The sequence below is a fragment of the Arachis stenosperma genome, chromosome 6 (assembly GCF_014773155.1).
Source record: "Arachis stenosperma cultivar V10309 chromosome 6, arast.V10309.gnm1.PFL2, whole genome shotgun sequence".
NCBI lineage: Eukaryota > Viridiplantae > Streptophyta > Magnoliopsida > Fabales > Fabaceae > Arachis > Arachis stenosperma.
In genome coordinates, this window is record NC_080382.1 from 67,358,640 (window position 1) to 67,430,728 (window position 72,089).

General features: G+C 40.8%; 1 protein-coding gene and 4 non-coding genes across 5 annotated transcripts; all 5 read right to left on the bottom strand.

Annotated features, from left to right (window-relative positions):
• Positions 1-3,408: 3,408 nt before the first annotated feature.
• LOC130937059 (small nucleolar RNA R71) lies at positions 3,409-3,516 on the bottom strand. Its single transcript, XR_009068295.1, has one exon. It is a non-coding gene; the product is annotated as a small nucleolar RNA R71 (small nucleolar RNA).
• A 6,823-nt stretch (positions 3,517-10,339) lies between these two features.
• Positions 10,340-10,443, bottom strand: LOC130937491 (small nucleolar RNA R71). Its single transcript, XR_009068710.1, has one exon. It is a non-coding gene; the product is annotated as a small nucleolar RNA R71 (small nucleolar RNA).
• An 8,285-nt stretch (positions 10,444-18,728) lies between these two features.
• On the bottom strand, positions 18,729-18,835 carry LOC130937080 (small nucleolar RNA R71). The gene has a single exon (XR_009068314.1). It is a non-coding gene; the product is annotated as a small nucleolar RNA R71 (small nucleolar RNA).
• Positions 18,836-32,204: 13,369 nt separating this feature from the next.
• On the bottom strand, positions 32,205-33,319 carry LOC130934153 (uncharacterized). Its single transcript, XM_057863741.1, has 2 exons — positions 33,175-33,319; positions 32,205-32,737 (listed from the first exon to the last, which is right to left on the bottom strand). The coding sequence occupies exons 1-2, from the start codon at positions 33,317-33,319 to the stop codon at positions 32,205-32,207; spliced, it is 678 nt and encodes a 225-aa protein (XP_057719724.1).
• An 11,933-nt stretch (positions 33,320-45,252) lies between these two features.
• LOC130937244 (small nucleolar RNA R71) lies at positions 45,253-45,360 on the bottom strand. Its single transcript, XR_009068469.1, has one exon. It is a non-coding gene; the product is annotated as a small nucleolar RNA R71 (small nucleolar RNA).
• Positions 45,361-72,089: the final 26,729 nt, after the last annotated feature.

Consider the following 72,089-nt stretch of genomic DNA (forward strand, 5'->3'; position numbering starts at 1 on the left):
TCTGACCTCCCTGCACTCGAAGTGGATTTTCTGGAGCTATAGAAGCCAATTGGCGCGCTCTTAATTTCGTTGGAAAGTGGACATCCTGGGCTTTCCAGCAATATCTAATAGTCCATACTTTTCCCGAGATTTGATGGCCCAAACCGGCGTTCCAAATCAGCTCAAAACTGCCCGGCGTTAAACGCCGGAACTGGCACAAGAATGGGAGTTAAACACCCAAACTGGCACAAAAGCTGGCGTTTAACTCCAAGAAAAGTCTCTACACATGAAAGCTTCAATGCTCAGCCCAAGCACACACCAAGTGGGCCCGGATGTAGATTTTTATGTCATTTACTCATCTTTGTAAACCTTAGGCTACTAGTTCACTACAAATAGGACCTTTTGCTATTGTATTCTCATCTGGGTAGCTATCTTTGAGTAGTCTTATGCTATCTTAAATCATTGGGAGGCTGGCCATTCGGCCATGCCTAGACCTTATTCTTATGTATTTTCAACGGTGGAGTTTCTACACACCATAGATTAAGGTGTGGAGCTCTACTGTACCTCGAGTATTAATGCAATTACTATTGTTCTTCTATTCAATTCGGCTTATTCTTGTTCTAAGATATCACTTGTTCCTTAACTTGATGAATGTGATGATCTGTGACACTCATCATCATTCTCACCTATGAACGTGTGCCTGACAACCACCTCCGTTCTACCTTAGATTGAGTGAATATCTCTTGGATCCCTTAATCGAAATTTTTGTGGTATAAGCTAGAATTGATGGCGGCATTCAAGAGAATCCGGAAGGTCTAAACCTTGTCTGTGGTATTTTGAGTAGGATTCAATGATTGAATGACTGTGACGAGCTTCAAACTCTTGAAGGCTGGGCGTTAGTGACAGACGCAAAAGAATCAATGGATTCTATTCCAACCTGATTGAGAACCGACAGATGATTAGCCGTGTTGTGACAGAGTGCGTTGAACATTTTCACTGAGAGGACGGGACTGTAGCCACTGACAACGGTGATGCCCAATATACAGCTTGCCATGGAAAGGAGTAAGAAGGATTAGATGAAGACAATAGGAAAGCAGAAAGACGGAAGGGACAAAGCATCTCCATACGCTTATCTGAAATTCTCACCAATGAATTGCATAAGTATCTCTATCTTTATTTTATATTATATTCATATATCATCCACAACTATTTGAGTCTGCCTGACTGAGATTTACAAGATGACCATAGCTTGCTTCATACCAACAATCTCTGTGGGATCGACCCTTACTCGCGTAAGGTTTATTACTTGGACGACCCAGTGCACTTGCTGGTTAGTTGTGCGAAGTTGTGATAAAGAGTTGAGATCGCAATTGAGCGTACCATGTTGATGGCGCCATTAATGATCACAATTTCGTGCACCAAGTTTTTGGCACCGTTGCCGGGGATTGTTTGAGTTTGGACAACTGACGGTTCATCTTGTTGCTTAGATTAGGTATTTTTCTTCAGAGTTCTTAAGAATGAATTCTAGTGTTTCAAGGTGATGTTCCTATCATCACCAAAGCTGATTGATTCTTATCAATTTAGCTCTTGAATGTAATGTCCTGCTGAAGCTTGGCTAGCCATGTCTAATTTCTTTAGACTGAAGCTTTAGACTAACATTGCATGATTCCTGGAATTTCCATTAAGAATTTTGATATCTTTTTTTTTCACTTAATTTTCGAAAAAATCCAAAAAAATTACAAAATCATAAAATCCAAAAATATTTCTTGTTTGAGTCTAGTGTCTCATTTTTAGTTTGGTGTCAATTGCATGTTTCTAATTCTTCTTGCATTCATTCATGTGTCTTAAGTGATCTTCAAGATGTTCTTGATGATTTCCTTGCTCTGATCTTTAAATTCTCTTGTCTTGAGTATTTCTGTGTTTGTCATATGCATTCTCATTTTGTTAGTGTCAGTAGTATACAAACTGCTAAGCTTGGTGTCTTGCATGCATTGTTATTTGATTTTAGTTGCATTTTGATTATTCCTCATCATTAAAAATCCAAAAAAATTTTTTAATATGTGTCTTTTCAAGTCAATAATACAAAGAATTGAAGATTCAGAACATACAGCAGAGGAATTATACAGAAAAGGCTGGGCGTTCAAAACGCCCAGTGAAGAAGGAAAACTGGCGTTTAAACGCCAGCCAGGGTGCCTGGTTGGGCGTTTAACGCCCAAAAGGGTAGTGTTTTGGGCGTTAAACGCCAGAATGGATACCATTCTGGGCGTTTAACGCCAGGATGGCACAAGAGGGAAGATTTTGTTTTTAATGCAAATTTTTTTCAAGTTTCCAAAATTTTTCAAAATCAAATCTTTTTCAAATCATATCTTTTCAATCATATGTTTTCAAAATCAATTTCTTTCCATTTTCAAAAATACTTGCTATCAATTAATGATTTGATTCAACATCTCAGAATATGTTGCCTTTTCTGTTGAGAAAGGTTTAATGTCTGAATCATATCTTTCTTGTTAGCCAAGTCATTAGTTTTCAAAATCAAATCTTTTCAAAATAGTTTTCAATCATATCTTTTTGATTTCTAATCTCAAAATCTTTTTCAAAAATCACTTAATTTCTTTTTCCACTCTTAAGTTTTCGAAAATCAATTAGTATTTTTTCAAAATGTTTTTAGAATCTTTACTTAATTTTCGAAAATTTCTTCCCCTCTTCTCACATCCTTCTATTTATGGACTAACACTCCTCCTCAATGAACAATTCGAACTCCATCTATTTTGATAAGTTCGAATTCTTCTACCCCCTCCTTCTATTTTCCTTTTCCTCTGACACCTCAAGGAATCTCTATACTATGACATAGAGGATTCCATAACTCCTTGTTCTCTTCTCTTTCATATGAGCAGGAGCAAAGATAAAAGCATTCTTGTTGAGGCTGACCCTAAACCTGAAAGGACCTTGAAGCGAAAGCTAAGAGAAGCTAAGGCACAACTCTCTGTAGAGGACCTAACAAAAATCTTCAAAGAAGAAGAACCCATGGCAGCCGAAAATAACAACAATGCCAACAATGCAAGGAAGGTGCTGGGTGACTTTACTGCACCTACTCCCGACTTCTACGGGAGAAGCATCTCTATCCCTGCCATTGGAGCAAACAACTTTGAGCTTAAGCCTCAATTAGTTTCTCTAATGCAACAGAATTGCAAGTTCCATGGACTTCCATTGGAAGATCCTCATCAGTTTTTAGCTCAGTTCTTGCAAATCTGTGACACTCTCAAGACTAATGGGGTTGACCCTGAGGTCTATAGACTTATGCTATTCCCTTTTGCTGTAAGAGACAGAGCTAGAATATGGTTGGACTCACAGCCTAAAGAAAGCATGAACTCTTGGGAAAAGCTAGTCAATGCCTTCTTGGCAAAGTTCTTTCCACCTCAAAAATTGAGTAAGCTTAGAGTGGAAGTCTAAAACTTCAGACAGAAGGAAGGTGAATCCCTCTATGAAGCTTGGGAAAGATACAAACAATTGATCAGAAAGTGTCCCTCTGATATGCTTTCTGAATGGAGCATCATAGGTATCTTCTATGATGGTCTGTCTGAACTGTCCAAAATGTCACTGGACAGCTCTGCTGGAGGATCTCTTCATCTGAAGAAGACGCCTGCAGAAGCTCAAGAACTCATTGAAATGGTTGCAAATAACCAATTCATGTACACTTCTGAAAGGAATCCTGTGAACAATGGGACAAATCAGAAGAAAGGAGTTCTTGAGATTGATACTCTAAATGGCATATTGGCTCAGAATAAAATATTGACTCAGCAAGTCAATATGATTTCTCAAAGTCTGTCTGGAATGCAAGTTGCACCAGGCAGTACTAAGGACGCTTCATCTGAAGAAGAAGCTTATGATCTTGAGAACCCTTCAATAGAAGAGGTGAATTACATGGGAGAACCCTATGGAAACACCTATAATTCTTCATGGAGAAATCATCCAAATCTCTCATGGAAGGATCAACAGAGACCTCAATAAGGTTTCAACAACAATAATGGTGGAAGAAACAGGTTTAGCAATGGCAAGCCTTTTCCATCATCTTCTCAGCAACAGACAGAGAATTCTAAGCAGAGCCACTCTGACTTAGCAACCATGGTCTCTGATCTAATCAAAACCATTCAAAGTTTCATGACTGAAACAAGGTCCTCCATTAGAAACTTGGAGGCACAAGTGGGACAGCTGAGCAAGAAAATTACTGAACTCCCTCCTAGTACTCTTCCAAGCAATATAGAAGAGAATCCAAAAGGAGAATGCAAGGCCATCAACATGTCCGAAATTGGAGAGGAGGAAGAGGCAGTGAACGCCACTGAGGAAGACCTCAATGGACGTCCACTGGCCTCCAATGAGTTCCCTAATGAGGAACCATGGGAATCTGAGGCTCACACTGAGACCATAGAGATTCCATTGGATTTACTTTTGCCATTCATGAGCTCTGATGAGTATTCTTCCTCTGAAGAGGATGAAGATGTCACTGAAGAGCAAGTTGCTAAATACCTTGGAGCAATCATGAAGCTAAATGACAAGTTATTTGGTAATGAGACTTGGGAGGATGAACCCCCTTTGCTCACCAAAGAACTGGATGACTTGTCTAGGCAGAAATTACCTCAAAAGAGACAGGACCCTAGGAAGTTCTCAATACCTTGTACCATAGGCACCATGACCTTTAAGAAGGCTCTGTGTGACTTAAGGTCAAGTATAAACCTAATGCCTCTCTCTGTAATGGAGAAGCTAGGGATATTTGAGGTGCAAGCTGCAAGAATCTCAATAGAGATAGCAGACAACTCAAGAAAACAAGCTTATGGACTTGTAGAGGATGTTCTGGTGAAGGTTGAAGACCATTACATCCCTGCTGATTTCATAGTCCTAGAGACTGGGAAGTGCATGGATGAATTCATCATCCTTGGCAGACCCTTCCTTGCCACAGCAAAGGCTGTGATTGATGTTGACAGAGGAGAATTGATCATTCAAGTGAATGAAGAATCCTTTGTGTTTAAGGCTCAAGGATATCCCTCTGTTACCATGGAGAGGAAGCATGAAGAGCTTCTCTCAAAACAGAGTCAAACAGAGACCCCACAGTCAAACTCTAAGTTTGGTGTTGGGGGGCCACAACCAACTTCTAAGTTTGGTGTTGAACCCCCACATTAAAACTCTAAGTTTGGTGTTGGGAGGTTCCAACATTGCTCTGAATATCTATAAGGCTCCATGAGAGCCCACTATCAAGCTACTGACATTAAAGAAGCGCTTGTTGGGAGGCAATCCAATGTTATATTTATCTATTTTCCTTTGTTATTTTATGTTTTTTGTAGGTTGATGATCATGAGAAGTCACAAAATCAATTGAAAAAGCAAAAACAGAATGAAAAACAGAAAGAAAAACAGCACACCCTGGAGGAAGATCTTGCTGGCATTTAAACGCCAGTAAGGGCAGCAAATGGGCGTTTAACGCCCAGTCTGGCACCATTCTGGGCGTTTAACGCCAGAAAGGGGCACCAGACTGGCGTTAAACGCCAGGAAAGGGCAAGAAGCTGGCGTTAAATGCCAGAAATGGGCACCAGCCCGGCGTTTAACGCCAAAATTGGCATAAAGAGCATTTTTGCTCGCCACTTGGTGCAGGGATGAATTTTCCTTGACACCTCAGGATCTGTGGACCCCATAGGATCCCCACCTACCCCACCACCCTTTCTCTTCTTCTTCACCCATTCACCAATCACCTCAACCACTCTTCCCCAAAAACCCCTCACCTATCAAATCCCACTATTCTCTTCACCACTCACATCCATCCTTCATAAAACCTCACCTACCTCACCATTCAAATTCAAACCACTTTCCCTCCCAAACCCACCCATTCATAACCGAACCATACCCCTCTCTCCACCCCTATATAAACCCATCTTCACTCCTTCATTTTCACACAACCTAAACACTACTTCTCCCCCTTTGGCCGAACCACAAAGCCATCTCCATCTCCTCTATTTCTTCTTTTTCTACTCTCTTCTTCCTTCTTTTGCTCGAGGACGAGCAAACCTAAAGTTTGGTGTGGTAAAAGCATTGCTTTTTGTTTTTCCATAACCATTTATGGCATCCAAGGCCAGAGAAACCTCTAGAAAGAGGAAAGGGAAGGCAAAAGCTTCCACCTCTGAGTCATGGGAGATGGAGAGATTCATCTCAAGGGTGCATCAAGACCACTTCTATGAAGTTGTGGCCATGAAGAAGGTGATCCCCGAGGTCCCTTTCAAACTCAAAAAGAGTGAATATCCGGAGATCGGACATGAGATCTGAAGAAGAGGTTGGAAAGTTCTTACCAACCCCATTCAACAAGTCGGAGTCGTAATGATTCAAGAGTTCTATGCCAATGCATGGATCACCAAGAACCATGATCAAAGTGTGAACCCGAACCCAAAGAATTGGCTTACAATGGTTCGGGGGAAATACTTAGATTTTAGTCCGGAAAATGTAAGGTTGGCATTTAACTTGCCCATGATGCAAGGAGATGAACACCCCTACACTAGAAGGGTCAACTTTGATCAAAGGTTGGACCAAGTCCTCATAGACATTTGTGAAGAGGGCGCTTGATGATCGGATAATTTATACGCTTTTTGGCATTATTTTTAGGTAGTTTTTAGTAAGTTCAAGCTACTTTTAGGGATGTTTTCATTAGTTTTTATGTTAAATTCACATTTCTGGACTTTACTATGAGTTTATGTGTTTTTCTATGATTTCAGGTAATTTCTGGTTGAAATTGAGGGACTTGAGCAAAACTCTGAAAAAGGCTGACAAAAGGACTGCTGATGCTGTTAGAATCTGACCTCCCTGCACTCGAAATAGATTCACTGGCGCTACTAAACTCCAAATGGCGCGCTCTTAACGGCGTTGGAAAGTAGACATCCAGAGCTTTCCAGCAATATATAATAGTCCATACTTTATTCGGGAATTGACGACGTAAAGTGGCGCTCAATGCCAAGTACATGCTGCTATCTGGAGTTAAACGCCAGAAACACGTCACGACCCGGAGTTGAACGCCAGAAACACGCTATAACTCGGCGTTCAACTCCAATAAAAGCCTCAGCTCGTGGACAAGCTCAGCCCAAACATACACCAAGTGGGCCCCGGAAGTGGATTTATGCATCAATTACTTACTTCTGTAAACCCTAGTAGCTAGTCTAGTATATATAGGACATTTAACTATTGTATTAGACATCTTTTGACCATTCGGTCTTTTGATCACCTTCATGGGGGCTGGCCATTTGGCCATGCCTGAACCTTTCACTTATGTATTTTCAACGGTGGAGTTTCTACACACCATAGATTAAGGGTGTGGAGCTCTGCTGTACCTCAAGTTTCAATACAATTACTATTATTTTCTATTCAATTCTATTTTATTCTTATTCCAAGATATACGTTGCACTTCAACTTGATGAATGTGATGATCTGTGACACTCATCATCATTCTCACCTATGAACGTGCATGACTGACAACCACTTCCGTTCTACTCTAGGCCGGGCGCATATCTCTTAGATTCTCCAACAGAATCTTCGTGGTATAAGCTAGATAGATGGCGGCGTTCATGGGGATCCGAAAAGTCTAGCCTTGTCTGTGGTATTCCGAGTAGGATTCCGGGAATCCGGAAAGTCTAACCTTGTCTGTGGTATTCCGAGTAGGATTCTGGTATTGAATGACTGTGACGAGCTTCAAACTCCTGAAGGCTGGGCGTTAGTGACAGACGCAAAAGAATCAAGGGATTCTACTCCAACCTGATTGAGAACCGACAGATGATTAGCCGTGCTGTGACAGAGCATAAGACCATTTTCACTGAGAGGATGGGATGTAGCCATTGACAACGGTGATGCCCTACATACAGCTTGCCATGGAAAGGAGTAAGAAGGATTGGATGAATGTAATAAGAAAGTAGAGATTCGAGAGGAGCACAGCATCTCCATATGCCTATCTGAAATTCCCACCATGGAATTATATGAGTAACTATTTACTATTTTATTTTCTGTTTATTATTTATTTTCGAACTTATCATAAACCATTTAATCTGCCTAACTGAGATTTACAAGGTGACCATAGCTTGCTTCATACCAACAATCTCTGTGGGATCGACCCTTACTCACGTAAGGTATTACTTGGATGACCCAGTACACTTGCTGGTTAAGTTGAACGGAGTTGTGATCACACGTACCATTACCAGGGATTATTAAGATCCCAATTCATCATACCATGATCTCTTTGGGGTATTTTTGATAGATCCAATATTTAAATTTCATACAAATACAAAGAGACCAACTTTGAGGATCACAATTTCGTCCACCAAGTTTTTGGCGCCGTTGCCGGGGATTGTTCGAGTATGGACAACTGACGGTTCATCTTGTTGCTCAGATTAGGTAATTTTCTTTTCAAAAACTTTTTCAAAATTTTTCTTTTTCGTTTTTCCAAACTTTATTTTCGAAAAAAATTAATAAAAATAAAAAAATCAAAAAAATCACAAAAATAAAAAAATATTTTATGTTTCTTGTTTGAGTTTTGAGTCAATTTTTAAGTTTGATGTCAATTGCATGCTTTAAAAATTTTTTCTTGTATTTTTCAAAAATTCCATGCATTCATAGTGTTCTTCATGATCTTCAAGTTGTTCTTGACAAGTCTTCTTGTTTGATCTTGATGATTTCTTGTTTTGTGTTGTTTGTTGTTTTTCATATGCATTTTTCGTTTGTTAGAGTGCATGCATTAAAGATTTCAAAGTTTGGTGTCTTGCATGTTTTCTTTGCATAAAAAATTTTTCAAAAATATGTTCTTGATGTTCATCATGATCTTCAAAGTGTTCTTGGTGTTCATCTTGACATTCATAGTGTACTTGCATGCATTAAGTGTTTTGATCCAAAATTTTCATGTTTTGGGTCATATTTGTGTTTTTCTCTCTCATCATTAAAAATTCAAAAATAAAAAATATCTTTTCCTTAATTTTCTCAAAATTTCGAAAATTTGAGTTGACAAAGTCAAAAACTTTTAAAATTGGTTGTTTCTTATGAGTCAAGTCAAATTTTCAATTTTAAAAATCTTATTTTTTCAAAATTTTTTCAAAATCTTTTTCTTATCTTTATATCATATTTTCGAAATTACACTAACAATTAATGTGATTGATTCAAAAATTTGAAGTTTGTTACTTTCTTGTTAAGAAAGATTCAATCTTTAAGTTCTAAACACATATCTTTTAGTTTCTTGTTAGTTAAGTAATTTTAAAAATTAAATCTTTTTGAAACATATCTTATCTTATCTTCTTATCTTATCTTTTTATCATATCTTTTTCAAAATTTTATCTTTTTCAAAATTTGATTTCAAAAATATCTTATCTAACTTATCTTCTTATCTTTTTTAAATTTGATTTTAAAATCTTTTTCAACTAACTATTTGACTTTTGGTTTGTTTCTTATCTTTTTCAAAACCACCTAACTACTTTTTCCTCTTTAATTTTCAAAAATATCTCATCTCTTTTTCAAAAATTCTTTTTATTTTAAATTTTAATTTTAATCTTATCTTATCTTTAATTTTCGAAATTACTAACACATTTTTTAAAAAATTATTTTCGAATTTCTCTCCCCCTCATCTCTTTCTATTTATTTTATTTATTTACTAACACTTCTCTTCATCTCTTATCACTTCCCCTATCCTTACTCTTTATACAGACTATTCATTCTTCTTCACTCTTTCCCCCCTTTTCTTCTTCTACTAATATAAAGGAATCTCTATACTGTGACATAGAGGATTCCTCTTCTTTTCTTGTTTTCTTCTCTTTCATATGAGCAGGAACAAGGACAAGAGCACTCTTGTTGAAGCTGATCTTGAACCTGAAAGGACTCTGAAGAGGAAACTAAGAGAAGCTAAACTACAACAATCTAAAGGTAACCTTTCAGAAATATTAGAACAAGAGAAGGAGATGGCAACCGAACCCAACAACAATAATGCAAGGAGAGTGCTTGGTGACTTCACAAAACCAACGTCCAAATTTGATGGAAGAAGCATCTCCATTCCTGCCATTGGAACCAACAATTTTGAGCTTAAGCCTCAACTAGTTGCTTTAATGCAACAGAACTGCAAGTTTTATGGATTTCCATCTGAAGATCCTTACCAGTTTTTAACTGAGTTCTTGCAGATTTGTGAGACTGTTAAGACGAATGGAGTAGATCCTGAAGTCTATAGGCTCATGCTTTTCCCTTTTGCTGTAAGAGACAGAGCTAGAATATGGTTGGACTCACAACCTAAAGATAGCCTGGACTCCTGAGATAAGCTGGTCACGGCTTTCTTGGATAAATTCTTTCCTCCTCAAAAGCTGAGCAAGCTTAGAGTGGATGTTCAGACCTTTAAACAAAAAGATGGTGAATCCCTCTATGAAGCTTGGGAAAGATACAAGCAGTTGACCAAAAGGTGTCCATCTGACATGTTTTCAGAATGGACCATATTAGATATATTCTATTATGGTCTATCTGAGTTTTCGAAAATGTCATTGGACCATTCTGCAGGTGGATCCATCTACCTAAAGAAAACACCTGAAAACCTTGCAATAGCAGAGGTAAATTACATGGGTGAACCTTATGGAAACACCTATAATTCATCATGGAGAAATCATCCAAATTTCTCATGGAAGGATCAACAAAAGCCTCAACAAGGCTTTAACAATGGTGGACGCAATAGGCTGAGCAATAGCAAGCCTTTTCCATCATCTTCTCAGCAACAGACAAAGAATTCTGAACAAAGCACTTCTAATTTAGCCAATCTAGTCTCTGATCTGTCAAAAGCCACTTTCAGTTTCATGAGTGAAACAAGATCCTCCATCAGAAATCTGGAGGCACAAGTGGGCCAGCTGAGTAAGAAAGTCATTGAAACTCCTCCCAGTATTATCCCAAGCAATATAGAAGAGAATCCAAAAGGAGAGTGCAAGGCCATTGATGTGATCAATATGGCCGAATGCACAAGGGAGGAGAAGGACGAAAATCCTAGTGAGGAAGACCTCTTGGGACGTCTCTCAAGCTAGAGGGAGTTTCCTATTAAGGATCCAAAGGAATCTGAGGCTCATATAGAGACCATAGAGATTCCATTAAATCTCCTTCTGCCATTCATGAGCTCTGAAGACTATTCTTCCTCTGAAGTGGATGAAGATGTGACTGGAGAGCAAGTTGCTCAATATTTAGGAGCTATCATGAAGCTGAATGCCAAGTTGTTTGGTAATGAGACTTGGGAAAGTGAACCTCCCTTGCTCATTGGTGAACTAGACACCTGGATTCAGAAATTTTTACCTCAAAAGAGACAAGATCCTGGCAAGTTCTTAATACCTTGCACCATAGCCACCATGACCTTTGAAAAAGCTCTATGTGATATGGGGTCAGGGATAAATCTTATGCCATTCTCTGTAATGGAGAAGCTGGGGATCATTGAGGTACAACCTGCCTTGTTCTCATTACAATTGGCAGACAAGTCATTGAGACAAGCTTATGGAATAGTAGAGGACGTGTTAGTAAAGGTTGAAGGCCTTTACATCCCTGTTGATTTCATAATCTTAGACACTGGGAAGGAAGAGGATGAGTGTATCATCCTTGGAAGACTTTTCCAAGCCACAGTAGGAGCTGTGATAGATGTCAACAGAGGTGAATTAGTCCTTCAATTGAATGGGGACTACCTTGTGTTTAAGGCACATGGCCATCCCTCTGTGACAAAAGAGAGTGAGCACAAAGAGCTTCTCTCAGTTCAGAGTCAAGAAGAGCCCCCACAGTCAAACTCTAAGTTTGGTGTTGGGAGGCCACAACCAAACACTAAGTTTGGTGTTAAGACCCCATATCCAAACTCTAAGTTTAGTGTTGGGACTATACAACATTGACCTGATCACCTTGTGGCTCCATGAGAGCCCACTGTCAAGCTATTGACATTAAAGAAGCGCTTGTTGGGAGGCAACCCAATTTTTATTTATCTAATTTTTATTTTATTGTTATTTTGTGTTTTATTAGGTACATGATCATGTGGAGTCACAAAAAAAATATAAAAATTAAAAACAGAATCAAAAACAGCAGAAGAAAAATCACACCCTGGAGGAAGGACAGACTGGCGTTCAACGCCAGTAAAGAGCATCTGGCTGGCGTTCAACGTCAGAACAGAGCATGAATCTGGCCCTGAACGCCAGAAACAAGCAACATTCTGGCGTTTGAACGCCAGGAATGTGCCTTGAGAAAAGCTGGCGCTGAACGCCAGTAACAAGCATGGAACTGGCGTTCAACGCCAGAAACATGCTACACATGGGCGTTGAACGCCCAGAACATGCTTCACATGGGCGTTGAACGCCCAGAACGTGCATCACCTCGGCGTTTAAACGCCAGAATGGTATGCAAGGGCATTTTACATGCCTATTTGGTGCAGGGATGTAATTCCTTGACACCTCAGGATCTGTGGACCCCACAGGATCACCTCAGGATCTGTGATCCCACAGGATCACCTCAGGATCTGTGGACCCCACAAGATCTCCACCTAACATATTCCCACCTTACCTCCTAATCCTATAACACTCTTTCCCATGTCACACTTCCCAACAACTTCAATCTCTGAATCTTTCCTCCCAATAAACACTCTTTCTCAAAACCCTTCACCAATCACCTCAATCTCTCTTCCCCATCACCTCTTCACCACTCACATCCATCCACTCTTCCCCATAAACCCCACCTACCTTCAAAATTCAAAAACACTTTTCCACCCAAACCCACCCTAAAATGGCCGAACCTATCCTCTCCCCTTTTCCTATATAAACCCCTCCATTCCACTTCATTTTCACACAACACAACCCCCTCTTCTATACCTTGGCCGAATACACATTCACCCTTCTCCTCCATATTTTCTTCTTCTTCTTCTTCTTTTCTTTCTTCTCTTGCTCGAGGGTGAGCAATATTTTAAGTTTGGTGTGGTAAAAGCATAAGCTTTTTGTTTTTCCATTACCATCAATGGCAGCTAAGGCCGGAGAATCCTCTAGAAAAGGAAAAGGGAAGACAAAATCTTCCACCTCCGAGTCATGGGAGATGGAAAGATTCATCTCCAAAAGCCATCAAGACCACTTCTATGATGTTGTGGCAAAGAAGAAGGTGATCCCTGAGGTCCCTTTCAAGCTCAAGAAAAATGAGTATCCGGAGATCCGACATGAGATCCGAAGGAGAGGTTGGGAAGTCCTAACCAACCCCATGCAACAAGTCGGCATTTTAATGGTTCAAGAGTTCTATGCCAATGCATGGATCACTAGGAACCATAATCAAAGTATGAACCCGAGCCCAAAGAATTATCTCACAATGGTTCAGGGGAAATACTTAGATTTTAGTCCGAAAAATGTGAGGTTGGCATTCCACTTGCCCATGATGCAAGGAGATGAACGCCCCTACACTAGAAGGGTCAACTTTAATCAAAGGTTAGACCAAGTCCTTATGGACATATGTGTGGAAGGAGCTCAATGGAAAAGAGACTCCAAAGGCAAGCCAGTTCAACTAAGAAGACTGGACCTCAAGCCTGTGGCTAGAGGATGGTTGGAGTTCATTCAACGCTCCATCATTCCCACTAGGGAGATTACCAGGGATTATTAAGATCCCAATTCATCATACCATGATCTCTTTGGGGTATTTTTGATAGAGCCAATATTTAAATTTCATAAAAATACAAAGAGACCAACTTTGAGGATCACAATTTCGTCCACCAGCGCTCAATAGAAGAGAGATTCAAGGAGGAAGCCGGTTCAACTGAGAAGGCATGACCTCAAGACCGTGGCTAGGGGATGGTTGGAGTTTATCCAACGCTCAATCATTCCCACTAGCAACCGGTCTGAAGTTACTATAGACCGGGTCATCATGATACATAGCATCATGATTAGAGAGGAAGTAGAAGTTCATGAGGTTATAGCCCAAGAACTTTATAAGGTGGTGGACAAGTCCTCTACCTTGGCAAGGTTAGCCTTTCCTCATCTCATTTGTCACCTCTGTTATTCAGTTGGAATTGACATAGAGGGAGACATCCCCATTGATGAGGACAAGTCCATCACTAAGAAAAGGATGGAGCAAACAAGAGATCCCACTCATCATGAAATCCCTGAGATACCTCAAGGGATGCACTTTCCTCCACAAAACTATTGGGAGCAAATCAACACCTCCCTAGGAGAATTGAGTTCCAACATGGGACAACTAAGGGTGGAGCACCAAGAACATTCCATCCTCCTCCATGAAATCAGAGAAGATCAAAGAATCATGAGAGAGGAGCAACAAAGGCAAGGAAGAGACATTGAGGAGCTCAAGCACTCCATAAGATCTTCAAGAGGAAGAACAAGCCGCCGTCACTAAGGTGGACCCGTTCTTTAATTTCCTTGTTCTTTATTTTCCTGTTTTTAAAAAAATCATGCTTATGTTTATCTATGTTTGTGTCTTATGATCATTAGTGTTTTAGTGTCTATGCCTTAAAGTTATGAATGTCCTATGAATCCATCACCTTTCTTGAATGAAAAATGTTCTTAATTGAAAAAGAGAAGAATTGCATGAATTTTAAATTTTATAACAGATTAATTATTTTGATGTGGTGGCAATATTTTGGTTTTTGAATGTATGCTTGAACAGTGCATATGTCTTTTGAATTTGTTGTTCATGAATGTTGGCTCTTGAAAGAATGATGAAAAAGGAGACATGTTACTGAGGATATGAAAAATCATAAAAATGATTCTTGAAGCAAGAAAAAGCAGTGAATACAAAAAAAAAAAAAAAACGAAAAAAAAGGGAAAAAAAAGAAAAAGAAAAAATGAAGTTATGATCCAAGGCAAAAAGAGTGTGCTTAAGAACCCCGGACACCTCTAATTGGGGACTCTAGCAAAGCTGAGTCATAATCTGAAAAGGTTCACCCAATTATGTGTCTGTGGCATGTATGTATCCAGTGGTAATACTGGAAGACAGAGTGCTTTGGGCCACGGCCAAGACTCATAAAGTAGCTGTGTTCAAGAATCATCATACTTAACTAGGAGAATCAATAACACTATCTGGATTCTGAGTTCCTATAGAAGCCAATCATTCTGAATTTCAAAGGATAAAGTGAGATGCCAAAACTGTTCAGAGGCAAAAAGTTAAAAGCCCCGTTCATCTAATTAATACTGATCTTCATAGATGTTTTTGGAATTCATTGCATATTCTCTTCTTTTTATCTTATTTGATTTTCAGTTGCTTGGGGACAAGCAGCAATTTAAGTTTGGTGTTGTGATGAGCGGATAATTTATACGCTTTTTGGCATTGTTTTTAGTATGTTTTTAGTATGTTTTAGTTAGTTTTTAGTATATTTTTATTAGTTTTTAGTTAAAATTTACTTTTCTGGACTTTACTATGAGTTTGTGTGTTTTTCTGTGATTTCAGGTATTTTCTGGCTGAAATTGAGGGACCTGAGCAAAAATCTGATTCAGAGGCTGAAAAGGACTACAGAGATGCTATTGGATTCTGACCTCCCTGCCCTCAAAGTGAATTTTCTGGAGCTTCAAAAGCTCAATTGGTGCGCTCTCAATTGTGTTGAAAAGTAGACATCTTGGGCTTTCCAGCAATATATAATAGTCCATACTTTGCCCAAGATTTGATGGCCCAAACCGGCGTTCCAAATTAGCTCAAAACTGCCCGGCGTTAAACGCCGGAACTGGCACAAGAATAGGAGTTAAACGCCCAAACTGGCACAAAAGCTGGCGTTTAACTCCAAGAAAAGTCTCTACACATGAAAGCTTCAATGCTCAGCCCAAGCACACACCAAGTGGGTCCGGAAGTGGATTTTTATGTCATTTACTCATCTTTGTAAATGATGCCAAGGCATCTTAGGCTAGTTTCACTAGCATTTTTCTGTTAGTTTTAGTTGTTTTATGCATTTTCTTGAGCTTAAAGTAACCAAGAATGGTTAAATGAACAACAAAGCAATGAACCATCCAAGCAGTATGATTTTGATGCAAATTCCATGAGTTTTTAGTTATATTACTTGAATGCTATGAATGGAAGATTTCTCATGAAATTTTGCAAGACTTTGATGCAGTTGTTTGGATGATTTCAGGGAAGAAGAGGTTAGGCAAGGAAGCAACAAAATCAATAAAGGAAGCTTGAATATCACATGTGGAGTTTAAGCTCCAGTTTAAGCTCCAGTTTAAGCTTAAACTGGAGCTTAAACGCCAAAATCATGAAAGCTGAGGAAAAGCTGAAAGTGGCGTTTAACCTCCAGTTTAACCTTAAACTGGAAGTTAAACGCCAGAAATGAGAAATGCACCAGGGAGCCATTTCCACGTTTAAGCTCCAGTTTAACCTTAAACTGGAGCTTAAACGTGTTCGACCCAAATTCTCCTCCAGGGTTGCTTTCTTCATTTCCACGTTTAAGCTTCAGTTTAACCTTAAACTGAAGCTTAAACGTGTTCGACCAAATTCTCCTCCAGGGTTGCTTTCTTCATTTCCACGTTTAAGCTTCAGTTTAACCTTAAACTGAAGCTTAAACGTGCTTGAATTATACCACCTCCAGGAGTGTCCAACGTTTAAGTTCCAGTTTAAGCTTAAACTGTAACTTAAACGCCACTATTTGAAAAGGTTTCTGGGCCAAAGATATTGCAGTTTAAGTTAGCATTTGAGCACAAACATTAACTTAAACGTACTCTGGTATGAAACCCAATTGAATATCATGGTTTATGGGATTGGGCCTGAAGAATTGATGAGTCTGGAATTTCAATTTGTTGAGTCATGTGTCATTACTTGATTATCACTAAGTTGGCTCAATGAATGTTACAGAATTGGATCAGCAGCCTCATCAGGATTATGGATCATAAACCCAAAGCAAAAGGAAATCAGGGAAAGGCCTCAAAGCCCAAGAAACACAACAGAAGCTCAATTTAGAAAGTGTATAAATAGGATAGAATTTAAGTTAGTAGGGACTTTTTTGGATCATTTTTCTAGTTTTCATACTTTTTGTAATTGAATTCAGAGCTATGACTCACTAAACCCCTTTCATTGGGTTAGGGAGCTCTATTGTAATTCAATGAATCAATCATAGTTTTTATCTTCTTCTTCATTCTTTTCTCTTGAATTTTTGTTAGAAAGCTTCTCGATCTAATTCCATTGGTTAGTTGTCTTGGGAAAGAAACTATCCATAATTGGAATCCTTCGGAACCTTGGGAAAGGAATGGAGGATTCATGCTAGAGAAGCTTTCTCACAGTGAATTGGATTGGGGTTTGGATGGATATTGTGACATGTAATCCTACCAAATTGTGGTTCATGAAACTGTGTGGTATAATCAGTGATCGAGCATCATCTCTTCTTATGAACATTTAAACCAAGGGATTGGGAATTTGTTGTTTTTAGAGAGAATTGGTGAGCCAAGGGATTGGGATCCAATCATATAAGATTGCCAAGCAAAATTCAATGAATGCATTGGTTGAGGAAGGGATAAAAATGTTTTGATTCGGAGATCTCAATATCTCCTGAAACCCAATGAATTCCCCATTTCTGATCTACCACTTTCTATTTACATTCTGCAATTAAATTCATGCAATCACCCTGATCCCTTTTTAATTTCAGCAATTTAGCTTCTCGCTCTTTAATTCATGCAATTTAAGATTCCGCAATTTCAATTTCTTGCCATTTACGTTTCCCGCAAATTTTACATTCCGCAATTCTCATCTAAATCTTGATTCCGCTCAACTAGAACACACTTCTAATCCAAATTGCTCACTCAACCAATCCTTGTGGGATTCGACCTCACTCTATTGTGAGTTTTTACTTGACGATAACCGGTGCACTTGCCGGAAGGAATTTTTGCCGATCGTGCAAATTTCCTAAAATCGTAGCTATCAAGTTTATGGCGCCGTTGCCGGGGATTGGTTTTCGATTGACAATTCTCAAATTGGAAGTTAACTAGATTGAGCATTTTTCTTGTTTTGTTAATTCAGTTCAAGTTACTTGTTGAATTTTAATTTCTGCACTCTGTTACATGCTTTCTTTCTTTATGCCTTTAAATTCAAGCAACTAACTCACTGACTCACTAACTGTTTGAATTAATTCCTCAACTGCTCTAACCATACTCTTCCATTAACCAAGAGTATTTCACTTGTTTGTTGCCTGTGCTGTGTTCTTGTATGACAGGTAGGAGAGGAGAGACATCAACTCCTCCATATACCGAACCAGAGAGGACCCTTCATAGACTTAGAAGGGAAGCAAGAGGGAAGAGAGTACTGGGAGAAGAAGAATCTGAAGGAGAATCTGAGGACAATTTTGAGGAAGCTCTAGATCTCAACATGGATAGAGAAGTTCACAACCATGAGAGAGCTGATGGAAACAATGCCATTCCCGAGAGGAGGGTTCTTGGTTCATACATAAACCCAACCTCTGGGAATTGTGGTAGCAGCATTCAGAAACCACCCATTCAGGCCAACAATTTTGAACTCAAACCACAGCTAATATCACTGGTGGAGAATCATTATTCATTTGGTGGGAGTGCTAATGAAGATCCAAACCAACATCTCACAAAATTCCTGAGAATTTGTGACACTGTGAAGTCCAATGGAGTCCAGGAAGATGCCTATAAACTGCTCTTGTTCCCATTTTCACTTAGGGACAAGGCAGCTAAGTGGCTGGAATCATTCCCAAGGGGGAGCCTAACAACCTGGGATGAGGTGGAAAGCAAGTTTCTGGCACGTTTCTACCCCCCACAAAAGGTCAATAGGCTTCGATCTGAGGTTCAGACTTTTAGACAACAAGGTGGTGAAACTCTCTACGAGGCATGGGAGAGGTTCAAGGATTTGACAAGGAAATGCCCACCAGATATGTTCCATGATTGGGTGCAATTGCATATTTTCTATGATGGACTTTCTTATGAATCAAGGAAGGCTGTAGACCATTCATCAGGAGGTTTATTGAACAGGAAAAAGACTGTGGAAGAAGCCATTGAAGTGATTGAGACAGTGGCTGAGAATGAGTACTACTATGCTTCAGAGAGACACAACACTAAGGGAGTCATGGAGCTGAACCATGTTGATACAATTCTGGCCCAAAACAAGGTGTTTGCCAAGCAACTAGCAGAGCTCACCAGGAAATTAGAAACAAATCAAGTGGCTGCAATACACACACAAGATCAAGAGGAAGTAAGCACTGAAGGAGGTGATTGGGAAGAGGCCAACTATGTGGGAATTCAACAAAGGCAACCATATGATCCACATTCCAACACTTACAACCCAGGCTGGAAAAACCACCCAAACTTTGGGTGGGGAAACCAGCAAACCCAACCACAAAACCAGCAAACCCAACCACAAAACCACAAACCTTACAACCCCAACCAACATAACAATTCCACATACCAAAACTCCAACCAAAGATCATACCAAGCCACACAAAACACTTACTCCCAACCACCATATCATGGCCAAAATAATCAACCTGCCCAACCTAATCCGAACCAACAATTTCAAGATCAATTAAACAGGATAGAAGGAATGCTTGCAAACATGGGTCAGGACATAAGTGAGTTGAAAAGCTTTAGGGATGATGTGAGATCTACCTTAAGGAACCATGGTGAAAAACTCAAGAGGATGGAGTCTCGAGTAGGAGAGCTATCTCAACAGGCCCCCAAGTCAACTGCAGTGTTCCCTAGTGACACAGAAAAGAATCCTAAAGGGGAACAAAAGGGAGTGAGATGGGAAGAATGCAAGGCCATCACCATATTGAAGGAAGTCTCAGAAGAAGAAGGAATCAGACCCTCAGAACAGGAGCCAGAAATCTTGAAGGAAGGTGTGGAAGAAGCTAAGCAGGAAAGTGAAACTGAGCAAGCCAAGGAACTGCAAAATAAAGGCATGCTGGAAACATACCAACCAAAAGCACCATTTCCTCAGAGGTTAGGAGGAGGTGAAAAAGGGAAAACATATTCAAGGTTTTTAGAGACATTTAAGTCTCTCCATATCAATATTCCCTTTCTTGAGATTCTCCAGCAGATGCCTACACATATCAAGTATTTGAAGGAATTGCTGAGCAAGAAAAGAGTTTTGAAGGGAGGACAAACTGTAATAATGAACAAAGAATGCAGTGCCCTCATCAAGAAGGACATAGTCTCTAAGAAAACAGACCCAGGAAGTTTTCATATCCCCTGCATCATAGGGGAAACAAAAATTGACAGAGGATTCTGTGATCTAGGAGCTAGCATAAATGTGATGCCTCTGACTCTTATGAAGAGGCTACAACTGAATGAGGTGAGATCCACTGATGTAATCATACAACTGGCTGACAAAACTCAGAAGCAAGCTGAAGGGGTAGTTGAGAATGTGCTGGTGAAAGTGGGAAATTATTTCTTCCCCACAGACTTTGTCATTTTGGACATGGAGGAAAGCTACCTACACCCTATCATTCTGGGAAGGCCATTTCTAGCCACTGCTAGAGCGCTCATAGATGTAGAACAAGGAGAGCTAATTTTTGAATACATGATGAACAGCTCATTTTCCATGTTTTCAAACCTGCATCTGAGCCTGAACCAGAACCTGAAAAGCCTAAGGATGATAGTAGCCATCTGTGTTTGGAGGAAAGCAATCCAGCAGCTGAAACTCTGAAACAGTCCTTGGAAGGCAAACAAGAATTGCAAGAGTTAAAGCCACAAGAATCAATAGAAACAGATCAGAAGGATCCTCCTGGCATAAGGGTCAATGAAGAAATCCTCAAGAGAGAGGGAAGAATTGTAAAGAAATTGCCAAGAGGGTGGAGAAACAAGAAAATTCCCACTGAAGGTTTCTCTCTGGGAGAGAAAGTGATATCAAGTCATTATCTGCCAATCCCACATGGCCTCATAACCATTCCTTCCCAGCTCCCTCAAGTGTTCACAATCAGGAAAGTTCTTTCTATGGAACATTTGGAAATCATGAAGGAATCAAATGAGGACGTTTTCATAGTGAGAGGAGAGGACATCAAGCACTACAATCCACCCTAACAAGCTGACCGTCAAGCTAATGACGTTAAAGAAGCGCTTGTTGGGAGGCAACCCAACCTGAGGTAATACTCCTTTGCTGTTTCTTTTATTTGTTTCAATAAAAAGGTGAAGTAGTTTCTGTGCATTGCAAAGAATTAAGTTTGGTGTTTCACACCAAACAATGAATTCGTGGATCAATAATTCAAAGGGGAATGTGTGACTCTAAGTTTGGTGTTCCACCATACAGATCAACTGAACACAACAACCTTTGAATTATATGAAAGGAACAACCATTCTAAGCAATCACAGAAATGCTTAAAATCCTTAGCAGCAACTTCATTCCAAGGAGAATTCAAGGATTCAAAGAGCAGAGGAGTAAGTAGGAGACTAAGTTTGGTGTTCACACACCAACTTAAGACTCAGACACTTGCCCATACATAGTTGAGCTAACCACTCAAGTGCTTGAGAAGCAAGCAACTTCATCACTCTTTGCAGGAAAGGAAACAAGGATCTTAGAAAGAACATGAAGCAACAACTAGGAGAAGAAGGAGAAATCAAATTGCCCTTCAAAGAGCAGAGGAGTAAGTAGGAGACTAAGTTTGGTGTTCACACACCAACTTAAGACTCAGACACTTGCCCATACATAGTTGAGCTAACCACTCAAGTGCTTGAGAAGCAAGCAACTTCATCACTCTTTGCAGGAAAGGAAACAAGGATCTTAGAAAGAACATGAAGCAACAACTAGGAGAAGAAGGAGAAATCAAATTGTTTCCTGGCAACAAAGAGAAAACAAGAAATTTCACAAGGTGGTGTTGTTCCTTGACCATTCTTTAAAAGGCAAACAAAAGCATGCTTGTTCTGGTTTAAACTGTAGTTGTTGAATCTTTCTGGAATGTGAAGTTTTTAGTATGTTTGTCTATTTACTGTTTTGAATAAAGTGAATGCCTAGATGTTGGATATAACTTCACCTTCTTAAACAAATGCTTGCCATGCTTGTTCTGTTTCCAAAAATAAAAGAAAAGTTTGAACAAAAGTAACTTGGCTCAATTAGTGACAAATCAAGTAGAATTAAGTGGTGGTATGCATGCTTGATTGTTTAGTCAGATCACTGGAAATTGAGTGTAGAATTATCATTTTTGTGTAGAAGTTTGAATACTGTCTATGGATCTTGATGAATAAATGTCTTTGGCCATGAAAAAGAAAGAAAAAGAAGAAGGAAAAGCCACTGAGAAAGGGCAACCAAAAAGCAAAAAAATTGAGAAAATAAGCTAGGCACCAATGGTTTGAACTTCTGAGACAAATGCCTGTGGTGTTTATGTATTAAGGATATGCTTGGATGAATAGGTTCTGAGGAGTGTTTCAACACTTGGTAACTTGGGTTAACTAACCCGGGATTATCAACCAAAAGTCCATTATCAAGAGCAACCTAAATACAAAACATTTAGTCACACAAAGAGGTGCTGGGCACCAATGTCTCAAGAAGAAATGTGAACTAAAATGCCTGTAGTGGATATGTGTAGTGCACTGATAAGAAAAAGAAAATGCCAAAGGCTTGTGCAACACATGACACTGAGCAAACAAGGAGCAAAGGAGCTCTAAGAAAAAGAAAAACAAAGAAGGGAAAAGTGCCAAGGACATAAGAATAACAAGAGGCCATAGCAGTGTTTGATGGATGCAATGAAAAAGTGATAATCTTACCTGATAAGAATGAAAAAGTGATGCTGCAACTTTCTGCATAAAACCCTTCTGATGAACTTCAAGTGCTTACTAATATAGCCAATGTAATTGCTTTCTGTTTCATACTTTCTTCTCAAATAACTCAGGACTTGCTTAGGGACAAGCAAGTATTAAGTTTGGTGTTGTGATGCCAAGGCATCTTAGGCTAGTTTCACTAGCATTTTTCTGTTAGTTTTAGTTGTTTTATGCATTTTCTTGAGCTTAAAGTAACCAAGAATGGTTAAATGAACAACAAAGCAATGAACCATCCAAACAGTATGATTTTGATGCAAATTCCATGAGTTTTTAGTTATATTACTTGAATGCTATGAATGGAAGATTTCTCATGAAATTTTGCAAAACTTTGATGCAGTTGTTTGGATGATTTCAGGGAAGAAGAGGTTAGGCAAGGAAGCAACAAAATCAATAAAGGAAGCTTGAATATCACATGTGGAGTTTAAGCTCCAGTTTAAGCTCCAGTTTAAGCTCCAGTTTAAGCTCTAGTTTAAGCTTAAACTGGAGCTTAAATGCCAAAATCATGAAAGCTGAGGAAAAGCTGAAAGTGGCGTTTAACCTCCAGTTTAACCTTAAACTGGAAGTTAAACGCCAGAAATGAGAAATGCACCAGGGAGCCATTTCCACGTTTAAGCTCCAGTTTAACCTTAAACTGGAGCTTAAACGTGTTCGACCCAAATTCTCCTCCAGGGTTGCTTTCTTCATTTCCACGTTTAAGCTTCAGTTTAACCTTAAACTGAAGCTTAAACGTGTTCGACCAAATTCTCCTCCAGGGTTGCTTTCTTCATTTCCACGTTTAAGCTTCAGTTTAACCTTAAACTGAAGCTTAAACGTGTTCGACCATTCCACACTCCAGGGTTGCTTTCTTCCATTTCCACGTTTAAGCTTCAGTTTAACCTTAAACTGAAGCTTAAACGTGCTTGAATTATACCACCTCCAGGAGTGTCCAACGTTTAAGTTCCAGTTTAAGCTTAAACTGCAACTTAAACGCCACTATTTGAAAAGGTTTCTGGGCCAAAGATATTGCAGTTTAAGTTAGCATTTGAGCACAAACATTAACTTAAACGTACTCTGGTATGAAACCCAATTGAATATCATGGTTTATGGGATTGGGCCTGAAGAATTGATGAGTCTGGAATTTCAATTTGTTGAGTCATGTGTCATTACTTGATTATCACTAAGTTGGCTCAATGAATGTTACAGAATTGGATCAGCAGCCTCATCAGGATTATGGATCATAAACCCAAAGCAAAAGGAAATCAGGGAAAGGCCTCAAAGCCCAAGAAACACAACAGAAGCTCAATTTAGAAAGTGTATAAATAGGATAGAATTTAAGTTAGTAGGGACTTTTTTGGATCATTTTTCTAGTTTTCATACTTTTTGTAATTGAATTCAGAGTTATGACTCACTAAACCCCTTTCATTGGGTTAGGGAGCTCTATTGTAATTCAATGAATCAATCATAGTTTTTATCTTCTTCTTCAATCTTTTCTCTTGAATTTTTGTTAGAAAGCTTCTCGATCTAATTCCATTGGTTAGTTGTCTTGGGAAAGAAACTATCCATAATTGGAATCCTTCGGAACCTTGGGAAAGGAATGGAGGATTCATGCTAGAGAAGCTTTCTCACAGTGAATTGGATTGGGGTTTGGATGGATATTGTGACATGTAATCCTACCAAATTGTGGTTCATGAAACTGTGTGGTATAATCAGTGATCGAGCATCATCTCTTCTTATGAACATTTAAACCAAGGGATTGGGAATTTGTTGTTTTTAGAGAGAATTGGTGAGCCAAGGGATTGGGATCCAATCATATAAGATTGCCAAGCAAAATTCAATGAATGCATTGGTTGAGGAAGGGATAAAAATGTTTTGATTCGGAGATCTCAATATCTCCTGAAACCCAATGAATTCCCCATTTCTGATCTACCACTTTCTATTTACATTCTGCAATTAAATTCATGCAATCACCCCGATCCCTTTTTAATTTCAGCAATTTAGCTTCTCGCTCTTTAATTCATGCAATTTAAGATTCCGCAATTTCAATTTCTTGCCATTTACGTTTCCCGCAAATTTTACATTCCGCAATTCTCATCTAAATCTTGATTCCGCTAAACTAGAACACACTTCTAATCCGAATTGCTCACTCAACCAATCCTTGTGGGATTCGACCTCACTCTATTGTGAGTTTTTACTTGACGATAACCGGTGCACTTGCCGGAAGGAATTTTTGCCGATCGTGCAAATTTCCTAAAATCGTAGCTATCAGTAAACCCTAGGCTACTAGTTCTCTACAAATAGGACCTTTTGCTATTGTATTCTCATCTGGGTAGCTTTCTTTGAGTAGTCTTATGCTATCTTAGATCATTGGGAGGCTGGCCATTCGGCCATGCCTAGACCTTGTTCTTATGTATTTTCAACGGTGGAGTTTCTACACCTCATAGATTAAGGTGTGGAGCTCTGCTGTACCTCGAGTATTAATGCAATTACTATTGTTCTTCTATTCAATTCGGCTTATTCTTGTTCTAAGATATCACTTGTTCCTCAACTTGATGAATGTGATGATCCGTGACACTCATCATCATTCTCACCTATGAACGTGTGCCTGACAACCACCTCCGTTCTACCTTAGATTGAGTGGATATCTCTTGGATCCCTTAATCAGAATCCTCGTGGTATAAGCTAGAATTGATGGCGGCATTCAAGAGAATCCGGAAGGTCTAAACCTTGTCTGTGGTATTCTGAGTAGGATTCAATGATTGAATGACTGTGACGAGCTTCAAACTCCTGAAGGCTGGGCGTTAGTGACAGACGCAAAAGAATCAATGAATTGCATAAGTATCTCTATCTTTATTTTATGTTTTATTCATAAATCATCCATAACCATTTGAGTCTGCCTGACTGAGATTTACAAGATGACCATAGCTTGCTTCATACCAACAATCTCCGTGGGATCGACCCTTACTCGCGTAAGGTTTATTACTTGGACGACCCAGTGCACTTGCTGGTTAGTTGTGCGAAGTTGTGATAAAGAGTTGAGATTACAATTGAGCGTACCATGTTGATGGCGCCATTGATGATCACAATTTCGTGCACCAGGGCATTCCCAATTTGGACCTCCTCAGTTTCCCCCTCAGGTCTAGGGCACAGCTCTTCGTAAACCCGGGCGTCTCCCAACTCGATAGTGTTGACTTCTTTTCTGCTCGAGTTGGTCTTCAAGCTGAGGCTTTCATTGTAGAATTTTCTTGCGAGTCTTTGGTCCCCCTTTATGGTAGCGATTCCCTCGCTTGTGGGGAATTTCACACAGAGATGTCGGGTGGAGATGACAGCAGCCAGCTTGTTTAGAATTTTTTGACCTATTAAGGCATTATAGACCGAGCTTAAGATCCTTGACCTCGCGCCCTTTCCAAAAGTGGTGTGTAAGAAGATGTATCCTAGAGGTCGGATCGGGGTGTCCCTGAGTCCGAATAAGCTGTCTGGGTATGTGATGAGTTCTAATTCACACTCCATTCAAAAATTAGTGAATTAGTTCTTTTTGCAAGTGCACCAAAATTATCGCCAAGTAATAACCCACAGTGGAGTGGGATCGTATCCACAGAGATTGGCAAATTCAAGCAGTTTTAATTGGTTGATGAATTAGTCAAGCGGATCAATAAGATTGTGAAGTGCAGAATTGTAAATGACATAAATGTAAATGACTAGAATATAAAGAAAAGCAATAAAGTGCAGAAACAGAAATTGCAGAATGTAAAGTGCTGAATCATAAATGACTTGAATGTAAATGGGAGTGGGGAATTGCTGAATGTAAAAAATAAGCTGTAAAGAAATGGATAGATAAGAATGGGGAAGTTCATTGAGATTGGGAGATGTTATCTCTTTGGATCAAATCTAGCTTATATCCTCTTCAATCATGCAACTCATTGACCTCTTGGCAATCATGATTGATTGAGCTCCAATCTCAGATCTTGATCAATAGCCATTTCCTTGGTCTAATTGCTCATGAAGAGAGATATGCTTGGTCCCTGATTATACCACACACCCTTATAGGTCCAGGTAGAGGGAGGATTATATGTCACGTTTCCAAACACCAAAACCCAGATTCTACTCAAGTGTGAGAAGGGATTTCAAGCATGGTTTTATGTTTTCTTTCCCAAGGTTCCCATGAAACCCAATTACATTCAATCTCTTTCCCAAGATAATTGAACACTAAGCATTAAAAACGAAATTCCTTCTAGCAAATCAAAGAGAAGATGAAGAGAAGAAGAATTTCACTATTATCAATCCATCAAGTACAACAGAGCTCCCTCTCTCAATGAGAGGGAAGTTAGCTACTCATAGCCCAAAAAGTACTCAAAAGTGAAGTAAAAGTGGATCTAAAACTGACTGCTTAACCCCCTTCTTTAGTACTCCTTGGGGGTATTTATACTACTCCTAGTAAAATTAAAGAATTACAAAAGTGAAAAGGGAAAATTACGTTTTGGAGGGAAAAGAAAACACTCAATAAGCGTGACTTCTCAGCTGGCGTGTGGTTGGCGCTTTACTGGCGTGTCACGTGCCCTTCATTTCTAGCTTGGCGTGCCACGCCCAATCCTTCAAGTGGCACACTCATCTCTCTATCAACCTTGGCGTGCCACGCATTCGAACTCAAGTGGCATGCCCTTTGCCTTTTTCCGCTTTTCTTTGCCTCTGAAAACTTGAACTAGCGTGCCACGCCTAGGGTCTGGTGTGCCACGCCCTTGCTCTATGCTTGGCTAAGCTTTTCTGGAAAGTTGCACTGGCGTGGCACGCCCAGGGTCTGGCGTGCCATGCCCCTTTGTGAGTGAGTGGTTCCTCTGTTTGGCGTGCCACGCTACGAACTCAAGTGGCATGCCCCAATGCTTCTTTGCCCTCTGAATGACACTGGCGTGCCATGTCTGGTTGCTCAAGTGGCACGCCTAAGTGAAGAATGGTGAATGGCGTGCCACGCCTTCGATACCAAGTGGCATGCCCCACGTAATTGGCCTCCTTCATCCTCTCTGAAAACTTGTACCAACGTGCCTCGCCTGAAGGCTGGCGTGCCACGCCCATAATCTTGCCTTGATTCCAGTGGTTGGCGTGCCACACCTCAACTTCAAGTGGCATGCCATAGTGAGATGCTTGGGTTGGCGTGCCACGCCTTCGATACCAAGTGGCACGCCTAAGTAAGATTGAGAGGTTGGCGTGCCACTCCTTCGACTTCAAGTGGCACGCCCAGTCTTTAGTTGCCTTCAGCTCCTTCTTTGGATTATTGTACCAGCATTCCACGACATGCTACTCAAGTGGCACGCCTATTCATCTGTGCACTCTTCAAGCTTGGCGTGCCACGCCTGGGTTCTCAAGTGGCACGCCCAAGTGACTTCTTGGAGCTGGCGTGCCACGCCTTCGACACCAAATGGCACGCCATAGTGGAGGTTCTTCTTGAGATGGTGAGTTGGCATGCCATGCCCCTTTGCTCAAGTGGCACGCCCATAGTAGTTGATGGGTCAGGCGTGCCACGCCCAACCTGGCGTGCCATGCCCCTTTTGTGTCCTCCATTTTGCTTTTTGGAATTTTGTACTAGTGTGCCACGCCCAGTCCCTAGCGTGCCACGCCCATATGCATGCTTGGACTTCTTCTCTGGATGTTAGTACTGGCGTGCCATGCCTAGCTCCTGGCGTGCCATGTCTAGCTCTTGGCGTGCCACGCCAGTGCATTTTTGTGGCGTTTGCTCCAAGTGGCACGCCAGTTTCACACGCCTAGCTTCTTGTTTGTCTTCTACACATTTTTTATGCCTTTTTCACCTGAAATTCAGCACAACTCATCTCAAAGTAGTGTACCATAATATTCATCAAATAATGCATGAATTGTACTGATCAAATGAGATTTATGCTCTTTTATGGTCTTCTTTATGAAAGAAAGAAGGGTAGATGATGCAAGTCATCACAACACCAAACTTAAGCTTTGCTTGTCCCAAGAAAATCAATGTGAGTAAACCTTTATATCTTGAGGCCTTGGCTTCGAATGATTGCAATACAACTAAGAGTAAAACTAAGTGTGCAACACATGTATGAATGTTTTAATTGTCATGGAAAGCTCTTGGATCCTTGAGGGTTCCTTCAGGTATAGGCTACAGGGGTCCCTTCTATTGATTGTCACCTTGAAGTAGTAAGGGTTGTTTTGCTTTCTTGACCACGACTCTAAGTGTTTTGTCTCAAGACAACCCTTTAATTAGGCTTTCAATTAGCACTCCCAAACCAGTTGGTTTTAGGGTACTGGTATTGAGACACCCCTAAGAATTTACTTGCCCAGGTCTCTTCTTGACACATCCTCACCACAAGCATCTACTAAGATCTTTAATTCTTTTTGAGCTTTTTAATGTTTCTTTTTCTATCCCAGTAGTTAATGCTCAGAGCCTTGGGCCTTTATTGCTTACTACCTCTTGGTTCTATGGATATTCAAGGAACACCCCTTAGTCTTCCTTTGTTATACCTTCTAGGACTAGTTGCTCTCTATGACTCATTTTCTTTTTAGTTCATCCAAGGTTCTACACTTAGTTTCTTGTTTCTTAGTTTGTTTGATGATCCCTCTTGGCCTTGGTCTCTCTTATTGTTTTTGCACAACTCACAGTAACTCTTATGGAGACAAGCTCTACTTTCTTTTAAGTTGAAATGAAGACTTGAAATACATGGCATTTTCTTTCTTATAAAAAAAACTCATAAAGACTTCAAATAGGAATTAAAACTAAGCATAAAACATAAACTATCCTAGCATGATTATTTAAGAAGTAAATAAAGCAAAGGCTTAAACAGAATTCAGAAATTGGAAAGTGTCAACCATGGGTCTCAACAACCTTGAGCAGCTTCATCTTTAGTTCATTGGCCCCTTCCCTTTGTCCTTCTTCTTGGGAGGGGATGAGCCACCTTCACCCGGCTTGGAAGAACCTTCTTGAGCCATGGTGTCCTTGGGCTTCCAGAATCCTAGCCTCCTCATGTAATCCTTCTCATCTTCCTTATGTTTGGCTTGGATTTCCTCTTATCTTGCACTTAGCTCCTCCATCCCTTGCATGAAGGTTGGGTATCCTGGGTTTAGAGTGGATACAGCGTTACAAAGTGATTCAGCTTTGCTTGTGTGTTGATGTCATACTGCCTTCTGGATATGGTCTTGGCATCATAGAGATTTCTGCAGCCAAGTTCCTCTGTTGCCACTTGCCTTGCTCTACTATTTTGTCCAGTGCGCTTCGCACCTCTCCCCGGTCAAATTGTTCTTACCGCTCCTTCCTCATATGCTCCCAATTCCCTTGGAGTTGTTGAATATTCTGGTTGACTTGGCTCCATTGTTGTTGCTGAGTCTCCTTGAGTTGATTGACATCTTCCCTCAAGTGGTGTAGGTCTCCCTTCATTTAGTGTACATCTCCTTGCAATTGCTCCCAGTTGAATCCCTCTGGAAATTGCTGATATTGGTAGTGTGGTGGTGGTTGAAGTGCCAGGAAGTGAGGTTGATCTTTTGCCTCTTCGTCTTCTGGTTGTTGTTGTGGTTCATGAGCATGAGCTCTTCATTCTCTAGCCTTGTTAAGTGGGTGGACAGCCACCACCACTTTGGCCATCTTTTTGGCAGTTATAAACTTGTCTTGCTTCACAAGCACTTCATCAATGAACTTTTCTTTGCTGGGGAATGCCAACCTTGTGTTGTCACTGGTACTTTTCAGTACTTTGTTGATGTTGTTGGTGATCATCTCCCCCACGTTGATGTTTTCTCCTCTCATGATGCTATAGATGAGCACAGCTCTCTCCTTGGTCACCTCTGAAGTGTTGGATGTGGGGATTAGGGACATCTTCACAAATTCTAGCCACCCTCTAGGTTGGGGGCTCAAATCTCTTCTCCTCAATTGGTTGGGTATCCCATCCTTATCATTTATCCAACGCACATTCATCACACAAATTTCATTCAGGATCTCCTCAAACTCAGGGTCTTGCTGCGTCATTCTCTCTTTATAGCTCTGAGTGGAGCTTGTCCTCTTCACCATTAGCATTTTTTCTATGCTAGAGGGGCTGTAGTCAATGGACTTTCCCCTTACATAGCTAATGTAGCCATAGTGTTGTCCTGGTTGAGGTACTGCGTTGGCATAGAATTCCCTCACCAAGCTTTCTACCACTTTTCTCGATGGGTTACATAGAAGTGACCAACCCCTATTGTCGATCTCAATGTTGATTTCAATATGCTCATTCCTCCCTAGTTAAAACCCAACTTCTGGAATGATTTCCCTCTCACTCACCCAACCATAGAATTGATTTTGGTTGAATGCGGAGAGGAACTTGTAGTCATTATAAGAGCTTGAGGATCCAGAGGTTGGTTCCTTGGTTTTTCTTTTCTTTGAGGCTGAGCTTTATGGTGGTGCCATTAGGTTGGGAGAGTGTGCTTGAGGTTGTAAAAAAATGGAGGTTGAAAGAAAGAGAAGGCAAAACAAGGTTTTACTCCAACACCAAACTTAGGACTTGATTGTCCCAATCAAGAAAAAAAAAGAAGAAAGCAAGGGATGAGAGATAGTAGAAGATGAAAAGAGAAGCGAAGGTGAGGGGTGTGGGGGTTGTTGAAGTGGGAGAGGAAATGGGGAGGGGGGTGAAGCTTTTATAATAGGTGAATGGTGTGGTTCGAAGGGTGGGAAATAAAAAGGGTTAAATGTTTTCCCACTTTGGGGAGTGGCGCCTAGCGTGGGAAGAGGCGCCAACTCTTTTCTCACAGTGTTTTCTGTGTGTGTCGAGTTCCAAAGTGCAAGTACACTTTCACTTCCTTGCTTTGTGAGTTGTTTACCATGTGGGCCCCATCTTCTCTCCTGAAATTGAAACTGAACCCATTAGTAATGACAAAAGACCCCCTTCACATTCCTTCTCATCAAGAATGAATTGGATTGCAACTGATGGGTGTCCCTTGGGACACCAAACTTAAGTCTTTGGCATCTTAATAAATTGGTTTCATTATTATGTATTTAATGTGTTCATAAGAGTGGAATACATCAATCTTTTAATTTTCTTTTGATTCCAATTCCTCTGAACTCATTAAACCATGTTCATGTTTTTACCCAAAGCATTAAGTTCTTTCAAATTGGGTGACTTAGGCTGCTATGTGATCCTTGGTGGTGGCCACACCAAACTTAATCTCTGGGCTTACTCTTCAAAATCAAACCATTAATTGTTTGTAAGCCTAGATTAAGTTGGTGAGAGGCCACACCAAACTTAGCAATTTAGCTAGTTCTCAGCCCATTCACTCATCATTAGTTATGCATTCATCAAGTTACAATTCCCAAATAGAAAGAAATAAGAGAGTGTAAAGAAAATCTAGCTATCAAAGCTAATATCAAACTTTCTAATCTACAATTGTAAACTAATCCTAATTACTGAAAATTAAACTATCTAAAGTAACAGAATTTAAACTACTTCTAAGAAAAGCAATTAAATAAAAAAGGATAAAGTGTTGGGGTGCCTCTTAACTAGCGCTTCTTTATTGTCATTAGCTTAATATTCCTTCATCTTTAGCTGAGCTTGTAGCTCACTCTCTGCTCTTCCAAGGAGCCTCCTAAGTAGTGTTTGAGTCTATGGCCATTGACAGAAAAGATTATTTGAGTCTTGTCCTCCATGAGCTCCACATGACCATAGGAAAACACTTTGAGTATGGTGAAAGGTCCTGACCATCGAGACTTAAGTTTTCCAGGGAAGAACTTGAGTCTTGAGTTGTAGAGTAACACCTTCTGTGCTTCAGTGAACTCCCGTCTTGCTATCTTTTGGTCATGCCACCTTTTTGTGTTCTCTTTGTAAATTTTTGCATTCTCATATGATTGATTTCTAAACTCTTCCAGCTCATTGAGTTGCATTAATCTCTTTTCTCTAGCAGCTTGCTCATCATAGTTTAACATTTTTAGAGCCCAAAATGCTCTATGCTCAAGTTCAACTGGTAAGTGACAAGCCTTTCCATATACCAATTGGTATGGAGACATCCCAATGGGAGTCTTATAGGCTGTTCTGTAGGCCCACAGTGCATCATCCAGCTTCTTAGACCAGTCCTTTACTGAGCTTCCAACAATTTTTTCAAGGATTCATTTTAGCTCTTTTTTGGAGATTTCAGCTTGCCCGTTGGTCTGTGGGTGGTATGGAGTTGCCACTTTGTGCTTTACTCCATATCTGAGAAGGAGTGTCTCGAGTTGTTTGTTGCAGAAGTGTGTCCCCCCATCACTAATGAGAGCTCTGGGGACTCTAAATTTGCTGAAGATATTCCTTCTCAAGAAGCTTATCACAACTTTGTTGTCATTTGTTGCAGTGGCTATGGCTTCTACCCACCTTGATACATAATCAACAGCCACCAATATGTAGCTATTTGAGTAGGAGGTTGGGAAGGGTCCCATGAAATCAATCCCCCATACATCAAATAGCTCTAGCTCTAGTATGTATTACTGTGGCATCTCATTCCTCTTAGTTAAATTACCAGCTCTTTAACATTCATCATACCTTGACACCATTTCCTTGGCATCCTTAAACATTGTTGGCTAGTAAAATCTGGAGTGAAGCAATTTTGCTGCTGTCTTTTCTCCACTGAAGTGACCTCCATATGCTGACCCATGGCACTGCCATAACACTTCCTGCCCTTCTTCATGGGATATACACCTTCTTAGGACTCCATCAGCACACTTTTTGAACAAATAGGGGTCATCCCAGATATAGTGTTTGGCATCCTTGATTAGCTTCCTCCTCATGTGCTTATTGATGTTAGTTGGTAGCTCCCCAATAGCCTTGAAGTTAGCTATGTTTGCAAACCAAGGGGCTACTCAAATTATCATCAATTGTTCATCAGGAAAGCTTTCATTTACTGCTACTTGCTGCATTTCTTCTTCTTGTGGGATCCTTGAGAGGTGGTCAGCTACCTTGTTCTCTGCTCCGCTTCTATCTTTAATCTCAATATCAAATTCTTGGAGCAGCAGGATCCATCTTATTAGTCTGGGCTTAGATTCTTGTTTGGTAAGCAAGTATTTGAGTGCTACATGATCAGTGAACACAATTACTTTTGAGCCAATGATATATGATCTAAACTTATCAAAAGCAAAAACTATGGCTAAAATATCTTTCTCTGTGGTGGTATAGTTCTTTTGATTCTCATTAAGGACCTTGCTAACATAGTAAATAACATGTACTAGCTTGTCTTTCCTCTGTCCTAGAACATCACCCACAGCAAAATCAGATGCATCATACATTAGTTCAAAAGGAAGATCCCAGCTTGGTGGTGCTATAATAGGTGCAGAGGAGAGTTTCTTTTTGAGTTCATCAAAGGCTCTCATGCATTCTCTATCAAAAACAAAGGGAGTATTTGAGACAAGTAGGTTGCTAAAGGGTTTTGCAATCTTTGAAAAATCTTTGATAAACCTCTGATGAGCGGATAATTTGTACGCTTTTTGGCATTGTTTTTAGTATGTTTTTAGTATATTTTAGTTAGTTTTTAGTATATTTTTATTAGTTTTTAGCTAAAATTCACTTTTCTAGACTTTACTATGAGTTTGTGTGTTTTTCTGTGATTTCAGGTATTTTCTGGCTGAAATTGAGGGTCCTGAGCAAAAATCTGATTCAGAGACTGAAAAGGACTGCAGATGCTGTTGGATTCTGACCTCCCTGCACTCGAAGTGGATTTTCTGGAGCTGCAGAAGCCCAATTGGCGCGCTCTCAACGGCGTTGGAAAGTAGACATCCTGGGCTTTCCATCAATATATGATAGTCCATACTTTGCCCAAGATTTGATGGCCCAAACCGGCGTGGCAATTCAGCCTCAGAATTTCCAGCGTTTAACGCTGGAACTGGCATAAAACTTGGAGTTAAACGCCCAAACTGGCATGAAAGCTGGCGTTTAACTCCAGAAAAGGTCTCTACACATGAAAGATTCAATGCTCAGCCCAAGCACACACCAAGTGGGCCCGGAAGTGGATTTTTCTGTCATTTACTCATTTCTGTAAACCTTAGGTTACTAGTTCACTATTAATAGGATCTTTTGACATTGTATCTGTACCTCATGACACTTTACACGTTTCTTTGTATACTTTCCACAGTATGAGTCTCTAAACCCCATGGTTGGGGGTGAGGAGCTCTGCTGTGTCTTGATGGATTAATGCAATTACTATTGTTTCTTATTCAATCATGCTTGCTTCCGTTCTAAGATATCACTTGTTCTTAATCCGGATGAATGTGATGATCCGTGACACTCATCATATTCTCAACTATGAACGTGTGCCTGACAACCACCTCCGTTCTACCTTAGATTGAGTAGATATCTCTTGGATTCCTTAATCAGAATCTTCGTGGTATAAGCTAGAACTGATGGCGGCATTCAAGAGAATCCGGAAGGTCTAAACCTTGTCTGTGGTATTCTGAGTAGGATTCAATGATTGAATGACTGTGACGTGCTTCAAACTCCTAGCAGGCGGGGCGTTAGTGACAGACGCAAAAGAATCAATGGATTCTATTCCGGCCTGACCGAGAACCGACAGATGATTAGCCATGCTGTGACAGAGCATAGGAACGTTTTCACTGAGAGGATGGGAGGTAGCCACTGACAACGGTGAAACCCTACATACAGCTTGCCATGGAAGGAGCTTCGCGTGTTTGATGAAGAAAGACAGTAGGAAAGCAGAGATTCAGAAGATGGAGCATCTCCAAAACCTCAACCTATTCTCCATTACTGCAAAACAAGTAACCATTTCATGTTCTTTTGCTTTTTACAATCAATCTTGATAATTTTTGATATCCTGACTAAGATTTACAAGATAACCATAGCTTGCTTCAAGCCGACAATCTCCGTGGGATCGACCCTTGCTCACGCAAGGTATTACTTGGACGACCCAGTGCACTTGCTGGTTAGTTGTGCGGGATTGCAAAAGTGTGATTGCAATTTCGTGCACCAAGTTTTTGGCGCCGTTGCCGGGGATTGTTCGAGTTTGGACAACTGACGGCTTATCTTGTTGCTTAGATTAGGACTGTTTTGTTTTTTTTTTATTGGTTTAGAGTCTTTTAGTTGAGTCTAGTTTCATATTCTAAGTTTGGTGTCAATTGCATGCTTTTGCTTTTCTTTTAATTTTCGATTTTGCATGTCCTTAGTCCCTTTTTGATCCGTAAAAGTTCTAAGTTTGGTGTCCTCTTTGTGTTTTTCCTTTAAAATTTTCGAAAAAAAATTGTGTTTGATTTTCTAAAAATTTTAAGTTTGGTGTCATTTTGTTGTTTTTCTCTTTCATCTTTTCAAAAATCAAATCTTTTTCATAAAAATTTTCAATCATATCTTTCTAATTGCTAATCTCAAAATCTTTTTAATTAACTACTTGATTCAGTTTTCAATTTGCTTTGATCTTATTTTCTTCCAATTTTCGAATTTTTTTCCTTTTGATGTTATTTTATCTTTTGGTTAATTCAAAAAAAAAAAATAAATAAAATTTATCTATTTGCAATCCATATCATTTCCCTTTTATCCATTATGGACCTAAGTGGGATTGATCAGTCCAAAAGGACTCTGGGGTCATATGCTAACCTCATTACAGCTGCATATGGGAGTAGCATCTGTACACCTCCCATCAAAGCAAGCAGCTTTGAGCTAAATCCTCAACTCATTATCATAGTGCAGCAAAATTGCCAGTATTCCGGTCTTCCACAGGAAGAACCTACTGAGTTTCTGGCACAGTTCTTACAAATTGCTGACACAGTACATGATAAAGAGGTGGATCAGGATGTCTATAGACTATTACTGTTTCCATTTGCTGTAAAAGATCAGGCTAAAAGGTGGTTGAATAACCAACCTACAGCAAGCATAAAGACATGGAAACAGTTATCAGACAAATTCCTGAATCATTTTTACCCTCCAAAGAGGATGACACAGCTAAGGCTGGACATCCAAGGCTTTAAACAAGAGGATAATGAATCCCTTTATAATGCCTGGGAGAGGTATAGAGGTATGCTAAGAAAATGCCCCTCTGAAATGTTTTCAGAATGGGTACAGTTAGACATCTTCTACTATGGGTTTACAGAAAAAGCTCAGATGTCTTTAGACCACTCAGCTGGTGGATCTATACACATGAGGAAGACAATTGAAGAAGCTCAAGAGCTTATAGACACTGTTGCTAGAAACCAATATTTGTATTCTAGCAATGAGTTCTCTCCAGATGAGGAAGTCATGACAGTAGTCACTGACCCTAATCCTCAAGAACAGATGATTGAGCTTAATCAACAATTGCTCCTGATGACAGAACAGTTAGCAGAATTTAAAGAGATGCTCTATGAAACTAAAGTTGCTAACAAGAACATAGAACTGCAATTGAATCAAGCAAAACAGCAAATATCTAAACAGATAACAGAGGAGTGTCAAGCAGTTCAACTGAGGAGTGGGAAGACACTGAATACCACTGCTCAAAAGAGCAAAAAGCCAAACAGGGAACAATTGACAGAGGATAACCAAACCACTGTTCAAAATCCCTCTGAGGACAGTAAGAGCCCAGAGAGGAATGTTATTGGCGTTCAAACGCCAGAAAGGGAAGGAAAGTTGGCGTTAAACGCCCATTCCTTGCCCAGTTCTGGCGTTCAAACGCCAGAAAAGGGAGAGAAGTTGGCGTTTAACGCCCAATCTTCACCCATTCCTGGCGTTCAAACGCCAAGGGAAGATCAGACACCTGAGAGTGCTGACAGTAATCCCTCTAAAAAGGCTTCTTCAACCACTTCTGTAAGGAATAAACCTGCAGCATCTAAGGTTGAAGAATATCAAGCCAAGATGCCTTATCCTCAGAAACTCCACAAAGCGGAACAGGAGAAGCAATTTGCCCGCTTTGCAGACTATCTAAGGACTCTTGAAATAAAGATTCCGTTTGCAGAGGCACTTGAGCAAATACCTTCTTATGCTAAGTTCATGAAGGAAATCTTAAGCCATAAGAAGGATTGGAGAGAAACTGAAAAAGTGTTTCTCACTGAAGAATGCAGTGCAGTCATTCTGAAAAGCTTACCAGAAAAGCTTCAAGATCCTGGAAGCTTTCTGATACCATGCACATTAGAAGGCGCTTGCACCAAGACAGCCCTATGTGATCTTGGAGCAAGCATCAATCTAATACCTGCATCCACTATCAGAAAGCTTGGGTTGACTGGAGAAGTCAAACCAACCAGGATATGCCTCCAACTTGCTGATGGCTCCATTAAACATCCATTAGGCATAATAGAGGATATGATTGTCAAGGTTGGGCCATTCGCCTTTCCAACTGACTTTGTGGTGCTGGAAATGGACGAGCACAAGAGTGCAACTCTCATTCTAGGAAGACCTTTCCTAGCAACTGGACGAACTCTCATTGATGTACAAAAAGGGGAAGTAACCCTGAGAGTCAATGAGGATGAGTTCAAGTTGAATGCTGTGAAAGCTATGCAGCATCCAGACACACCAAATGACTGCATGGGCACTGACATTATTGACTCTTTGGTGGAAGAGATCAATATGACTGAAAGCCTAGAATCAGAGCTTGAAGACATCTTCAAGGATGCTCAGCCTGATCAAGAAGAACCACAGGAAACAAAGGAATTTTCGAAAATTCCTCAGGAGGAGGATAAGCCTCCCAAACCTGAACTCAAACCACTACCACCATCCCTGAAGTATGTATTTTTGGGAAAGGGTGACACTTTTCCAGTGATTATAAGCTCTGCTTTAAATCCACAGGAAGAGGAAGCACTGATTCAAGTGCTAAGGACACACAAGACAGCTCTTGGGTGGTCCATAAGTGATCTTAAGGGCATTAGCCCAGCTAGATGCATGCACAAGATCCTGTTGGAGGATAATGCCAAACCAGTGGTCCAACCACAGAGGAGGCTAAATCCAGCCATGAAGGAGGTGGTGCAGAAAGAGGTCACTAAATTACTAGAGGCTGGGATTATTTATCCTATTTCTGATAGCCCCTGGGTGAGCCCTGTCCAAGTTGTCCCCAAAAAGGGAGGCATGACAGTGGTTCATAATGAAAAAAATGAACTGGTTCCTACAAGAATAGTCACAGGGTGGCGTATGTGTATTGACTACAGAAGGCTCAATACAGCCACCAGAAAGGATCATTTTCCTTTACCATTCATAGACCAAATGCTAGAAAGACTAGCTGGTCATGATTATTACTGCTTTTTGGATGGCTATTTAGGCTACAACCAAATTGCAGTAGATCCTCAGGACCAAGAGAAAACTGCATTTACTTGCCCTTCTGGCGTGTTTGCCTACAGAAGGATGCCTTTTGGTCTGTGCAATGCACCTGCAACCTTTCAGAGGTGCATGCTCTCTATCTTCTCAGATATGGTAGAGAAATTTCTGGAAGTCTTCATGGATGACTTCTCAGTATATGGAGACTCATTCAGCTCCTGTCTTAATCACCTAGCACTTGTCCTGAAAAGGTGCCAAGAGACTAACCTGGTTTTAAACTGGGAGAAATGTCACTTTATGGTGACTGAGGGAATTGTCCTTGGGCACAAAATTTCAAGCAGGGGAATAGAGGTGGATAAGGCAAAGGTAGAGGTAATTGAAAAATTACCACCACCTGCCAATGTTAAGGCAATCAGAAGCTTTCTAGGGCATGCAGGATTCTACAGAAGGTTTATAAAGGATTTTTCGAAAATTGCAAAACCTTTGAGTAACCTGCTAGCTGCTGACACGCCATTTGTGTTTGACACACAGTGTCAGCAGGCATTTGAGACCCTGAAAGCTAAGCTGGTCACAGCAGCAGTCATCTCTGCACCAGATTGGGCATTGCCATTTGAATTAATGTGTGATGCCAGTGATCATGCCATTGGTGCAGTGTTGGGACAGAGGCATAACAAACTTCTGCATGTCATTTATTATGCTAGCCGTGTTCTGAATGATGCACAGAAGAATTACACAACCACAGAAAAAGAATTACTTGCAGTGGTCTATGCCATTGACAAGTTTAGATCTTATCTAGTAGGATCCAAAGTGATTGTGTACACTGACCATGCTGCTCTTAAATACTTACTCATAAAGCAGGATTCAAAACCCAGGCTGATAAGATGGGTGTTGCTTCTGCAAGAGTTTGACATAGAAATAAGAGACAGAAAAGGGACAGAGAACCAAGTAGCTGATCATCTGTCCCGAATAGAACCAGTAGCTTGGGCGTCCCTCCCTTCTACTGAGATCTCTGAGACTTTCCCAGATGAGCAACTCTTTGCCATTCAGAAAGCTCCTTAGTTTGCAGATATTGCAAATTATAAAGCTGTGAGGTTCATACCCCAGGAGTACAGCAAAGTGCAAAGAAAAAAATTAATTTCAGATGCCAAGTACTACCTCTGGGATGAACCATATCTCTTTAAGAGATGTGCAGACGGAGTAATCCGCAGATGTGTACCCAAAGAAGAAGCACAAAAGATCCTATGGCATTGCCATGGATCACAGTATGGAGGGCATTTTGGAAGTGAGCGAACAGCCACTAAAGTCCTCCAATATGGCTTCTACTGGCCTACTCTCTATAAAGATTCCCGAGAGTTTGTGCGTAACTGTGACAGTTGCCAAAGAGCTGGTAACTTGCCTCACGGATATGCCATGCCTCAACAAGGGATATTAGAGATAGAATTGTTTGATGTATGGGGAATTGACTTCATGGGTCCATTCCCACCATCATACTCAAACACTTACATTCTGGTGGCAGTGGACTACGTATCTAAGTGGGTAGAAGCAATTGCTACACCCACTAATGATACCAAGACCGTGCTAAAATTCCTCCAGAAACACATCTTCAGCAGGTTTGGTGTTCCCAGAGTACTAATCAGTGATGGGGGCACTCATTTCTGCAATAGACAGCTATACTCTGCTATGGTTAGATATGGAATCAGCCATAAAGTGGCAACTCCGAATCATCCACAGACAAATGGGCAAGCTGAAGTCTCTAACAGAGAGCTAAAAAGAATCCTAGAACGGACTGTGATAGCCCGAAGAAAGGATTGGCAAAGAGCTTGGATGATGCTCTGTGGGCATACAGAACAACATTCAAGACTCCTATAGGATCCTCTCCATACCAACTGGTGTATGGGAAGGCCTGTCATCTGCCCGTGGAACTGGAACATAAAGCCTACTGGGCAACCAGATTCCTAAACATGGATGCACAGTTAGCTGGTGAAAAGAGACTGCTCCAGCTAAATGAGCTAGAGGAGTTCAGACTCAATGCCTTTGAAAATGCAAAAATTTATAAGGAAAAGGCAAAGAAATGGCATGACAAGAAGTTGTCAACCAGAGTCTTTGAGCCAGGACAAAAAGTCCTACTCTTCAACTCTAGGCTCAGACTGTTCCCAGGAAAACTCAAATCCTGGTGGAGGGGTCCGTATGTGATTACAAGAGTTTCACCATATGGATATGTTGAGCTTCAGGATATTGATTCTAACAAAAAGTTCATTGTTAATGGACAGAGAATCAAGCATTATCTTGAAGGCAATTTTGAGCAGGAATGCTCAAAACTGAGACTTGAATGATTCTCAGTGAAGGTCCAACTAAAGACAGTAAAGAAGCGCTTGCTGGGAGGCAACCCAGTCATTAGTAGGTTATATGTGTTGTTTTTACAAAGGCAAGTATCAAAAATGAAGGAATTCACAGAGTTACAGAAAGATTCAGCTCAAAAAGCAGAGAAAATGAGCTTACTGATGAGCGGATAATTTATACGCTTTTTGGCATTGTTTTTAGTATGTTTTTAGTATGATCTAGTTAGTTTTTAGTATATTTTTATTAGTTTTTAGTTAAAATTCACTTTTCTGGACTTTACTATGAGTTTGTGTGTTTTTCTGTGATTTCAGGTATTTTCTGGCTGAAATTGAGGGACCTGAGCAAAAATCTGATTCAGAGACTAAAAAGGACTGCAGATGCTGTTGGATTCTGACCTCCCTGCACTCGAAGTGGATTTTCTGGAGCTACAGAAGCCCAATTGGCGCGCTCTCTACGGCGTTGGAAAGTAGACATCCTGGGCTTTTCAGCAATATATGATAGTCCATACTTTGCCCAAGATTTGATGGCCCAAACCGGCGTTCAAGGTCACCTCAAGAAATCCCAGCGTTAAACGCTGGAACTGGCACCCAAATGGGAGTTAAACGCCCAAACTGGCATAAAAGCTGGCGTTTAACTCCAAGAAGAGTCTCTACACGAAATTGCTTCATTGCTCAGCCCAAGCACACACCAAGTGGGCCCGGAAGTGGATTTTTATGTCATTTACTCATCTTTGTACACCTTAGGCTACTAGTTATCTATAAGTAGGACCTTTTACTATTGTATCTAGAGACTTTGGTAGCTATCTTCGTTTTATGCTATCTTAGATCATTGGGAGGCTGGCCATTCGGCCATGCCTAGACCTTATGCTTATGTATTTTCAACGGTGGAGTTTCTACACACCATAGATTAAGGTGTGGAGCTCTGCTGTACCTCGAGTATTAATGCAATTACTATTGTTCTTCCATTCAATTCCGCTTGTTCTTTGTCCAAGATATCACTTGTTCTTCAACTTGATGAAGGTGATGATCCATGACACTCATCATCATTCTCACTCATGAACAAGGTGACTGACAACCATTCTTGTTCTACAAGCAATCAAAGCTCTAGTGAATATCTCTTGGATTCCTGATAACACGATGCATGGTTGATCGCCTGACAACCGAGTGCTCGCCTGACAAACGAGCCAGCCATTCCGTGAGATCAGAGTCTTCGTGGTATAGGCGAGAACTGATGGCGGCATTCAAGAGAATCCGGAAGGTCTAACCTTGTCTGTGGTATTCTGAGTAGGATTCAATGATTGAATGACTGTGACGTGCTTCAAACTCCTGAAGGCGGGGCGTTAGTGACAGACGCAAAAGAATCACTGGATTCTATTCCGGCCTGATTGAGAACCGACAGATGGATAGCCGTGCCATGATAGGGTGCGTTGAACATTTCCAATGAGAGGATGGGAGGTAGCCACTGACAACGGTGAAACCCTTGCATAAGCTTGCCATGGAAAGGAGTAAGAAGGATTGGATGAAGACTGTAGGAAAGCAGAGAGACAGAAGGGAAGGCATCTTCATACGCTTATCTGAAGCTCTCACCAATGATATACATAAGTATCTCTATCTTTATCTTTATGTTATTTTCGTTTATCACTATACCCATTTGAGTCTGCCTGACTGAGATTTACAAGGTGACCATAGCTTGCTTCAATACTAACAATCTCCGTGGGATCGACCCTTACTCACGTAAGGTATTACTTGGACGACCCAGTGCACTTGCTGGTTAGTTGTGCGAAGTTGTGTAATGCCATGGAATTGAACTACCAAGTTTTTGGAGTTCATGACCGGGGATTATGAGAGTTGTGAAAAGTATTGTTCACAATTTCGCGCACCAAGTTTTTGGCGCCGTTGCCGGGGATTGTTCAAGTTTTGAGCAAGCTTTTGGTAACAATGCCGGGGATTGTTCAGTATGGACAACTGACGGTTCATCTTGTTGCTTAGATTAGGTATTTTTTTTTTCGAAATTCTTGAAGATAAAATTCTAGAGTTTCATGATGATTTGTTGAAATCTGGCTGGCTGAGAAGCCATGTCTAATCTCATTGGACCGAGGTTTCAACTTATCATCACAAGAGCTTGTTGATCTTTATCAATTTTGCTTTTGGAGCAGTGATCTGCTAAGGCTTGGCTGGCCTTTGGCCATGTCTAGTGTTTTGGACCGAAGCTTTCTTTGAAAGCTTGGCTGGCTGTGAAGCCATGTCTAATTCCTGGACCGGAGCCTTAGACTAACATTGCACTGATTCCTGGAATTCTCATTAAGAATTTTGATATCTTTTTCCACTTAATTTTCGAAAAACACAAAAAAATCACAAAATCATAAAAACCAAAAATATTTGATGTTTCTTGCTTAAGTCTAGTGTCCCATCTTAAGTTTGGTGTCAATTGCATGCATTCATTCATGTGTCTTAAGGATTTTCAAGTAATTCTTGATGATTTCTTACTCTGATCTTTGAATTCTTTTGGCTTGAGTGTTTATGTGTCTCATATAGTGTCAGTAGTATACAAACTGCTAAGTTTAGTGTCTTGCATGCATTGTTATTTGATTCTTGTTGCATTTTGATTATTAAAAATCCAAAAATATTTTTTATTTGTGTCTTTTCAAGTCAATAATACAAAGAGTTGAAGATTCAGAACATACTGCAGAGGAATTATACAGAAAAAGCTGGGCATTCAAAAATGCCCAGTGAAGAAGACAGACTGGCGTTTAAACGCCAGCCAGGGTACCTGGTTGGGCGTTTAACGCCCAAAAAGGGTGCATTTTGGGCGTTAAACGCCAGAATGTGCACCATTCTGGGCGTTTAACGCCAGGATGGCAAAGGGGGAAGAATTTTGTTTTCAAATCAATTTTTTTTTTCAAGTTTTCAAAGTTTTTCAAAATCAAATCTTTTTCAAATCATATCTTTTCAATCAAATGTTTTTCAAAATCAATTTCTTTCCTTTTACAAAGATACTTACTAACAATTAATGATTTGATTGAACATCTCAAATTTGTTGCCTTTTCTGTTGAGAAAGGTTTAATGTTTGAATCATATCTTTTCTTGTTAGGCAAGTCACTAATTTTCAAAATCAAATCTTTTAAAATTGTTTTCAAACCAAATTTTTTTTTTAACCAATCACATCTTCTCAACCTCATCTTTTTCAAAATAGTTTTCAATCAAATCTCCTTAATTTCTAATTTCAAAATCTTTTTCAAAAATCACTTGATTTCTTTTCCACTTTTAATTTTCGAAAATTATCAATCAAATTTTAAAATGTTTTTAACATCTTTTTAATTAATTTTCGAAAATCCTCTTCCCTCCTTCCCACATCCTTCTATTTATGGAGTACTACTCTTTCTTAATGCACAATTCGAACTCTATCTAATCAAGTTCGAATTCTTCTACCTTCTTTTCTTCTATTTTTCGTTTCCTCTGACACCTTAAGGAATCTCTATACTGTGACATAGAGGATTCCACATCTTCTTGTTCTCTTCTCTTTCATATGAGCAGGAGCAGAGACAAAGGCATTCTTGTTGAAGCTGACCCTGAACCTGAAAGGACCTTGAAGAGAAAGCTAAGAGAAGCCAAAGCACAACTCTCTTTAGAGGACCTGACCGAATTCTTCAAAGAAGAAGAACACATGGCAGCCGAAAACAACAACAATGCCAACAATGCAAGGAAGGTGCTGGGTGACTTTACTGCACCTACTCCCAACTTCTATGGGAGAAGCATCTCTATCCCTGCCATTGGAGCAAACAACTTTGAGCTTAAGCCTCAATTAGTTTCTCTAATGCAACAGAATTGCAAGTTCCATGGACTTCCAATGGAAGATCCTCATCAGTTTTTAGCTGAGTTTTTGCAAATCTGTGACACAGTCAAGACTAATGGGGTTGACCCTGAGGTCTACAGACTGATGCTATTCCCTTTTGCTGTAAGAGACAGAGCTAGAATATGGTTGGACTCACAACCTAAGGATAGCCTGGACTCTTGGGAAAAGCTAGTCAATGCCTTCTTGGCAAAGTTCTTTCCACCTCAAAAATGGAGTAAGCTTAGAGTGGAAGTCCAAACCTTCAGACAGAAGGATGGAGAATCCCTCTATGAAGCTTGGGAAAGATACAAACAATTAATCAGAAAATGTCCTTCTGACATGCTTTCTGAATGGAGCATCATAGGTATTTTCTATGATGGCCTCTCTGAACTATCCAAGATGTCTTTGGATAGCTCTGCTGGAGGATCTCTTCATCTGAAGAAGACGCCTACAGAAGCTCAAGAGCTAATTGAAATGGTTGCAAATAACCAATTCATGTACACTTCTGAAAGGAATCCTGTGAATAATGGGACTAATCAGAAGAAAGGAGTTCTTGAGATTGACACTCTGAATGCCATACTGGCTCAGAATAAGATATTGACTCAACAAGTCAATTTGATTTCTCAAAGTCTGTCTGGAATGCAAAATGTACCTGGCAGTACTAAGGAAGCTTCATCTGAGAAAGAAGCTTATGATCCTGAGAACCCTTCAATGGAAGAGGTGAATTACCTAGGAGAACCCTATGGAAACACCTATAATTCTTCATGGAGAAATCACCCAAATTTCTCATGGAAGAATCAAGAGAGACCTCAACAAGGTTTCAATAATAATAATGGTGGAAGAAACAGGTTTAGCAATAACAAGCCTTTTCCATCATCTTCTCAGCAACAGACAGAGAGTTCTAAGCAGAATACCTCTGACTTAGCAACAATGGTCTCTGATCTAATCAAAACCACTCAAAGTTTCATGAATGAAACAAGGTCCTCCATCAGAAATTTGGAAGGACAAGTGGGTCAGCTGAGCAAGAAAGTTACTGAACTCCCTCCTAGTACTCTCCCAAGTAATACAGAAGAAAATCCAAAAGGAGAGTGCAAAGCCATAACCATGGCCGAATATGGAGAGGAAAGAGAGGAGGTGGACGCCACTGAGGAAGACCTCAATGGGCGTGCACCAACCTCCTCTGAGTTCCCCAATGAGGAACCATGGGAATCTGAGGCTCAAAATGAGACCATAGAGATTCCATTGGACTTACTTCTGCCTTTCATGAGCTCCGATGAGTATTCTTCCTCTGAAGAGGATGAGTATGTCACTGAAGAGCAAGTTGCTAAATACCTTGGAGCAATCATGAAGTTAAATGACAAGTTATTTGGAAATGAGACTTGGGAAGATGAACCTCCCTTGCTCACCAAAGAACTGGATGACTTGTCTAGGCAGAAATTACCTCAAAAGAGACAAGATCCTGGGAAGTTTTCCATACCTTGTACCATAGGCACCATGACCTTCAAGAAGGCCCTGTGTGACTTAGGGTCAAGTGTGAACCTCATGCCTCTCTCTGTGATGGAGAAGCTAGGGATCTTTGAGGTACAAGCTGCAAGAATCTCATTAGAGATGGCAGACAACTCAAGAAAACAAGCTCATGGACTTGTAGAGAATGTTTTGGTAAAAGTTGAAGACCATTACATTCCTACTGATTTCATAGTCCTAGAGACTGGGAAGTGCATGGATGAATCCATCATCCTTGGCAGACCCTTCCTAGCCACAGCAAAGGCTGTGATTGATGTTGATAGAGGTGAACTGATCATTCAAGTGAATGAAAAATCCTTGGTGTTTGAGGCTCAAGGATATCCCTCTGTCACCATGGAGATGAAGCTTGAAGAGCTTCCCTCAAATCAGAGACAAATAGAGCCCCCAAAGTCAAACTCTAAGTTTGGTGTTGGGAGGTTCCCACATTGCTCTGATCATTTGTGAGGCTCCATGAGAGCCATCTGTCAAGCTACTGACATTAAAGAAGCGCTTGTTGGGAGGCAACCCAATGATTATATTTTATATATTTTCTTTTGTTATTTTATGTTTTTTGTAGGTTGATGATCATAAGAAGTCACAAAATCCATTGAAAAAGCAAAAACAGAATGAAAAACAGGAAGAAAAACAGCACACCCTGGAGGAAGATGTTGCTGGCGTTTAAACGCCAGTAAGAGTAGCAGTTGTGCGTTTAACGCCCAGTCTGGCACCATTCTGGGCGTTTAACGCCAGAAAGGGGCACCAGACTGGCGTTAAACGCTAGAAAAGGGCAAGAACCTGGCGTTAAACGCCAGAAATGGGCACCAGCCCGGCGTTTAACGCCAAAATTGGCTCAAAACGTGATTTTGCTTGCCATTTGGTGCAGGGATGACTTTTCCTTGACACCACAGGATCTGTGGACCCCACAGGATCCCCACCAACCCCACCACTCTCTCTCTTCTTCCCCCTTTCACCAATCACCTCAATACCTCTTCCCCAAAAACCCCTCACTTATCATATCCCATCTTTCTCTTCACCACTCACATCCATCCTTCACAAAACCCCACCAACCTCACCCTTCAAATTCAAACCACTTTCCCTCCCAAACCCACCCATAATGGCCGAACTCCATCTCCCCTCTCTCCTATAAATACCCTTCTTCATTCCTTCATTTTCACACAACCTAAACACCACTTCTCCCCTTCTTTGGCCGAATACAAAGCCATCCCCTTCTCCCTCATTTCTTCTTCTTCTACTCTCTTCTTTCATCTTTTGCTCGAGGACGAGCAAACCTTTTAAGTTTGGTGTGGTAAAAGCGTTGCTTTTTCGTTTTCCATAACCATTTATGGCATCCAAGGCCGGAGAAACCTCTAGAAAGAGGAAAGGGAAGGCAAAAGCTTCCACCTCTGAGTCATGGGAGATGGAAAGATTCATCTCAAGGGTGCATCAAGACCACTTCTATGAAGTTGTGGCCTTGAAGAAGGTGATCCCCGAGGTCCCTTTTTCACTCAAAAAGGGTGAATATCCGGAGATCCGACATGAGATCCGAAGAAGAGGTTGGGAAGTGCTTACCAACCCCATTCAACAAGTCGGAATCCTGATGGTTCAAGAGTTCTATGCCAATGCATGGATCACAAAGAACCATGATCAAAGTATGAACCCGAATCCAAAGAATTATCTTACTATGGTTCGGGGGAAATACTTGGATTTCAGTCCGGAAAGTGTGAGGGTAGCGTTCAACTTGCCTATGATGCAAGGAGATGAACATCCTTACACAAGAAGGGTCAACTTTGATCAAAGGTTGGACCAAGTCCTCACAGTCATATGTGAAGAGGGCGCACAATAGAAGAGAGATTCAAGAGGCAAGCCGGTTCAATTGAGAAGGCATGACCTCAAACCCATGGCTAGAGGATGGTTGGAGTTCATTCAACGCTCAATCATTCCCACTAGCAACCGGTCCGAAGTTACTCTAGACTGGGCCATCATGATTCATAGCATCATGATTGGAGAAGAAGTGGAAGTTCATGAGGTTATAGCCCAAGAGCTTTATAAGGTGGTGGACAAGTCTTCCACCTTGGCAAGGTTAGCCTTTCCTCATCTCATTTGTCACCTCTGTTATTCAGTTGGAGTTGACATAGAAAGAGACCCCTCTCATCATGAGATCCCTGAGATACCTCAAGGGATGCACTTTCCTCCACAAAACTATTGGGAGCAACTGAACACCTCCCTAGGAGAATTGAGTTCCAACATGGGACAACTAAGGGTGGAGCATCAAGAACACTCCATCATCCTTCATGAAATTAGAGAAGACCAAAGAATCATGAGGGAGGAGCAACAAAGACAAGGAAGAGACATTGAGGAGCTCAAGCACTCCATAGGATCTTCAAGAGGAAGAAAGAGCCGCCATCACTAAGGTGGACCCGTTCTTTAATTTCCTTGTTCTTTATTCTTCTGTTTTTCGAATTTTATGCTTATGTTTATCCATGTTTGTGTCTTGTGATCATTAGTGTCTTAGTGTCTATGCCTTAAAGTTATGAATGTCCTATGAATCCATCACCTTTCTTGAATAAAAACGTTCTTAAATTGAAAAAGAAAAAGAATTGCATGAATTTTGAATTTTATAACAGTTTAATTATTTTGATGTGGTGGCATTACTTTTGTCTTCTGAATGTATGCTTAAACAGTGCATATGTCTTTTGAATTTGTGGTTTATGAATGTTGGCTCTTGAAAGAATGATGAAAAAGGAGACATGTTACTGAGGATCTGAAAAATCATTAAAAATGATTCTTGAAGCAAGAAAAAGCAGTGAATACAAAAAAAAAAAGAGGCGAAAAAAAACCGAAAAAAAAAGAAGAGAAAAAGAAAGAAAAAGAAAGAATAAAGTTGTGATCCAAGGCAAAAAGAGTGTGCTTAAGAACCCTGGACACCTCTAATTGGGGACTTTAGCAAAGCTGAGTCACAATCTGAAAAGGTTCACCCAATTATGTGTCTGTGGCATGTATGTATCCGGTGGTAATACTGGAAGACAGAGTGCTTTGGGCCACGGCCAAGACTCATAAAGTAGCTGTGTTCAAGAATCATCATACTTAACTAGGAGAATCAATAACACTATCTGGATTCTGAGTTCCTAAAGAAGCCAATCATTCTGAGTTGCAAAGGATAGAGTGAGATGCCAAAACTGTTCAGAGGCAAAAAGCTAAAAGCCCCGCTCATCTAATTAATACTGATCTTCATAGATGTTTTTGGAATTCATTGCATATTTTCTTCTTTTTATCTTATTTGATTTTCAGTTGCTTGAGGACAAGCAACAATTTAAGTTTGGTGTTGTGATGAGCGGATAATTTATACGCTTTTTGGCATTGTTTTTAGTATGTTTTTAGTATGATCTAGTTAGTTTTTAGTATATTTTAATTAGTTTTTAGTTAAAATTCACTTTTCTAGACTTTACTATGAGTTTGTGTGTTTTTCTGTGATTTCAGGTATTTTCTGGCTGAAATTGAGGGACCTGAGCAAAAATCTGATTCAGAGACTAAAAAGGACTGCAGATGCTGTTGGATTCTGATCTCCCTGCACTCGAAGTGGATTTTCTGGAGCTACAGAAGCTCAATTGGCGCGCTCTCAACGGCGTTGGAAAGTAGACATCCTGGGCTTTCCAGCAATATATGATAGTCCATACTTTGCCCAAGATTTGATGGCCCAAACCGGCGTTCAAAGTCACCTCAAGAAATCCCAGCGTTAAACGCTGGAACTGGCACCCAAATGGGAGTTAAACGCCCAAACTGGCATAAAAGCTGGCGTTTAACTCCAAGAAGAGTCTCTACACGAAATTGCTTCATTGCTCAGCCCAAGCACACACCAAGTGGGCCCGGAAGTGGATTTTTATGTCATTTACTCATCTTTGTACACCTTAGGCTACTAGTTATCTATAAGTAGGACCTTTTACTATTGTATCTAGAGACTTTGGTAGCTATCTTCGTTTTATGCTATCTTAGATCATTGGGAGGCTGGCCATTCGGCCATGCCTAGACCTTATGCTTATGTATTTTCAACGGTGGAGTTTCTACACACCATAGATTAAGGTGTGGAGCTCTGCTGTACCTCGAGTATTAATGCAATTACTATTGTTCTTCCATTCAATTCCGCTTGTTCTTTGTCCAAGATATCACTTGTTCTTCAACTTGATGAAGGTGATGATCCGTGACACTCATCATCATTCTCACTCATGAACAAGGTGACTGACAACCATTCTTGTTCTACAAGCAATCAAAGCTCTAGTGAATATCTCTTGGATTCCTGATAACACGATGCATGGTTGATCGCCTGACAACCGAGTGCTCGCCTGACAAACGAGCCAGCCATTCCGTGAGATCAGAGTCTTCGTGGTATAGGCGAGAACTGATGGCGGCATTCAAGAGAATCCGGAAGGTCTAACCTTGTCTGTGGTATTCTGAGTAGGATTCAATGATTGAATGACTGTGACGTGCTTCAAACTCCTGAAGGCGGGGCGTTAGTGACAGACGCAAAAGAATCACTGGATTCTATTCCGGCCTGATTGAGAACCGACAGATGGATAGCCGTGCCGTGACAGGGTGCGTTGAACATTTCCAATGAGAGGATGGGAGGTAGCCACTGACAACGGTGAAACCCTCGCATAAGCTTGCCATGGAAAGGAGTAAGAAGGATTGGATGAAGACTGTAGGAAAGCAGAGAGACAGAAGGGAAGGCATCTTCATACGCTTATCTGAAGCTCTCACCAATGATATACATAAGTATCTCTATCTTTATCTTTATGTTATTTTCATTTATCACTATACCCATTTGAGTCTGCCTGACTGAGATTTACAAGGTGACCATAGCTTGCTTCAATACTAACAATCTCCGTGGGATCGACCCTTACTCACGTAAGGTATTACTTGGACGACCCAGTGCACTTGCTGGTTAGTTGTGCGAAGTTGTGTAATGCCATGGAATTGAACTACCAAGTTTTTGGAGTTCATGACCGGGGATTATGAGAGTTGTGAAAAGTATTGTTCACAATTTTGCGCACCACTTACTGGCGAAAAAACGCCAGTAAGGGGCATTTTGGGCGTTAAACGCCAGAATGGGTATCATTCTGGGCGTTTAACGCCAGGAATGGTGCCATTCTGGGCGTTTAACGCCAGGTGTGCAGCATCCTGGGCGTTTAGAAAAACGCCCAGTGATAAAGGAATTCTGGCGTTTAACGCCAGCCAGGGCACCTGGCTGGGCGTTAAACGCCCAAAAGGGGCATCAAATGGGCGTTAAACGCCAGAATGGGTGCCATTCTGGGCGTTAAACGCTAGAAAGGTGGGGGGACCACAATTTTGTTTTCAAATCAAATTTTTTCAAACTTTCCTTTTCTTACCCATATTTTTCTACAAAAACACATTTCAATCTCTCATCATTCACATTCAAATTTTCAAAAATCTAAAATCATTCTTCAAATCTCTCAAATCATTCCCAAAATTTGTTCAAAAAAAACTCACCCTTTTTTTTTCAATTTCTTTCCATATCCTCTCAAATCTCCTTTCAAATTTTTCTTTTCTTTTCGAAATCTCCCCTCCCCACCTTATAAATACACGTTTGTCCTCCCTCATTCCACCACACCATTCGAATTTCCTCTCACTCTCTCTCTCTTCTCTCCTTTCTTTTGCTTGAGGACAAGCAAACCTCTAAGTTTGGTGTGCTTTTCCGTGATCACTAAGCCAAGATTCATCAAGATCATGGCTCCTAAGGGAAAACAAACCAATTTAAGAGGAAAGAAAGAGAATAATCCAAAGAATCTTTGGAATCAAGAGAAGTTCTTAACTAAAGAACATGAAGACCATTATCATAAAATAATGGGTCTGAGGTCAGTGATCCCGGAAGTTAAATTTGATCTGAAAGAAGATGAATATCCGGGGATCCAAGAGCAAATTTGAAACAGAGGATGGGAAGTTCTAACCAATCCTGAAATAAAGGTTGGAAGGAACATGGTTCAGGAATTCTACTCAAATCTGTGGCTAACAGATAAGCAGAGAATGACTGGAACTGCTTACCATACCTACAGAACCATGGTCAGAGGGAAAGTTATGTACTTTCATCTGGACAAAATAAGAGAAATCTTCAAATTACCTCAACTACAAGATGATCCTGAATCCTTTAATAGGAGGATGGTGAGAGCAGATAAAGGGTTGGATCAAGTTCTAGAGGACATATGCCTCCCTGGAACTAAATGGATAACCAATTCTAAGGGTGTCCCAAACCAACTCAAGAGGGGAGACCTCAAACCAATTGCAAGAGGTTGGCTAGACTTTATTGGGCGCTCCATACTACCCACTAGCAACCGTTCTGAGGTCACCATCAAGAGAGCAGTGATGATTCATTGCATTATGCTTGGAAGAGAAGTGGAGGTTCATCATGTGATTGCTTGTGAGATCTACACAATTGCAAATAAGAATTCCACTGAAGCCAAATTGGCTTACCCAAGCTTGATCTCCTTGCTCTGTAAAGAGGCTGGGGTGAAGATGGGAGTAGATGAATTCATACCCATTGAACATCCAATCACCAAGAAGTCAATGGAAGGACAAATGCAAGACAACTCTATCAAAAGGAGGGCGCAAGAGTTCCTCCCTGAATTCCCTGAAATTGGCTACTGGGCCAGCCTAGAAGCATCTATCACGAAGTTGCAAGAAACTATGGAGCAACTGAAGGAAGAACAGCAGAATCGGAACTGCATGCTCTGCAAATTGCTGAAGGAACAAGAGAAGCAGGGGCGTGAACTCCAAGAGATGAAACGCCAAAAGCTCTCCTCTCAAGCTGAGGGAGCATCCACTTCTCAAAATCAAGGTTGTTGAGTCCTAACTCTGTGAAAACCTCTATCATTAGGAGCCTATTTTTGCGTTTTTTTGTTTTCTATTCTTATTTTTATTTTTTTTAGTCTCATCTTATCTCTATCCTTGAGTCTTGTTCTTAATTCATAATTAATAAAATTTAAAATTCATGTCTTAAAGCTATAAATGTCCTATGAATCCATCACCTCTCTTAAATGAAAAATGCTTTAATTACAAAAGAACAAGAAGTACAGGATTTCGAAATTTATCCTTGAAACTAGTTGAATTAGTTTGATGTGGTGACAATAATTTTTGTTTTCCGAATGAATGCTTGAACAGTGCATATGTCTTTTGAATTTGTTGTTTTAAGAATGTTAAAATTGTTGGCTCTTGAAAGAATGATGGAAAAGGAGAACTGTTATTGAGGATCTGAAAAATCATCAAAAGTGATTCTTGAAGCAAAAAAAAGCAGTGAATACAAAAAAAAAATTTCGAAAAAAAAGAAGAAAAAATAAATAATAAAGTTGTGAACCAAAGCAAAAAGAGTGTGCTTAAGAACCCTGGACACCTCTAATTGGGGACTCTAGCAAAGCTGGGTCACAATTTGAAAAGGTTCACCCAATTATGTGTCTGTGGCATGTATGTATCCGGTGGTAATACTGGAAGACAGAGTGCTCTGGGCCACAGCCAAGACTCATACACTAACTATGTTCAAGAATCATTATACTTAACTAGGAGAATCAATAACACTATCTGAGTTCTGAGTTCTTATAGATGCCAATCATTCTGAACTTCAAGGGATAGAGTGAGATGCCAAAACTGTTCGGAGGCAAAAAGCTACTAGTCCCGCTCATCTAATTGGAGCTATGTTTCCTTGATATTTTGGAGTCTATAGTATATTCTCTTCTTTTTATCCTATTTTGATTTTCAATTGCTTGGAGACAAGCAACAATTTAAGTTTGGTGTTGTGATGAGCGGATAATTTGTACGCTTTTTGGCATTGTTTTTAGTATGTTTTTAGTATATTTTAGTTAGTTTTTAGTATATTTTTAATAGTTTTTAGCTAAAATTCACTTTTCTAGACTTTACTATGAGTTTGTGTGTTTTTCTGTGATTTCAGGTATTTTCTGGCTGAAATTGAGGGTCCTGAGCAAAAATCTGATTCAGAGACTGAAAAGGACTGCAGATGCTGTTGGATTCTGACCTCCCTGCACTCGAAGTGGATTTTCTGGAGCTGCAGAAGCCCAATTGGCGCGCTCTCAACGGCGTTGGAAAGTAGACATCCTGGGCTTTCCATCAATATATGATAGTCCATACTTTGCCCAAGATTTGATGGCCCAAACCGGCGTGGCAATTCAGCCTCAGAATTTCCAGCGTTTAACGCTGGAACTGGCATAAAACTTGGAGTTAAACGCCCAAACTGGCATGAAAGCTGGCGTTTAACTCCAGAAAAGGTCTCTACACATGAAAGCTTCAATGCTCAGCCCAAGCACACACCAAGTGGGCCCGGAAGTGGATTTTTCTGTCATTTACTCATTTCTGTAAACCTTAGGTTACTAGTTCACTATTAATAGGATCTTTTGACATTGTATCTGTACCTCATGACACTTTACACGTTTCTTTGTATACTTTCCACAGTATGAGTCTCTAAACCCCATGGTTGGGGGTGAGGAGCTCTGCTGTGTCTTGATGGATTAATGCAATTACTATTGTTTCTTATTCAATCGTGCTTGCTTCCGTTCTAAGATATCACTTGTTCTTAATCCGGATGAATGTGATGATCCGTGACACTCATCATATTCTCAACTATGAACGTGTGCCTGACAACCACCTCCATTCTACCTTAGATTGAGTAGATATCTCTTGGATTCCTTAATCAGAATCTTCGTGGTATAAGCTAGAACTGATGGCGGCATTCAAGAGAATCCGGAAGGTCTAAACCTTGTCTGTGGTATTCTGAGTAGGATTCAATGATTGAATGACTGTGACGTGCTTCAAACTCCTAGCAGGCGGGGCGTTAGTGACAGACGCAAAAGAATCAATGGATTCTATTCCGGCCTGACCGAGAACCGACAGATGATTAGCCATGCTGTGACAGAGCATAGGAACGTTTTCACTGAGAGGATGGGAGGTAGCCACTGACAACGGTGAAACCCTACATACAGCTTGCCATGGAAGGAGCTTCGCGTGTTTGATGAAGAAAGACAGTAGGAAAGCAGAGATTCAGAAGATGGAGCATCTCCAAAACCTCAACCTATTCTCCATTACTGCAAAACAAGTAACCATTTCATGTTCTTTTGCTTTTTACAATCAATCCTGATAATTTTTGATATCCTGACTAAGATTTACAAGATAACCATAGCTTGCTTCAAGCCGATAATCTCCGTGGGATCGACCCTTGCTCACGCAAGGTATTACTTGGACGACCCAGTGCACTTGCTGGTTAGTTGTGCGGGATTGCAAAAGTGTGATTGCAATTTCGTGCACCAACCTCCTATAGAACCCAGCGTGTCCCAAAAAGCTTCTGATTGCTTTGACATTGCATGTTGGAGGTAATTTTTCAATTACTTCCACTTTTGCCTTGTCTACTTCTATGCCATCTTTTGAAATCTTGTGACCAAGAACCACCCCTTCAGTCACCATAAAATGGCACTTCTCCCAATTTAAAACCAGGTTGGTTTCTTGACACCTTTTTAGCACAAGAGCAAGATGGTATAGGCAATCAGAATATGAGTTCCCAAACACAGAGAAGTCATCCATAAATACTTCTATGAACTTCTCAATCATATCTGAAAAAATGGAGAGCATGCACCTTTGGAATGTTGCAAGTGCATTGAACAATCCAAAGGGCATTCTCCTATAAGCAAAAACACCATATGGACAAGTAAATGAAGTTTTTTCCTGATCTTTGGGGTCTACAACAATTTTATTGTAGCCCGAATATCCATCCAGGAAGCAATAATACTCATGTCCTGCCAATCTTTCAAGCATCTGGTCCATGAAGGGTAGGGGAAAGTGATCCTTCCGGGTGGCTTCATTAAGTTTCCAGTAGTCAATGCACATACGCCATCCGGTCACTGTCCTTGTGGGTATCAATTCATTCTTCTCATTTGCCACAACAGTGATCCCTCCCTTCTTAGGGACTACTTGCACCGGGCTTATCCAGGGGCTGTTTGAGATGGGGTAGATCACCCCCTGCTTGCCACAATTTCAACATTTCTTTCTAAACCACTTCATTCATAGTTGGGTTCAGCCTCCTTTGTTGTTGTCTTGAGGGTTTGGCATCCTCTTCAAGTAAGATTTTATGCATACACATTGAAGGACTGATCCCCTTTAAATCTGCAAGTGTCCAGCCTATGGCATCCTTGTGTTGTCTCAGCACTTGGATAAGTTCCTCTTCTTGTTCTTTACTCAAACATGAATTTATGATTACTGGGTGAGTGTTGTTAGCACCCAGATATGCATATTTCAAGCTGGGTGGTAAGGCTTTCAGCTCTAGTTTTGGTGACTCTGCATCTTTGTTGTCTGTGGTAGTTGGCATGATTGAGTTCCTCATGGTTGCTTATGGTAGTTCTCCATCTGGTGCTTGTTCCAGCTCAATGCTTTCTCCATATTGTTCTTCTTCCATGACTTCTTGAACTATCTCTTCCATGGTGTCTACCAGCATGCATTCTCCTATGGATTCTTTGGGGTAACTCATTGCTTTAAAGACGTTGAAGATTATTTTCTCTTTATGCAATCTCAAGACTAGTTCTCCTTTCTGCATATCAATGATGGCTCCAGTAGTAGCTAGAAATGGTCTTCCTAGGATAATTGACGTGTTGGCCTCTTCTTCCATGTCCAGCACAACGAAATCAGCAGGGAAAATAAATTCTCCCACTTTCACTAGCAAGTCTTCCACCACCCCATGTGGAAACTTAAATGTTCTGTCAGCCAATTGGAGTGCCATTCTTGTTGGCTTGGCTTCCTCAATCTTCATCCTTCTCATCATTGTTAGGGACATAAGATTTATGCTAGCTCCCAAATCACACAAAGCTTTCTCAATAGTGATGTCCCCTATGATGCAGGGGATTTGAAAATTCCCTGGGTCTTTCAGCTTTTGAGGCAGCTTCTTCTGTATGATGCCGCTGCATTCCTCAGTCAATACTATGGTTTTTTTGCCTCCCAATTCCTCTTTTTTGTTATAAGCTCCTTTAAGAACTTGGCATAGAGTGGCATTTGTTCTAATGCCTCAGAAAATGGTATGTTGATTTGGAGCCTCTTGAAGATCTCTAGGAGCTTAGAGAACTGGCCATCCTTCCCATCTTTTCTCAGTCTTTGTGGGTATGGTGCCTTTGGCACATAGGGCTTCAAGATTGGTTTTGGTGGAGGTAAAGCTGGGATCTCCCCTTCATCCTTGTTCCCATGCTTTGATGCAACCTCTTCATGATTATCTTTGCTTGGGGTTCCTTCCTCTACAACCTTTTCACTTCTTAGAGTTATGGCTTTGCATTCTCCTTTTGGGTTAGTCATGGTATCGCTGAGAAATATGTGTGTGGGAAGTGGGATTTGCTTGGACAAAATCCCCACTTGTGCTTCCAACTTTGAGATTGTTGTGCCTTGATTTTTCAGATTTGACCTGTATTCATCTTGATTAGCATCTATCCTTCTGTCAGTTTGTGCTTGCCTGTCCATGAGGGTGGAGACTGCTCCTGAAATCTGGGATGACAATTGTGCTATTGCAGCCTCTATCCTCTCAAAGTTGCTCTTGATTTCGCATGGTTGCAAAGTTGAGGATGGTTCATCTTGATTGAGGTTGTTGTGTATGGGTTGGTTGTTATGGTATGATGTATTTTGTGAGTTATGGTAGGGTCTATGGTTCTCTGTTTGATGGTTGGGGTTGTGGTTGGGATGCTGATTTGATGAATAAGGCTTGTTGTGGTCCTGGTTGTGGTTTTGTTGATTTTCCCACCCAAATTTTGGGTGATTCTTCTAACCTGGGTTGTATGTCTTAGAGTGTGGGTCATATGGTGTTCTGGATGAATTGTTCATATAATTAGCTTGTTCCCAATCTCCTTCAGATTCTGGTGCATTCCCTTCTTGTTGAGGAGTTTGGTCTTGAATGACTGAGGCTTGGTTGGCCTCCATCCTCTTGGTTAAGGCTACTATTTGTGCTGTAATTGCCTTGTCCTGAGCTAACAAAGCATCTACAGAGTTGAGTTCTAGCACTCTCTTCTTCTGAGTCCTTTCTGAAGCATAGAAATACTCATTTTTAGCTACAGTCTCAATGACATCTATGGCCTCTTCAATGGTTTTCTTTTTATTGAGTGAGCCTTCTGAAGAATGATCCACTGCCATCTTTGCTTCATAGGATAGTCCCTCATAAAAGATATGTAGTTGTACCCACTCATTGAACATTTTCGGTGGGCATCTTCTTGTCAGATCTTTGAATCTCTCCCAGGCCCATAGAGTGTTTCTCCATCTTGTTGTCTGAAAGTTTGCACCTCAGCTCTCAGCCTGTTGATTTTTTGTGGAAGGTAAAATCTTGCAAGGAATCTGTTCACGACCTCCTCCCATGTAGTTAGGCTATCCTTGGGGAATGATTCCAACCACTTTGCTGCCTTATCTCTGAGTGAGAAAGGGAACAAGAGTAGTTTGTAGATGTCAGGGTGTACCCTGTTGGACTTTATAGTATCACATATCCTCAAGAATGTCGGGAGATGTTGATTAGGGTCTTCTTGGGCACTTCCTCCATATGAGCAATTATTCTGAACAAGTGTGATGAGCTGAGGCTTCAGCTCAAAATTATTGGAATGAATTGTTAGCTTTAGGATGCTACTGCCATAATTTCCTGGGTTTGGGTTGATGTAGGAGCCTAAGACTTTCCTTTCTTGCCCATCATGATTGACAGGGCCTTTTCTGGCATGGTTATGAACTTCTTCCTCATGGTGATTCTCCATATTCTCCTCCATGTTTATTTCAAAATACTCTTCCTCTTCCTCAGCACCAACGACTCTCTTCCCTCTTGCTTCCCTCCTTAATCTAAGGAAGGTCCTCCCAGGTTCAGTATCAAAGGAAGTTGAAGCCCCACTTCTCCTACCTGTCATACAACCAATCAAGGCAAAAAAAAGCAAGAAAGAAAATGGATGAAGAAATTAATTTTGTTAGAGTAGTTGTTAGTGTGAGTGGTGCAATTGATATAACAGTTAGAAGAGTGGAAATATGGATACTGAATAAAATAATCAAGGAAGAAGGAAATAGAGCTCAAATAAAATAAAAAAATGCTAAATAAAAGAAATTAAAATAACAAGGAATTTAAATTGCTTAATCTAGCTCTCCAATCAATTTAATCACTGTCAAATTTAAGCCAATCCCCGGCAACGGCGCCATAAAACTTGATGAGTTCTAATTCACACCCCATTCAAAAATTAGTGAATTAGTTCTTTTGGCAAGCGCACCAAAATTATCGCCAAGTAATAACCCACAGTGGAGTGGGATCGTATCCACAGAGATTGGCAAATTCAAGCAGTTTTAATTGGTTGATGAATTAGTCAAGCGGATCAATAAGATTGTGAAGTGCAGAATTGTAAATGACATAAATGTAAATGACTAGAATATAAAGAAAAGCAATAAAGTGCAGAAACAGAAATTGCAGAATGTAAAGTGTTGAATCATAAATGACTTGAATGTAAATGGGAGTGGGGAATTACTGAATGTAAAAAATAAGCTGTAAAGAAATGGATAGACAAGAATGGGGAAGTTCATTGAGATTGGGAGATGTTATCTCTTTGGATCAAATCTAGCTTATATCCTCTTCAATCATGCAACTCATTGACCTCTTGGCAATCATGATTGATTGAGCCCCAATCTCAGATCTTGATCAATAGCCATTTCCTTGGTCTAATTGCTCATGAAGAGAGATATGCTTAGTCCCTGATTATACCACACACCCTTATAGGTCCAAGAAGAGGGAGGATTATATGTCACGTATCCAAACACCAAAACCCAGATTCTACTCAAGTGTGAGAAGGGATTTCAAGCATGGTTTCATGTTTCCTTTCCCAAGGTTCCCATGAAACCCAATTGCATTCAATCTCTTTCCCAAGATAATTGAACACTAAGCATTAAGAATAAAATTCCTTCTAGCAAATCAAAGAGAAGATGAAGAGAAGAAGAATTTCACTATTATCAATTCATCAAGTACAACAGAGCTTCCTCTGTCAATGAGAGAGAAGTTAGCTACTCATAGCTCAAAAAGTACTCAAAAGTGAAGTGTAAAAGTGGATCTAAAACTAACTGCTTAACCCCCTTCTTCAGTACTCCTTGGGGGTATTTATACTACTCCTAGTAAAATAAAAGAATTACAGAAGTGAAAAGGGAAAATTACGTTTTAGAGGAAAAAGAAAACACTCAATAAGCGTGACTTCTCAGCTGGCGTGTGGCTGGCGCTTTATTGGCGTGTCACGTGCCCTTCATTTTTAGCTTGGCGTGCCACGCCTAATCCTTCAAGTGGCACGCTCATCTCTCTATCAACCTTGGCGTGCCACGCCTTCAAACTCAAGTGGCACGTCCTTTGCCTTTTTCCACTTTTCTTTGACTCTGAAAACTTGAACTGGCGTGCCACGCCTAGGGTCTGGCGTGCCACGCCCTTGCTCTATGCTTGGCTAAGCTTTTCTGGAAAGTTGCACTGGCGTGGCACGCCTAGGGTCTGGTGTGCCATGCCCCTTTGTGAGTGAGTGGTTCCTCTGTTTGGCGTGCCACGCCATGAACTCAAGTGGCACGCCCCAATGCTTGTTTGCCCTCTGAATGACACTGGCGTGCCACACCTGGTTGCTCAAGTGGCACGCCTAAGTGAAGAATGGTGAATGGCGTGTCACGCCTTCGATACTAAGTGGCACGCGCCATGTAATTGGCCTCCTTCATCCTCTCTGAAAACTTGTACCAGCGTGCCACGCCTGAAGGCTGGCGTGCCACACCCATAATCTTGCCTTGATTCCAGTGGTTGGCGTACCACACCTCAGCTTCAAGTGGCACGCCATAGTGACATGCTTGGGTTGGCGTGCCACGCGTTCGATACCAAGTGGCACACCAAAGTGAGATTGAGAGGTTGGCATGCCACGCCTTCAACTTCAAGTGGCACGCCCAGTCTTTAGTTGCCTTCAGCTCCTTCTCTGGATTATTGTACCAGTGTGCCACGCCATGCTGCTCAAGTGGCACGCCCATGCATTTGTGCACTCTTCAAGCTTGGCGTGCCACGCCTGGGTTCTCAAGTGGCACGCCTAAGTGACTTCTTGGAGCTGGCGTGCCACGCCTTCGACACCAAGTGGCACGCCATAGTGGAGATTCTTCTTGAGATGGTGAGTTGGCGTGCCACGCCCCTTTGCTCAAGTGGCACGCCCATAGTAGTTGATGGGTCAGGCGTGCCACGCCCCTTTTGTGTCCTCCATTTTGCTTTCTGGAATTTTGTACTAGCGTGCCACGCCCAGTCCCTGGCGTGCCACACCCATATGCATGCTTGGACTTCTTCTCTGGACTTTAGTACTGGCGTGCCACGCCTAGCTCCTGGCGTGCCACGCCAGTGCATTTTTGTGGCGTTTGCTCCAAGTGGCACGCCAGTTTCACACGCCTAGCTTCTTGTTTGTCTTCTACCCATTTTTGATGCCTTTTTCACCTGAAATTCAGCACAACTCATCTCAAAGTAGTGCACCATAATATTCATCAAATAATACATGAATTCTACTGATCAAATGAGATTTATGCTCTTTTATGGTCTTCTTTATGCAAGAAAGAAGGGTAGATGATGCAAGTCATCAGTACGCTCTTAGGTTTTTAAATTCTATTCAGAGTTTATCGAAGGCAGGCTTGAATAGGATGTTGGCTGAGCTTCCTTAATCTATTAAGGAGTAGTGGAGGTGTGCATTGGCTAGGATTATGGTTATCACCACAGGGTCATCATGTTTGGGCAACAGGCCCTGCGCATCCTCCTTTGTGAAGTAGATGGTGGGCAGGTCGATCGACAGGCTACTTTTCCCGATTTGATATACCTCTTTGAGGTGTCTCTTTCGTGAGGATTTCGTTATTCTCCCCTACGAATCCTCCATTGATCATGTGGGTGTGACGTTTTGGGGTGTGAGGAGGACGTTGTGGTCATCCCTCCTCTTCTTCCCTTCTTCATCTCCTCGAGTCGTCTAACCTGTCAGCCAATACTTGTCAAGCCAGTACTTCATCTCCTTGTTGTATTTTCGGGGTTTATCTGAGTTTGACTCTTCTTTCATTTTGGGTTTCCTTTCTCTATCTCGAGGTGAATATGGTAAGTTGGACTTTGAATAGGTTTCTCTTAAATGGGAATTTTCTCCATGTTGATGTACTTTTTTGCCCTTTCCTGTACTTCGTTTAGAGTGGACGGGTGTCGCTCAAAGATGGATTGGCTGAATGGTCCTTATCTCAGGCCGTTGACCAAGCCCATAATCACTGCCTCCATTGGTAGACTCTAGATTTCCAGGCAAGCTTTGTTGAATCTTTTCATGTAGTCCAGGTGACTTTCCTTGTCTCTTTGTTTTATTCCCAGCAAGTTTGGGGTGTGCTTTGTTTTATCTTTTTGGATGGAAAATCTAGTCAGGAATTTTCTGGCCAAGTCATCGAAACTAGTGACTGATCTGGGGGGTAGTCCGTCTAACCACTTCATGGCAGCCTTTGTTAAGTTTATTGGGAAGGCTTTGTAGCAAGTCGCGTCAGAGATGTCGGCCAGGTACATCCTTCTTCTAAAGTTGCTAAGGTGGTGGCTTGGGTTGGATGTCCCGTCGTAGAGGTCCATGTTGGGTGGTTTGAAGTTTCTGGGGACCTTAGCTTTCATGATTTCTTCAGTGAATGGATCTTGCTCCTTAAGAGGCTTTGGTCCCAACTTGGGCGTACGGTCTGGGTTCGAAGGTTGGCTTTCATCTTTTGGAGTTTCTCTTCTAGTTCTCTGCGCCGCCAGACTTTTCTTCTTAGCTCCCTTTCGGCCTCTTGCTGTCGTTCGGCTTCACGCTCGAGTTGTCTCAAGCGATCTTGCTGTCCATGGACCATATTTAGGAAAAGCCCAAAGAAGGGCCCAACTCAAAGAACATGACCCAAACCCTAAAGGCAGCCCAAGCTTACAAAGAGAAGGGCGGTTCCCTTGAAGATAATATGACCTCACTTGAAAGATAAGATAAAGATAAGATAAGATAACTAACTTATCTTATCCACAGAAGGTCACATCTCACCATTATAAATACACTAGAGCACCCCAGGTATAACTCATACTCTGATTCTACTCAATACCTGCTTAATACCCTTGCTAACTTAAGCATCGGAGTCCCTTGCAGGTACCCCCACCCTCCGGGAACGAAGGATCAACATCATCACCAAGTCCAACGAGTCGGACACAGCGACTCTGACCACGGTCATCAGATCAGACTCCGCAGCTCCGACCAGCACAGAAGATCTCATCCGAGATCGACCTCTAGTTTCAGGTAACCCTCGGAACATTGGCGCCGTTGCCGGGGGACCTGGAAGTCATCCCATCACCATGGCAGACGACCATGACAACGACCACGATTCAGGTTTGGAAGATAGAACGCCGCACAAGAATGCGGATGTTACACTCAAAGAAACTCCGGAACCCAACAGGGACAAAAATTCACCAAATCCGGGAGTGATAGAGGCGCTTCAAGATCGATTAAAGCAACTCGAGAAAGAGGCCCAACATCAACGTGAAAAAAAAGAGGATCTATATCGGGAGATAAGGCCACGCCGAGAATTAGAAGATAAGCTTATGAAACTCGAAGCTGATCTCAAAACTAAAGCTACTCGATCCACCCCAGAGGATAGCTCTCACAAAGATTAAGATCCATTCACCAGGGAAATTATGAAGACCAAAATCCCAAAAGATTTCAAACTTCCGGATATGACTCTGTTTGACGGCACCTCGGACCCCAACCACCATCTCAGCAACTTTAGAAGTAGGATGTATCTTACTGACGCCTCAGATGCAGTTCGCTGCAAAGCCTTTCCAACAACTCTTACCAAGACAGCCATTAGATGGTTCGACAACCTACCTCCAATATCCATCTCGAGTTTCGACGACCTGGCCAAAAAGTTCCTGGCCAGATTTTTCATACAAAAGGACAAAGCCAAACACGCACCCAGCCTACTAGGAATCAAGCAAGGAGATCGAGAGAGTCTTCGTAACTACATGGAAAGATTCAACAAAACATGCATGGACATACAAAGTCTACCAACAGAAGCTGCCATCATGGGCCTCATAAATGGCCTACGAGAAGGACCATTTAGCCAATCTATATCAAAGAAGTACCCATCATCCCTAGACGAAGTACAAGAATGGGCGCAGAAGAAAAAGAGCTAAGAGCATACCCGAACAGCCTGTTCGGACTTGGGGATACCCCAGTACAGCCATTGGGATACGTATCGTTACATACAACCTTCGGAAAGGGGAACCAATCCAGAACACTCAAGATAGACTATATCGTGGTCGACGTAAGCTCAGCCTACAATGCCTTAATAGGTCGGACAACGTTAAATTAACTCGGCGTAATAGTTTTAACTCCACATCTATGTATGAAATTCCCAACTGCAGAAGGGATAGCTACAATAAAAGCAGATCAAAAGATGGCGCGTCGCTGTTATAACGAAAGTCTAAACCTCCGAGGCGAAGGAGGAGAGTTCCATACAATCAAACTCGGCAGAGTTCAAAGACGAGAAGAACTCCGCCCACGACCCGAAGGAGAAACAGAAGAGTCCAGATCGGAGATACCTCGGATAAAACAACCAATATTGGCACGATCCTGAAAGGAGACGCAAAGGAATCACTAATACGGTTCCTACGAGATAATGTTGATCTCTTCGCATGGAAAGCTGCCAACATGCCAGGCATAGATCCCGAACTAATGAGCCACAAGTTGGCAGTTTACCCGGGATCCCGGCCGGTACAACAAAGACAAAGAAAACTTGGGCCAGAATGGTCTCAGGCTGTAGAAGAATAAGTACAAGCACTACTAGAGGCAGGGTTCAAAAGAGAAGTTAAATACCCACTATGGCTAGCAAACGTCGTCATGGTGAGAAAGTCAAATGAGAAGTGGCGAATGTGCACCGACTACACCGACCTCAACAAAGCCTGCCCAAAAGACCCTTATCCACTCCCAAGCATCGACGCTCTAGTAGATGCCTTATCGGGATATAAGTATCTCTTATTCATGGACGCATACTCAGGGTACAACCAAATCCCAATGTATCCACTGGATCAAGAAAAAACCTCGTTTCTCACACCAAAAGCAAATTATTGCTACATCGTAATGCCTTTTGGACTTAAGAACGTGGGAGCCACTTATCAAAGGCTAATGAATAAAGTCTTCTCAGACCATATCGGAAAAATCATGGAGGTCTATGTGGATGACATGTTGATAAAGACACAAAATGAAGAGACATTACTAACCGACTTGGTTCAAGTGTTCGACACCATACGGAAGCACGGCATGCGACTCAACTCGGCTAAATGCACTTTCACAGTGGAAGCAGGTAAATTCTTGGGCTTTATGCTCACACAAAGAGGAATAGAGGCAAATCCAGATAAATGCCAGGCCATACTCAACATGAAAAGCCCAACCTACGTCAAAGAGGTACAACAACTCAATGGGAGATTGGCGGCCTTGTCCAGATTCCTAGCAGGGTCAGCAATAAGATCCCTCCCCTTCTACGCTACCTTAAGGAAGGGAAAGAACTTCGAGTGGACAACGGAATGTGAACAAGCCTTTCGAGACTTCAAAGAATTCTTGGGACAGCCCCCTATCCTATCTCGACCATAAGAGGGAGAACCACTCATACTGTACCTCGCAGTAGGAAGTTAAGCAATAGCCTCAGCACTAATTAGAGAAAATAAAGGGGGACAACAACCCGTCTACTTCATTAGTAAAGCACTACAGGGGTCAGAGCTGAACTACTAGAAAATAGAGAAGTTTGCCTACACTCTGATACTCACATCCCAACGACTTTGCCCATACTTCCAAGCGCACACCATCAAAGTTCGAACCAACCAGCCCATAAAAGGGATATTGCAGAAAACAGATCTAGCAGGAAGAATCCTACAATGGGCAATCGAGTTGTCCGAGTTCGACCTCCAATACGAGGCGCGGACAGCCATTAAATCACAATACCTAGCTGACTTTATCGCAGAATTCACAGACACCACGAAAATCGCCATAGAGTGGAACATATACGTGGACGGTTTCTCGAATAAAATCGGAAGCGGTGCAGGTGTGATAATCGAAAGCAACCAGGGAACCCAACTTGAGCTTTCCCTGAAATTCGTATTCCCGGCCTCAAACAATCAGGCGGAATACGAAGCGTTATTAGCTGGTTTGAAGCTGGCTAGGGAGGTTGGAGCTCAGAAACTCAACATCTACAGTGATTCACAAGTCGTTACATCACAAATAATAGGAAGCTACCAAGCCAAAGATCCTACCATGAAAAAATATTTGGATAAAACCAAAGAACAGCTCAGACAACTCGGGGAATATAGGATCTGCCACATACCCCGCGAGCAAAATGCCCGAGCTGACGTACTCTCAAAACTAGCCAGCACCAAACCAGGGGGCAACAATAGAAGCCTCATCCAGGAAATACTACAAAACCCATCAATATCGGAAGAAGAAAAAATCCTAGCCATAACAGGTCGGGATCAAGGATGGATGACCCCCATAATTAACTACCTCAAAATAGAAGCGCTCCCTATAGATGAAAAGGAGGCAAATAGGTTGAAAAGGGAGGCACAGTACTACACTATCATAAACAACACCCTATACAAAAGAGGGATATCAATACCATTGTTAAAATGCGTACCGACCTCCAATACAAAGGAAGTCTTGGAGGAAGTACACAGCAGCATTTGTGGCAATCATCTCGGAGCGCAAGCTCTCACCAAAAAGGTACTCCGGGCGAGATTCTATTGGCCCACTCTATGGAAGGAAGCTACCGAATTTGTAAAGACATGTCCACCATGCCAGAAGCATGACAACTTTCACATCGCCCCGCCGGAAAAGCTCATCAGCGTGACCTCACCCTGGCCATTTGCAAAGTGGGGACTCGATCTTCTCGGACCCTTTCCCCAGGGATCGGGACAAGTCAAGTTCCTCATTGTGGGGGTAGACTATTTGATAAAGTGGATCGAGGCAGAACCCCTAGCCAACGCCACCGCTCAAAGAAGTCGAAAATTCCTATATAGGAACATCCTTACAGGGTTCGGGGTCCCATACTCCATCACGACAGATAATGGCACCCAATTCAGAGATACAGGCTTCAGAAAACTAGTGGCCGACTTGAATATAAAACACCAGTTCACCTCTGTCGAACATCCCCAAGCCAATGGACAAGCCGAAGCGGCCAACAAAGTCATATTGGCCGGGCTGAAATGGAGACTACAAGAAGCAAAGGGAGCTTGGGCCGAGGAACTTCCACAAGTCCTATGGGCGTATTGAACAACCCCCTATTCTACTACGAACGAATCACCATTTTGATTAGCATACGGAGTGGAGGCAATGATTCCAATAGAAGTAGAGGAAGGATCTCCCCGAGTAGTCCACTACAATGAACAAACCAACTCTCAACTTCAAAGAGAAGAGCTCGACCTACTTCCAGAAATCCAAGAAAGAGCTCGGATCAGAGAAGAAGCACTAAAGCGGCGAATGGCTTCCAGGTATAATCAAAAGGTAGTACCAAGAGGTTTTACTGAGAATGATCTCATCTTAATCCGAAATGATATTGGAACAACTCGACCCGGAGAAGGAAAGATGGCAGCCAACTGGAAAGGACCCTACCGAGTCACAGAAGTACTTGGGAAGGGCTACTACAGACTGTCCGAACTCGAGGGACGAGAACTCCCCAGATCATGGCATGCCTGTAACCTAAGAAGGTACTATAGTTAGGAAAGATAATGATCTCATCACAAGATGCACTCTTTTTCCTGAAAAGGTTTTTTAATGAGGCGTCAAGATTGAGATTTAATCCGACTTAAGGGTATGAGAAAACTCCCGCCTATATATATTTGCACTTTCTTTAAATAAAATACATTTTAGATATTCTACAAACTCCCAAGACGCATTAATCTGAAGCATTTATCGTCCGATTATAAAGCAACGGATCGAACAGAAAGTGAAGAACAGATTCACTATACGATCTCGATAGGAATGATCGACCAACAAAGGTGAAAACGCGATTCACCTAAAGGTCGATTAAACCAGGACAGAAACCACCATCCACAAATCGGCAAAGATGAACACAGAATAATGGAAGAAGTTATCGAAAGTGATCCCAAAAAAGAACCTGACGAGGTCTTATGGATTGCTATATAATAACTTAAAAAGACTGGCTGACACTAAAAAGTCGGACCAAGTCAACCCAAGTTATCAGCAAATCCCTGGAAAGAGGTCTGGCAAACCCTATTAAAGAGGAATTGCTATAACTTAGAAGAGATCGACCTAACGAAGTCGGTCTCCTACAAGACAAGTTGTAAAAGTAATCCCTGAAAAAGACCTAACAAAGGTCCAAGAAAGAGGATTACAAACACAACTTAGAAGAGATCGACCTAACGAAGTCGGTCTCCTACAAGACAAGTTGTAAAAGTAATCCCTGAAAGAGACCTAACAAAGGTCCAAGAAAGAGGATTACAAAAACAACTTAGAAGAGATCGACCTAACGAAGTTGGTCTCCTACAAGACAAGTTGTAAAAGTAATCCCTGAAAGAGACCTAATAAAGGTCCAAGAAAGAGGATTACAAAAACAACTTAGAAGAGATCGACCTAACGAAGTCGGTCTCCTACAAGACAAGTTGTAAAAGTAATCCCTGAAAGAGACCTAACAAAGGTCCAAGAAAGAGGATTACAAAAACAACTTAGAAGAGATCGACCTAACGAAGTCGGTCTCCTACAAGACAAGTTGTAAAAGTAATCCCTGAAAGAGACCTAACAAAGGTCCAAGAAAGAGGATTACAAAAACAACTTAGAAGAGATCGACCTAACGAAGTCGGTCTCCTAGAAGACAAGTTGTAAAAGTAATCCCTGAAAGAGACCTAACAAAGGTCCAAGAAAGAGGATTACAAAAACAACTTAGAAGAGAACGACCTAACGAAGTCGACCTCCTACAAAACAAGTTGTAAAAGTAATCCCTGGAAAAGACATAAGAAAGGTCCAAGAAAGAGGATTACAATAACAACTTAGAAGGGGACCAATATGAAGAAATCGGTTATAAGGCGCTAAAAATACAAGCCAGAGCGAGAAAAATCGAGAAACAAATCGGACCCTGATGAGCGGATAATTTATACGCTTTTTGGCATTGTTTTTAGGTAGTTCTTAGTAAGTTCAAGCTACTTTTAGGGATGTTTTCACTAGTTTTTATGTTAAATTCACATTTCTAGACTTTACTATGAGTTTGTGTGTTTTTCTGTAATTTCAGGTAATTTCTGGCTGAAATTGAGAGACTTGAGCAAAACTCTGAAAAAGGCTGACAAAAGGACTGCTGATGCTGTTGGAATCTGACCTCCCTGCACTCATAATGGAATTTCTGGAGCTACAGAAATCCAAATGGCGCGATCTCAACGGCGTTGAAAAGTAGACATCCAGAGCTTTTCAGCAATATATAATAGTCCATACTTTATTCGGGAATTGACGACGTAAAGTGGCGTTCAAGTAGGAATTGTGGGATTCTGGGATTGAATGACTGTGACAAGCTTCAAACTCCTGAAGGCTGGGCGTTAGTGACAGACGCAAAAGAATCAAGGGATTCTATTCCAACCTGATTGAGAACCGACAGATGATTAGCTGTGCTGTGACAGAGCATAGGACCATTTTCACTGAGAGGATAGGATATAGCCATTGACAATGGTGATGCCCTACATACAGCTTGCCATGGAAAGGAGTAAGAAGGATTGGATGAATGTAATAAGAAAGTAGAGATTCGAGAGGAGCACAGCATCTCCATATGCCTATCTGAAATTCCCACCATGGAATTATATGAGTAACTATTTACTATTTTATTTTTTGTTTATTATTTATTTTCGAACTTATCATAAACCATTTAATCTGCCTAACTGAGATTTACAAGGTGACCATAGCTTGCTTCATACCAACAATCTCTGTGGGATCGACCCTTACTCACGTAAGGTATTACTTGGATGACCCAGTACACTTGCTGGTTAAGTTGAACGGAGTTGTGATCACACGTGCCATTACCAGGGATTATTAAGATCCCAATTCATCATACCATGATCTCTTTGGGGTATTTTTGATAGAGCCAATATTTAAATTTCATACAAATACAAATAGACCAACTTTGAGGATCACAATTTCGTCCACCAAGTTTTTGGCGCCGTTGCCGGGGATTGTTCGAGTATGGACAACTGACGGTTCATCTTGTTGCTCAGATTAGGTAATTTTCTTTTCAAAAATTTTTCAAAAATCTTTTTCAAAATTTTGTTTTCTTTTTCGTTATTTTTTCCAAAAATATTTTCGAAAATAATAATAAAAATACAAAAAAATCATAAAATCATAAAAACCAAAAAAATATTTTGTTTTTCTTGTTTGAGTTTTGAGTCAATTTTTAAGTTTGGTGTCAATTGCATGTTTCTAAAATCTATGCATTAATTTTTCGAAAATTTCATGCATTCATAGTGTTCTTCATGATCTTCAAGTTGTTCTTGGTAAGTCTTCTTGTTTGATCTTGATGTTTTCTTGTTTTGTGTTGTTTGTTGTTTTTCATATGCATTTTTCGTTTGTTAGAGTCTATGCATTAAAGATTTCTAAGTTTGGTGTCTTGCATGTTTTCTTTGCATCAAAAATTTTTCAAAAATATGTTCTTGATGTTCATCATGATCTTCAAAGTGTTCTTGGCATTCATCTTGACATTCATAGTGTTCTTGCATGCATCTTGTGTTTTGATCCAAAATTTTCATGTTTTGGGTCACTTTGGTGTTTTTCTCTCTCATCATAAAAAAAATTCAAAAATCAAAAAAATATCTTTTCCTTTTTTATCTCCTAATTTTCGAAAATTTGAGTTGACTTAGTCAAAAATTTTAAAAATTAGTTGTTTCTTACAAGTCAAGTCAAATTTTCAATCTTTAAAAATCTAATATTTTTGAAATCTTTTTCAAAAATCATATCTTTTCCATTTTTCTTTTTATTTTTGAAAATTTTCAAAAATCTTTTTCAAAATTATTTTCAAAATCTTTTTCTTATCTTTATATCAAATTTTAGAAATTACACTAACAAGTAATATGATTGATTCAAAAATTTGAAGTTTGTTACTTTCTTGTTAAGAAAGGTTCAATCTTTAAATTCTAAAATCCTATCTTTTTAGTTTCTTGTTAGTTAAGTAATTTTATTTTTAAAAATTAAATCTTTTTCAAAATATCTTTTTCTTAAAAATCTTATCTTTTTATCTTATCTTTTTCAAAATTTTATCTTTTTCAAAAATTTTATTTCAAAATATCCTATCTAACTTCTTATCTTTTTATCTTTTCAAATTTGACTTAAATATCTTTTTCAACTAACTCTTTGACTTTTTGTCTGTTTCTTATCTTTTTCAAAACCACGTAACTACTTTTCCCTCTCTAATTTTCGAAAATATCTCATCTTTTTTTTCAAAAATTCTTTTTGTTTTAAAATTTTAATTTTAATTCTATCTTATCTTTAATTTTAGAAAATCACTAACTCCTTTTCAAACTTATTTTCGAATTTCTC

Bases quoted from the DNA above. Each gene is read 5' to 3' on its own strand.
- LOC130934153 (XM_057863741.1), bottom strand. From the start codon at position 33,319: ATGAAGAAGGGCAGGAAGTGTTATGGCAGTGCCATGGGTCAGCATATG. The intron at 32,738-33,174 runs GTATGATGAATG...TTGGAAGCTCAG, and splicing joins GCCAAGGAAATGGTGTCAAG to TAAAGGACTGGTCTAAGAAG.